The sequence below is a fragment of the Cricetulus griseus genome, chromosome 8 (assembly GCF_003668045.3).
Source record: "Cricetulus griseus strain 17A/GY chromosome 8, alternate assembly CriGri-PICRH-1.0, whole genome shotgun sequence".
NCBI lineage: Eukaryota > Metazoa > Chordata > Mammalia > Rodentia > Cricetidae > Cricetulus > Cricetulus griseus.
Window position 1 is genome coordinate 44,299,443 of NC_048601.1, and position 72,089 is coordinate 44,371,531.

The 72,089-nt window shown below is 44.3% G+C and overlaps 1 protein-coding gene and 1 long non-coding RNA gene across 2 annotated transcripts; both read left to right on the forward strand.

Annotated features, from left to right (window-relative positions):
* Positions 1-5,178: 5,178 nt before the first annotated feature.
* On the forward strand, positions 5,179-9,350 carry LOC113837027. The gene is made up of 3 exons (XR_004770970.1): positions 5,179-6,995; positions 7,447-7,591; positions 9,093-9,350. It is a non-coding gene; the product is annotated as an uncharacterized LOC113837027 (long non-coding RNA).
* Positions 9,351-10,332: 982 nt separating this feature from the next.
* Eif4e3 (eukaryotic translation initiation factor 4E family member 3) lies at positions 10,333-51,481 on the forward strand. The gene is given in 8 exon segments (XM_027428971.2): positions 10,333-10,359; positions 10,362-10,459; positions 25,729-25,801; positions 35,970-36,064; positions 37,608-37,668; positions 40,619-40,685; positions 44,539-44,694; positions 49,703-51,481. Coding segments are annotated over 8 exon segments (624 nt in total). The 3' UTR covers positions 49,750-51,481.
* Positions 51,482-72,089: the final 20,608 nt, after the last annotated feature.

Consider the following 72,089-nt stretch of genomic DNA (forward strand, 5'->3'; position numbering starts at 1 on the left):
TGTGTGTGTGTGTGTGTGTGTGTGTGTTTCACACACTTGTGCATACCCATGTGAATGCAGGAAGAGGACATTGGGTGCCTTGCCATATTCCCTTGAGATTGAGTCTCTTACTGAACCTTGATTTTTAGGGTGGAGGACTAATCACATGCTCCCAGGACCCACTTCTCTGTGCCCCGTGGTACTGAGGTAATAGTGCTCATGGTCATAGTCACCCCAGAATTCACCAGGGACTCAAAACTCAGGTTTTCATGCTTGTGTGACAAGTACTCTGTTACCCACTGTGTCATCTCGACAGCATCATGAGTGGTGTAGACCAGGCTGGCCTCCGCTCATGATCCTCCAACCTCTGCTTCTTCAGAATATCCCTCTGGAATACACGGCTGTGCTGGCAATTTTACTTATTCATGGCAAAATTGGGCAAGGTACAGGGATTTCCCACATGCATCCCTCCCCTGCCTTGTCTCTCTCTCACCAGAGTTGCATCTCTGAAATAACTGCAGTTGCAGCATTGCCATATAGTATCGCCTTAGCTTTTCTATTGTTTTCAACTTCTGTTAGTTTTGGCAGATATAGAATGACATGTATCTACTGTTATGGTAACATAGAGAATAGTTTCACTGCCTTAGAAGTTCCCATGATCTACTTGTTCATCTTTCTTCCTTCCGTGAGCCCCAGCCCACTGGTCTTTAACTGTCCCCATAGTTTCTTTTCCAGTGTGTTGAGTTCACACAGTATGTGGTCTTTTCAGATTGATTTCTTTCAACAAATAAAGTGTGCCTAATATTCCTCCTCATCTTTTAATGGTTTAAAAACAGGCACACTTCTCTTTATGGTCAGTAGTATTCCACTGTCAATGCACCCACTAAAGGCCACCCTGATTTCATCTGACTTAGGGCAATCATGAGTATATCTGCTGTAAACGTTTCTCTATGACTTTGTAACTCAGGTAAAGAACTGGGTTGCTATTGCTGGGTCTTCTTTTTTTTTTTCTAGACCAATATGGCTGTTAATTTTTGTACAATGCCAACTCAACATGGTAAACTGGGATACTTTTTTCCAAAGTTGACAGCACAGTTAAAGTTTCCAAAAATTCAAATTATATATGTATATATATATATATTTATATTCATATAAAATACCAATAATGGCAGTATGTTATGCATCAATAGCAGCAACAGCTTTTCCAGGTTCTACAGTCATTTGAACAAAATTGTAGACACATCCTTGCTGGGTCTTCTTGAAAGAGGAATCCTTGCTTTGTAGGGTGCTGAGGAGTTCTTTCAAAGTAGTTGTACCATTTGGCATCCCCAGCAATTAATGTGAGTCCCCGTAGCTCCTTGTCTTTGCCAGCATTTGTTTGTATCAGGTGTCAGGTTTGAGGTTTTAGTCATTCTAATAAGTTATGTCATTATTGTTTTAATTTGCAATTTCCCAATGATGTAAGATGTTGAGCATATACCTATTTGCTCTTTGCTGCTTATGTGTCTTCAGTGAGATGTCTATTTTTTTGTTCTTTTTCTAGTGAGGTCATTAATTTTTGAGTTTAAAGTGTTCTTTATATATGTTGGAGATGTTCCTATTTCTTCCTTGTAATATATTATTGCCCTAAGTATCTGCACAAGGCATTTTTGAGACCTCAAAAATAGCTGGAAAAACCCCACATACAGATATTTCTTTCTTTTTGTGGGAGAGATGGAGAAATTTTTTTTAACCTAGAAAATAAAAAGAAGATTGTTTTTCTGGGTTGCTTTGATCCAGAAAGATATAGACAGTCTGTACTCCATGTTTCTCAGCCATTGATGAGGAGTGGAAACTGCTGATCAGCTCAGCATCCCCTCCCTTCTCTGGATCTACCAGGAATCCAGGGCTAACATCAAACCAATGAGCAAGGTACCTTAAATTCCAGACAGTTATTCTGGCCTGGACCATTCTATTCAAACTAGTTGCTAATGCCACTGAAGAAAAGCTTGCCCTGTAGTGGATAGGAGGCTTTGTATTAAACTGTCTGGCTCCCACTCTTCCAGCTTCACAGTGATGGGTTTATATTACAGGACTCATTTTCATTTTATGTCTTTTTATTTACACACCAATTCTTTTGGAAGTAATTTTAATTCTCTGTTTTATGAGAGAGGGGCTCTGTGTCTGTGCATTCCTATATAAAAGAAAGAAAATGATTGTTTTTAATGCAGATTTGAAAGAAATATAATGGATTTCAGCTACAACAATTTCTCCTCATTTAGAAGAGATGAACACCTAGTTAGATGAACAATGTCATTCCTCCTATAATCGGAATATATCTGGTTTCCATGACAACCTGTACTTACCAGATTGCCTGGTAAAAGAAGTATTTTGATTCAGTCTTTGATAAAGGACTTGACCACTTTCTTCATTCCAACAATTTAATTCTATGTGGGTCCTTTTCCCCCCTTTAACATGGGCTGCTTCTGAGAGTTAGGACCTGGAGCCCATTTTAGAGATAAATTTCCTTTGGCATAAAAGGAGAGGCCTCTCCACCAAGTGCTGATGAATGTAGGAAATGAGGACCTGCCACCGGTCAGGTCATAGTCATTTTCTGGTATCTCCCCATTAAATTAAATCAACAGCCGCAGTGCCCTGACTTATTAAGACACTGTTTGATCTGTGGAGGAACAGTTCTATTGTTCATTTCCATCCAGAATCTCTAAACGGGAAGCTCCTCTCTCCACTACTAATTTATACCTTGTCCTCATAGATAGTCTGTGGCCTCTTACAACTAAATTCTGTTCTTGGAAAGAGAGTGCTGTTAATGATTTTCTCTCAAAATGAAAAATAGGGAATTATTTGCATCATTAACTATGCTTTTTCAAAATCTGAGAAATAATAGCCCTACATTTTATCGACAAGATTATGTTTAATGTAACATAAAATATTTAAGTCCAATATGGTAAGAAAACATGACCCTTGGGCATTTTAGTAATGACAGGGAACTGAACAAAAATGTGGGAGCATTCAGTCTAATTCTGAGGGGTCTACTGGGTTTGAGAGAACAAAGTGATTATTTGGTATCCCCAAATCATTGTCAACCATAGCAGTTATCTATGGCTTGAAACACTCAATACAAGTCACCAGGTATCTCATTGTCTATCAGACCTCTATTTTGTAACAGACCTCCTGCATCAATAGGTACATAGCCACAACCTCTGAGAGTGACACTAAGAAACTCTTAAAGCAATGGTACAACACACAATGTAACAGTATGTGTATGTTGTGTAAAAAATGAAAATAAAAAAAGTGAGACATCACCAGGCCTCTCTGTATTTATCATTCCTGCTGTTATTTGTCCAGGTCAGGAGACTTAGTCCCAGGTCACTTCCCCCAGCCTAACTCTTTGTCTGCCAGCATCTTTAATATTCCTAATTAGCACTTAGCTTGGAAGTTACAGTCCTGAAAAAGTTACACTGTGGCATTATTTTTTAAAATGTGCCTTCATTTTAAATCCTGCTTTATTTTTCTTTACCTATTGATTGCCCATCAGTTGGTGATTTTTTTTTTCTCAAGCTTTAGTGTACTCAGCTCTTTAGAAGTAAATGACTGGTCTGGAGAGATGGCTCAGTCCATTAAGTGTCTGCCCAGACAAGCACAAGTCCTGAGTCCTCAGCATCTACCTAAACATCTGGGCGTGGATGTGTGCTTCCACCTCTGAAGAGGCAGAGGGTCCCTGGATCTCCATGGCCTCCTAACCTAGCACAATCAGTGAGACCAGCTCCAGTGAGAGATCCTATCTCCAAAAGGTGGACTGGACTGAGGAATGTACATGTGGGCCTGTGGCCTATACTTACACACACACACACACACACACACACACACACACAATACACACATGCTACCACCACACAAAGGGGAAAAAGAAGATAAATGATTTAACAGAATATTTCAACAGGTGCTTTGATGAAGGCATCTTCCTCCTGCAGGGGTCACTATTTAGACATTTGTCAAGTTCCCATACCATCAATATGACTTTATAGAATTTGTTTTTTTGAGGGCTTCTGAGGGCTTCACCTCAGGGGCTAACTGACCTGCATGTGTGCTTCTGACTGACCAGCCACTCCAGTTTGTCAAGTTTTCCAGGGCAGGATGCTAGGGCATACCATTCAGTGCTCAAATAAGGACAGTCCTAGGCAAATAAGAAGGTTGTTCATGCTATGCAGCCTTTACCAACTCCCACAACAGGGCAAAGGAGAACACTTCTGTCCCATCCACCAAACTATGGAAGACTAGTCCCAGCAAGAAGTGCCTAAGGGGACAGTGACAGACCACCATGCAGTCACAGCTTGGATTTCCTAAGGCTAGGCACATGACCATTTTTCTACAGCAACAACCAAAACAGTTATTTCCCAGCATCCCTTTTGCCAGAGCTAGTGTTCCTAAGCTGGGTACTTTGTGTCCCTGCTTGGCAGTGCTCTGCATCTCCTGTGTCTCACACAATGGAACTTTCCATGATCCTCGGAGGATAATTAGAGATTGTGAATGGCAGAAAGGAAGAGTCTCGGGTAATATGGAGGAGATGTAAGCACCACATTGTGGGAGCCAAGTGTAGATTCGGCAAACAGGATCAGTAGATAGGATTCTCCCATGAGCCAGGCAGATGCTGGGATGCAGGAGTGGGGAGGGCCCAAGTCTGTTCCCAGGAGCTCATGTTAAGGCTAAACTCACACATACCAAGGGAATAGGGGTGAGCTTCCTTGGATTGCATATATTTTCAAATATATTCAATATATTTACATATTTCCAGGAATATGTAAATAGAGGTATGTGTTTGCACCTATATTTATATACACACATGAGTATATACCCACATACATTTAGAAATAGACTTCCAACTTCTTTTGGAAAGGGAGGAGGAAGTGTGGAGGATTCAGATGCTAGACTGGAGAATTCAGACTTCAGTCTGTGAGAGACAGCCATTTGGGGCCTTGAACAAAGAAGGAATAAAACAAAGCACATTGTAGGAGGTGAACATACTGTCTGTCCATGGACAGGAGGAGGAGTGGACAGTGAGAGCATGTACCTTTTTTCAGTTCCTTACCAAATCTTGATGGCGTGCCAGCAGGTGGCAGACCTGTGCAGTGCGCTGGGACAGAGACATGAAGAAGTGTGTCCCGACCTTCCCCTCTGGGACCAGATACCAGTGTGATAGATGAACTGTAGATTCAGGAAGCTTGTGACGTGAGCTCTGAAAGAAATAACCAGCAGGGGGCACTCTACATTCGAGTGGAGGCTTAGGACGGGAGACAGGACAAGCTATGAGGAGGAGAGGGCCTGGAGGGTCAATAGAGGACCGATGCACAGGTGCCGAGCAGCCCTAGAGAAGTCTTGAGGATAGGAAAGAGGACAGATCTGTTACGGAATCAGTGTTTGGAGGCTTGGACCTAGGCTGCTGTGTCATTTGTTCAGAAGACATGGGTTGGAGGCTGGAAGGCTGGCCAAGGGGGTGGAGCAGCTGCCCTTGCTGTCCTTTGCCGAAACTCAGGAAATGAGAAGCAGGAGTGGGTGGCATCCTTGAGAAGGAAGGAAGACCAACTCAGAAGGTGTGGGGAAGACAGGACATGGTCCACAACTGACATATGGTTTTCTGTGGTGTTCAGAATTCCTTGGCCTCATTACCACATTTCTCTAGGCTTTAGTGATCCAAAAACTTCACTCTAACAGTCTAGTGCAATTTCCTTTACACCTCTTTCCATTTGCTGCTCAGAACCAGACCCTCAGGGGCCGTTAGCACCTGTAACCCTGGTTGAGGTCAGTACCGCTGGTTGAGCTTTTACTGTGTGCAGCTTATAAAAGAGGGCACTCGTACCAAAGGGGACTCATATAAGCATCTCTTTTGCTTGAGTGAGAAATAGGGGGCCCAGAAAGTTTAATGTTCATGGATTGCCTAGTTCAAACCCAGGCAAAGCAATTGCTGTTAAAGTACACTATAGTCTCCCCTCACCCCGTTAGAGTCCCAGACTAGTTTCCTGCCCCTACCCCTACCCCTAAGAGCCATGGCTTTAGGACCAAGCAACTGTGGCTTTGCTGGAGGCTCTATGCCCCAGGTTTGTTTGTGTCTTCTTTCACTCTAGAGAGTCTGGGGTCTGCCACCTAGTGGTCACAGACGTCCTTTTTCTTTGGAGCTCCTAGGTGGAAGCAAGCAGGGCCTGGGTATTTATAGTATCACAAGCTGTAAACAGGAAACTTGTCAGCCTCAGAGAAGGAGACCAGCAATGTAAACAGCATATTGCCAACGAGGGCCTGCACCCATCCAACAGACACTTAACACGTGACTACAGATCTATCCATGTACTTGCACACATCCTGGTCACAGCAACACAGGTTTCTCCTGTCTGTATTGTTCACTGGTGATCTGAAGGGCCTAGGATGGTGGCATGTGCATAGCAGATATGCAAGCATTCATGGAATAGAACATTGGCCACATCTTTATGACTGCCCTACAATGTGTACATTACCTTGTTTAATGATGGCTTGTGGGATCTATGGCTTGGGATGCCCATTACTCATATGGGAATCTTGACACATGTGATTTGGACTTTCTGAGTTTAACTGCTGGGATCTACTCTATGCTGAGTTTTTAATGTTGCATTCCCACTGTGTGGACACATGGTAGAACTGTTTTCTCTCAAAGAAACCCCCAGACATTAACACTAATGTTCTGACTTTGGAGTAGAAGGTTTACCTCCCAGAGCTGTGACCGAGTGTATACATGAAGGGAATGTGACTACTTGTCCTGAACTGTATGACTTGCACAGTCTCTCCATTGTTCAAAGGATGGGCCTTTCCTTCCTTTCCAACTCCAACATTCTACTGTTTCTGTGCCTCCCAGGGAGCCGGATATGAGTGGAAGAGAGAGGACCACTTGTTACTAGGCAACCAGTACTTGCCTCACCCATGTTGCCATGGTGATGATGAAAGTTGGGCTGATGGGATTACCAGCTCCTGCTAATTGCACATGAGCACTCAAGGTCTCTGTCTTTTTCTTGCTTGCTCACTAGCTTCGACTGTACTGTCTTGTTCTTCTAGGAACCATAGAGAGACTCTCTCTCCTCTGTAGTCCTCCTGGGGCATCCCTGGTACACTAATGGAAAGCGACTAGAAATGGAGCCTGGCTATTCCTCTGAGTAGCTGTGTGACCTTGGGCAAGTTACCCAGCCTCTCTGGGCCTTCATTTCCTCATTTGGAAAATGAAGGGGTTTGAATGCTGATCCCTGACGAAGGTTCTTCCTAGCTTTCAAATCCTTTGATGCCTAGGGAGCATGTCAGGGGAACAGACCACACTGTTACCAGGCAACCAGCAGGCACCCTGCCCAAGTTGCCTTGGTGACTGGATACTGGAGGGGAGGGGAGTCACTGCTGCAGCTAATTGCTTAATTATTTATGAGTGCCTCAAGTCCTTTCTGTTGTTTTTGTTGCTAGGGGCTGTGGGGTCACCTTCTCCTCTCTCCTGCCACCCCAAGGCATCTGCATTGTGTGTTATGCAATGAGAGAGCACCTTGGCCTGGACCTCAAGCAACCCACGTCCTAGTTCTGCCTCTGTAATGTCCTAGAGCAGTGGCCTCAGGTAAGTCAGCTCACCTCTCCAGGCCTTGAGTTTCCTCTTTCCGATAGCCATGTGTTTGTTTAGGGGAACACTGAGTGCCCCATCTAACCAGAGGTTCTGGCTCCTGCCATCTACTTGTGAAGTGAGGCATACAAGTGAAATATTCCTAATTTGTTTTCAGTGAAGTATAATTTTGAAGAGTCAACATGTGTTCAGTGGGAAAGAGACAGAAGTGCTGGTAGTCGCCTCTTCTTGCCTTAGTCATGTTGCCTGAATTCTTTATTAACCTAAGGTCATTTATATTTTACTCATTATGCATCACCAATTTCCCAAATAGATTTCAGGCCTTCACAGTATAAGATACAGTTAGCCCATTAAAGTAGAAATAAACATAAGAATATAGGAGTTCCTTCATTGATTAATATCCATGTTATAATCTAGAGACTAATGTAATTTTGAGCACCTTGGAAGCTAAAGCAAAAGAGTGATATATAATGCAGAAAAACTTTCAGACCTCTTCCGATCCTAAATCCTAGAAGGAATTTATTGTGTGGCTTTTTGTTTTATAGGAAGTGCAGATAGAAATTTAAAACTAGACCTTTCTGGCTGAGTGATTGTTACAGGGTATGAGGAAGAGTCAAAGCACGACAGTTCGGCTAGTTGCAAGTCATTAGAAAGCAGCCATCCTTTCTACCTATGTCTTAGAATTTCATGCAGATAAATGTCACTTAGTAAGTCTGAGTCCTCAGAGCCAGGAGCTATTAATAACTCACATGCATGGATATGTGCTTATCTTGTACAAGTTGGCAACATGTACTGGATTTTTAAATGCAGGCAGCTGTTCTCATCCCCCAGACTCCTTCTGAAGTAAGCCTGTACAGATGAGGATGCAATTATGAAGATGCCCATGGTGGACTTACTTATAAAAGAAAATGGCTAGAAAGTACATACTGTTGGGGGCTGTGGCTTTACAATGAGTCCTCTTGACACCTTTGTGGTGAAGTAGAACTGTGTGTTTTGATCTGGAAAAATGTTCAGGGACATAATGTTCAATAAGATAAGAAAGTGCAGCGTTGATGTTAGACGCATCTGTTTCTTCTATAAAAAGACTGGGAGATACAGTTTATAAATTGAGATGTATGTTTGTATGCACAGATGTGTATTTTTTTCAGAAGCTGTTAGTAGCAGTTTCCTCTGGGAAGCAGACTGATCGTCTTGGGAGAGAGAGACCTCTCCTCTATGACTTATTTTTACCCTCTGGACCTTCATTTTTCACTCAGATGGGCAGGAGGGCCTGGCAGTAGAAACCCTGAACTCTAGAGTTTCAGCATGCCCATTCAGATCGCAGCTTTGCCATGTACTAGTCACGTGACCTTGGGGTTAGCCTGCCTACTCCGTCCCACATCTGTAAGATTTGAGTGGATAGTACCCTCCACATCACATTATTTAAGGGGTACACAAGCTAATAGGGTAGAGCTCTCTCAGAAAGGCTCTAACAGTGCCGTATGTGTTTTTTGAAAAGGTTAAAGGGAAGATTAAACAACAAATGCCTCTGACCAGATGGATCGATCCTAGTACCTCAGTGATGGAAGATTTGATCAAATAGTCACATTTCCAGAATCTTATGCAGTATGGAAGTTACATTGCAAGAAGGGATCACAAAGCACACATTGTTTGGTTGTTATTTTATCTTACCTTGGCTAGTCCGTGGGGAAGACAGTGGTTCTGAGGGATAACCCATCATGAACCTATAAAGCCCCATCCCATCGTGTTCTCCAGCTCTTCTCCCTCAAGGGGAAAGCAAAATGAATGCTGTCCAGTAGAAAATGGACTAGGTGACCAACTCCTTGTCCCCAGTTGTTGGAGGCCAGAAAGGTACTACCTTGAAATTTGAGTTAGAGGGTTTCCAGGCCTCCCAGCATGCCTCCACGCCTTTGCCTTTCTCATGGAGAGAGTAACAGAGGCCTAGGAGGAGATTTGCTAGAGGGTTCCTCTTATTGTGAACTTGGGAGTCTCATGGCTACAGTGACTTCCTGCATTTTCACACTTGTAGGTTGTGTGTACAGAATCGCAGCTTCCTCCCTCTTCCTCTGCCTAGCTGGCGGCAGGCCTGAAGAACTTTGGCTGACTCCGAGGCCTCTTTTGGAAGCTGGGCATTCTGTAGGCACATCCAGAGTAGGAAGATATCCCCGGTCCCTTAAATACACCTAGTTAGGCAACTTTATTCTCACCACTAGGCATGCAAAAAAAGCTTCAATACTCCCTGGCTTCATTGTTGCCAGATTCCATCTTTGTCTAATACCTTGTTTCTGCACCCTCAGACATTGGAGCCTCTTTATCTGTTCGGCCATTGGTCCTCTCTCCATCTATCTGTCACATCCAACTGTGCTTCCATCTGCCCTTCCATCCCTCTGTCCCTCCTCCAGCCATCTGCCAGCCTTCCCATCCATCCAGCCTTCAGATTGCTGGTATGTCAATTCATTTCTTCTTCCTCCCTGGCACTGTTGGACTCTGAGATTCCATCCACACTGATCCATTGGCCGGACCTTCCATCTGTCCTTGGCCCCAGCTACGGGGCCAGCCGGGTGACTCTTCTTCTGCCCTTCTCTCTCGGGTCCCCTGCTCCGGGCGCGGGCCGGCCGGCCTTTGTTGGGTTGGGGCAGGGCCGAGGCGGTCGGGGCGGGGCGCGGCGGGGCGGGGCTGGCGCCGGGAGACTACTAGGCGCTCGGGTCCGTGCGTCCGCGGCCTGGCCGGCGGAAAACATGGCGCTGCCCCCGGCCGCCGCGCCGCCCCCGGGGCTGGCGAGCCTCTCGGCCTGCCGCTGTCGGCGCTGCGGCCCGAGCCGGTTGGCGTCCCGCTGCACTCGCCCTGGACCTTCTGGCTGGACAGGTGAGGGCCGCGCCCCGCCGCTTTGTCTCGGCCGCGTCCTCGCCCCACGCGCGCCGCGGCCGGGGGTCTCGCGCGGGCGCAGCCAGAGTTCCGCGCGTCCCCGGACAGCGGCCAGCCGGCCGGGATGGGAGTCGCTGCGGGCCGGGAGAGGCTGCCCGCGTGTCTCTGGGGCACTGGGCTCGCTGCGACCTTCGCGGCGGCTACAGGAGTCGGAAAAGTCGGCAAGCGGCAGGGAAAGCGTGCGGGTCCCAATTGGGACCTCGCTGCGGGCACCTGCGCTTCTGGCCCAGGCAGGGGGGCTCTGGTGAGCTGGGGCTTCTGTGATCCAGGACAACAGCTTTCTGGGGACAGCTCAGGTGCCCTTGCCTCCGAGAGGCCTCAGCGGCATCCCCTGTCCAAATCAGAAAACTTCTCACACCATCCTGGGTCTCCATCCTGCCTTGTTTTTCTTCACAATGCTCAAAGCCACCGCGTTCTTCCAGTGTGAACTTATTTTCAGTCTGTCCCCAAGCCCTCCATTGCGTGCCCTGAGCGAGATTCACAGAGGAGGGACAGGCTTTGGATGTATGCCAGAGTCCCCCACCTAGAACTGTGCCTGAGTAGAACACTTAGTTTTGATGCATGTATAGATGCATGGATATCCTGTCGTCTTAACACCTGTCACCTGTGTGGGTAATGATAGGTCAACTTGTTTCCAAAAGTGTGGGAAGTTTTGATAAAAACTGTGTCTACCATGGTTTAAGAGTTAAGAGGAAATGTATGTGATAGTTTCCGGAGAGAGTCTTACAGTCTACACTGTTTTTTTTTTTTTTTTTTTTTTTTTTTTTGCCTAGTACCAAATGCGTGCAAGTTTTGTTTTAAAGAGATACTCCTGTTTTAAGTGGATTAGTACCTGCCTCTAAGAATTGACACACCTAGAGCCAGTTTGTTTTCCTGGGACCCAGAGAAGTTGAGGGTGGGGGAGATGGTGTGAGTCTCATTTGCAAAACATTTTCACTTTCATTCTGAGATTTCAGCTTTTGACTGTCATAACAGGAGTGGCTTTGGGGTTTGGCAGTCATTAGCAAAGTGAAGTTATGTCTTTGTTTTCAAAGGTGTCCTCTTACTGTGTAATTGTTACCTGGCATCTGCTTTATTACACCCTGCCTGTGGTCCCAACTGCAGACCTGCTGACCAAGAGAAACAGAATGGAGAGAACTCCACTTTTAGCAGATTTAGTCTAGTTAGAATGGCACATTTTAGGACTATTCTAAGGTATCAATGTCTTTTAACATAAGACTATGTAGGCTGGTGGTATAGCTCAGTGGTAGAGTACATGTGTATCATGACCCAGGCCCTGGGTTCAATTCCTAGCCCTAGGGCAGAGAAAGATGAGCCCTAAGAATAGGTAGATCTAATAAAAGCACAAATTATGTCTTGCATATATTGATTTGCACTTTTCCCCCCTCTTAAAAGTCAATACATGAAATGCGTTATTTCTGTAATGTCTAAGCCTTTAATAGAGACACTATATTCATTTAGAAATTATAACAAGTTTCAACATTGTACCTGATCCATCATCTCAATTTCTATTGGACTTTATCTTACTTCTCTGAGAATGTACGTGTTTGTAGAGGCTCTGCCCACCCCCAGGCACATTCAGGGTTGTGAAGATCTCAGGTTCTAAAGGTTAACATGGAATTTTCCCCCCAGGGAAGCAACACTGCAGAGAGAGTTGAGGTTCTCATGAGAGCCCTGCAGGAATCCCAGCCATGCCTCAGTCTGGGGATCCACAGCATCTGAAGGCCCCCTGCCTCCTAGAGCTTCCTTTTGGCACCTCTTAAGAAGTTCCATGGTCTCCTTGCCCAGGCTCACCTAGTTGCACTCCATTGTTAAGTAGGCACAACGGTGGCATTTGTCACACAGGGCTATTGTGAGCTGTGAATGTAAAGTACCTACAGGTGCCTGGAATGGAGTAACAGCTTCATAAGTATCAACTGATGGGACAGAGAAGCTCGCTGGGTGGGTAAATTGCTGTGTACACAGGAGGAGCTGCATTCCTCTGCCTCTCCCCAAGACCCAAGTCAAAAAAGCCAGGCATAGTGGTACAGTACGCATAAGTACTCCTGCAGTACTTATTTATAGTCACAGTAATTTTAGTCTCAGCACTGGGGAGGCAGAAACTGGGGATCACTGACAACCGCTGGCCAGCCAGTCTATCCTTACTTGGCGTATGCTCAGCCAAGTGAGAGACCCTGTCTGGAAAACACCAAGCAGACAGCCTTACTGAGGAAAGACATCTGAGGTTGACCCCTGGCCTCCATATGCAAATGTATGTGTCACAGAGTAGCTGATACAAATTCAGTAATAGGAAGTCAGCATCCTACGTTCATTTCCCCACTAGGCAAAATTGAAGGACCCTTCAGAAGTTATTCACACTTTAAGTAGTCATCTGTAAAAATCTGTACTTGGTTAAAAATCTGTCAGCTGTATGGCTAAGAATGTACCTATGTGGGTCAGGACACCCAGTGAACAGACTTCTTCCCCTTCACTGGGTATTTAGGCCCTCTGTCCCTTCCGTTCTTGCCTGCATTGCCACTAGTGTCTCTGTGTGTTTGCTGGTCATTGCGTGGTGACCTCCTTCCTTCTGTTTCTCACAGGATCCGGCTCTTGGGCCTGTCCTGTCCAGGGCTGCTACCCAGGCACAAGGCAGGATTTCAGCTCCCACTGAAGCAGGAGATGACAGAACAAAAGAGGCAGATCCTGTAACCTGTCTCCACTTCTGTGCACTATGCCACCTTTTCAGCTGTCCTCACAGCTGTCCCCTAATGTCTTCTGAGCTTAGATGTGAGCAGTTAGCAGTTAATGCCATCGCTATCCTTCCAGTTTCTCAGCCCCCAAATCCTGGAGGCATCTATAACCATCTTGCCCAGCATAGAAAACTGAAGAATAACTGGGTGACTACACTCTTCAGCTCCCACTGAGCACGGCTCACTACCCTGCTGCCCTCCCTCCTTGCTCTTTCTGCAATGTCCCAAGCATTGGCCTTTGCCCCTGCTGCTGCTGCTGCTGCCGCTGCCGCTGCCGCTGCCACTGTCTGGACTTCCTTTCCTAAGTCTGCTCTTTGTTTCCTTCCAGTTTCTGCTCCTATGTCACCTTCCAGGTGAGAGCTCCCCGACCACTGATGTGGAAGGGCACACATGCCTCCCCGTGTGCACCCTGAGTCCCTGATGTGTTACGTTTTGTCTTTAGAATCTTCACCCTTGGCTGTTCTCTCTCTCTAGAATGTGAGTCTATGAGGGCAGAGCTCCGATCCTGTTGCTCACTTCTCAGCTTCTAGACCTGGCCTAGTGGTGGCGTTGAATTCTTCCCATAGCAACCGTGCTTTCCAGGGGTGGCTCGTGGCACTCTTTCACATGTCTGTCTGTAACCCGTAGCTCTAGACACGTACAGCCAAGAGCCAGGAGGATGCTTTCCTGATTACTCCAAACGGAGTTGATTTGTCTCCAGCATTGCCTTCCTCTGCTCACCCATGTCATTTCACACCCCCACCCTACTATCAGCATTTCAAAGTTGTCATGTCTGTCTGATCCAGAATCTTCTTTTCTAAGTACCATGCCCATCCATATATACACTTCTGTAATCTTAGTAACCCTTAGCAAACTTATTAAAGTCTAAGACATCCCCTCCTCCCCATGAGCCCCTCTCACTCTTTTGGCTGTAGCTGGTCATCTGTAGCTCCAGGAGCTGAGGTACCTGCTGGTTCCCAATCTCCACTTGCTACAAAGCCTTGTCTGGGAGGGAACCCTTCTGAGCATATTCCTGCTGTGATCCTTCTGGCCTCTTTCTTACCATGCATCAGAGTTTACTGATGTCTCTCATTACCTAGCATTGCTTCTGCAGAGGAGTGTGTGGTCCAGATGAAGCAGCGTTCTAGATCCCTACCTATACTTTCCCACAAAGATGCTCTAAGTGGTGAGGTGTGCCGCGTGGTATTTTAGATACTAGCCATAGTAGATTTTGTTTTATTTTGTTTCTCAAGATAAGATCTTACCATGTATCCCAGGCTAGCCTTGAACTCTTGATCCTCCTGCCTAACCTCTGGAGTGCTGCAATTTCAGGCATGCGCCACCACACCTGGCTTTAGACCTGAGCCATATTTGCAGAAAAAAAAATTGTTTTCGTTCTGTTTTTAAGGAAAGCCATAAACTTACAAGTTATGGTACCAATTTATGTTTTGCTGTTTTAAGTTCAAAGCTCTTCTTTTGACCTGGCCATTACCTTCTCTAAAGTACTGCCATTTGTCCCATCCAATTGTATGTCCTCCTACCTAGTAACAGCAGACTTATGATGCTTGTCTTGGGTAGACTAGAGACTTCACTGCTGGTGAACTTTGTCTGATGAACTCCTGCTGTTTGGGATGCAGGATGACTCCTGGTCTACCCAGAGGACCAGCTAACACAGTGCTCCTCAGTCATGATGCTTGTAACTTCTGTTATCCTTTGGTTTTTCCACAGCATTTCTTTCTAGGCAGCATTCTTTTATGGATAGTTTGTTTATTTGTTTATTTATTTATTTATTTATTTATTTATTTTGAGACAGAGTTTTTCTGTAGTTTTGGAGCCTGTCCTGGAACTAGCTATGTAGACAGGCTGGCTTCAAACTCACAGAAATCCACCTGCCTCTATCACCTAAGTGCTGGGATTAAAGGCATGCCATACCTCCCAGCCATTGTCTCCTACTCTTGATAGTGAGATGCTGATGTCTTCAGGTCTGTGACCGAAGAGAGTGTCTGGCACGTAGCAGGTGCTTTGTATTTGTGGACTTATGTTATCATTATTATTAGGTGTATGAGTGTTTTACTTAATATTTGTATGTCTTGTATGTCTGTAGAGCACATTCATGTCTAGTACCCACTGGGACCAGGGAGTTTATCAAATCCCCTAGTGCTGGAATTAAAGACTATTGTGAGCTGCAATGTGAGTGCTGGGACTCGAACCCAGATGCCATGGAAGGGCAGCCAATACTCTTTAACTACTGAGCTGTCTCTTCAGCCCTGCACTTCTGTTTTGATCACAAAAGTGGACCATCTACGTATACCACCAACTCCACCCTGTCCATCTTCACTGCACCAAGTTTGTGTGTCTGAGGTGTATCTCTCTCTCTCTCTCTCTCTCTCTCTCTCTCTCTCTCTCTCTCTCTCTCCAGAATTCCCAGTCTGTGCTGTTAAAATGTTAGTTCCTACCCTGCCCAGGACCACTCAGTTAGACCTCTGGGTACAGAAAATGATAAACTTGTCACAAATGCCCCCCTTGTTTCTGAACTGGAATGTCACTTCTCCATGCATTGATTTTATGAACTGAACATATTGAAGTGAATCACTAATAGATAAGAGTGAAGCCATGGCCACAGTGTGGCCTTCCCTCCTAGTGGACCACATGCTTCAGCAGTATGAGAGTTCAGAAGCATCAACTTCTAAGGGATCTACCTTATAGTGTGTGGTACATCTTAATGCCTTCTCATAGTGTGGTCCATAACCACAAATTTGACACATGGAGGCGGGGCCAGGCTTGCAAAAGGAGACCCTCACATAATCTCTCTTCACTGAGTGGCTTGCATGGATGAGGTCAGCAGAGGACACAGGAAGAGAGTAACAGACATTGACACTCCTCCTCTCTTTTTCTTGCCCTTATATCTCCACAGATTCTCTGAGTGGCTGCGGGTTTTATTTTTGTAGAAGTTTCAGTATTGATCTGTCTGGCAGTCAATGCCCTTCCCCAGGGGATGCATGGCCTCTCCACATGTGGTCAAGTGGTAGAATGGTCCAGGGCCTTCAATATCAGCATCCTCACTTTGAAAAGTTACTCACCCTTGGCTGGTAGTGACTTAAAAAAAAAGAAAAAGAAAAAGAAAGAAAGAAAGAAAGAAAGAAAGAAAGAAAGAAAGAAAGAAGAGAAAGAAAGAAGAGAAAGAAAGGAAAGAAAAGCTGTGTTCCCGCTTTTCATATTATAGACACTATTGACTTAAACCCAAGGCAGCAGACAAGAATAGCAATGCTGCATGGTGATGTCTCGGGAGTCAGTCAGTCTTAGTGGGTCTGTGAACTTGTGTAGTCCCTCTGCACCTGACTTCTGGTCCCAAAGGATTAATTCTAAGTCAAGCTGAAAAGAGCCTCATGGCTACTGTAGAACAGGAATGACAACATTTGGAGGCAGGTAGAAATCAAAGCCCGATAAACATGTAGAACACTTGGGTTATGCAGACAACTTCAGCAGATGCGTTGCTGTCAACAACAAGCCCAGCCCCTTTTTATATGTGACTCTCAGACAGGAAACTGGTGTAGCCGCAAGCCACAGATCTATCTAAAAGTGATTAAAATGAATTCATCTTTAATGGAGTGAATGATGTATGAGGGGCATACTTAATCACGGGCCTGTGTGTGTTTTCCCTCTGACAGCTGAGCCCAATGTTGATGTAAATTGCTCGGAAAGGGTGGATTTCGGCAGACACATCCCTGCCTTTGAAGCCTTTCCCCTTCAGATTTGTTCTTTTGGCTAAAATGAAATCATCTCCTGTAGGATGTGGAATATTGTCATCATTCATGTTTTCACAAAGTGTATGTGCACTGGGCATATAATTGGAGACATCATACTATACAAAGCTATAAATTGTCTTTTCCCATCTTATCCTGTTAATATGACATACATAGTACTTCTGTGTGTTAAACAGTGGCCCAGGTACTGTATACCCTCAAGTACAAAATCCTCATGATATTACAGTGGATGTCCCAGTGACATCTTACAGAAGAAAATGTTGAGGTTAAGACAAGTGCCCTGTCTGAGATCACATAGAAGTGTAGGAGGGAAGCTGGATTGGAATAGAGCACTAGGTGACCACACGGTGATTGTGAGCCCCTAACCCAGTGGTCACTGGGAATAGGACTTCCTTCTCTCGTGTCTCATATCATGCAGTAGCATGGCTTTAGAGGTAATCTCTTAATTTCAGCCATTTACTTCAAAGATGGGGAACAAGGACCTGCTTTCATGGAAGATGATTAAGCCAAGGACCCCCTGAGTTAAATTTTTCAGGACCCTCTGAGATCACTGGGGGATAACTCATTGAGTAAAACCATTGCAAACATGAGGCCCTGAGTTTGAGTCTCCAGAGCTCACTTTATGCCAGCTGTAAAAGCACACCTCTGTGATCTCAGCACTCCCACAGGAAGATAGGAGGCAGAGACAGGAGAATCCCCAGAAACCTTCAGGCCAGTTAGCCTCAGAGTGGAAGGCAAAGAGCCAACAAAGACCAACACATGACCTTCCATCTCACATTTGAGTCCATACTCATGCATCACACACACAAACACACACAAACACACACACACACACACACACACACACACACACACACACACACACACACACACACACACACAGAGAGAGAGAGAGAGAGAGAGAGAGAGAGAGAGAGAGAGAGAGAGAGAGAGAGAGAGAGAGAGAGATACATAGAGATGGAGGGAGGGAGGGGAGGAGAGAGGGGGTGTTAAGTTTTTTAATGCAGAGAATAGATAGCCCTGTCTGAAACCCCATATCTAAGCCCCTGGACAGGGCTTCATATCCATATAAGCAGTGATTCTGTTGTGTTGGTGATGCCTTTGGGTGGTGATGAGGACTCTGTTAGAATGGTGGTTTTTACATTTTGCTCGTGATGCTGCTACTCACTAAACTTTATCATACAAGGTATTTGAATTTCTTATGATGGTTTATTTAGATGATACAGGGCCAGCATGACTAGAAGGAGTACTGGAAACCCTAGGGACTTAGCATGTCTGGGACCTAGACTTGCCTGCCTTAACAAGTTCCCAGGTGGTGATGTTACTTGTGAACTGATCACATCTTAGGTCACTCAGCTGCAGGTAGAGTGTGGGAAACCTTGACAGCACTTTTGCTTTGTGAGAAGCAAGTATAGACGGCTGGGGAGTAGCACCATGGGTTAGATTGTCTCGGTAGGAGCTGATTCCAAACTCCACCTGCAGTGGGCATATCTTTAGAGGTGCCCCTTCACAGAGAGTTTCCATCTGGAATGTCCAAGCTGAGGATTGCAAGGTGTGGCAGTTGGGTTCGTGTTCAGTACACAGTGGGTTCCTTCTAGGGTTACCACTGGCTCAAGATGTCAGCCAGCTGTGGCTCAAGTCTCAGCTCTGCCACTGCCAGCTATGTGTCATTTAGTGAGTTCCTGTACCAGCCCAGCCTTACTACTCTTATCTGCAAAGCGGAGGCTAAGCATGATGTGCACGTGCAGAAGACATGTAATCTCTTCAGTTACTGGCACATGGTATCTTGAAAAGAAGTGAGGAGGGTAACATGATTTCAGACATTTGAGACATCAGTGAAGAGATCCTATTCTTGTGAAGGGTCCCAGGGATTTATTATAATGAGTAAATGTGGTTTGTAAATAGCATATTAAAATTTTACATGCAAGTGGTGCTTTGGTGATTGGGAACCATTTAAGTAGAACAGTTGGTCCAGTATTACTGGTTGCCTATATGCTCAGTACTTTTCCAAATGAAAAAGGGTTTTCACCAGTTTTATAAAAGAGAATCCCTTCAGTGTTATCCTGCTAAGCCAGAGTTACAGGAGTAATATAAAAAAAGGGATCTTGGAATTCAATCTTAAGTAACATAAACAGCACTCTGACATCTTCACATTAATCATTGACTTGGCAAGGCCCAGGTCCTTAACCAATGGTTTCTTAATTAACTAATTTCACAAGGAGACAGCCTCCACCATGGCTTCAACCTAAGGCTGGGAGAGTCTGGTGGGTGTCCTCTCTGCAGGTAGACGCAAGAGACTCTCAGCTATTTGTGTGGCTTTCTCCCTGTTTTTGGTTGATGTCTCCGTACTGGTGGCTTTCTCATCATCTGTGTCCTGTTCTGTCCATATCTCTGCAGAGGGTGACATCAGTTAACTATTGCTGATTAGATCCATTTTAGATGCACTATGTAAGAGACTTATACCTATCTCTAGTGCGTGTGTCCAGGCAGCAAAGCAGTAGGTACAGGCTATTTCTAGAGGGGAGAGGCAGGGGATGAGGCTGGTGGCAGAACTGGGCTTGACTTGGGAGCTGTTGATTACAGGGGGTAATTAATAAAATCTATTACTTTCCTTCTCCAGCCCCTCAGTGGCCTTTGTTGGGTGTGTTGTCTTCCCCCTTAGCAATAATCTAAAATGTTCTTCCTCCAAAGCTATGCTCCTTGTATTGCAAGGCATCAGTACCTTGCTTGCCTCAGTGTAGCAAAGGACAGAGAATGGACAAAAGCAGGTAATGTAGGAGGAGGGAGGGATTCGCTGTAATACCTGCTCTGTGGGTCACCATGCTGACAGTGATGCCTCAGTCTCTAGTGAGAAGTAGTGTAGCCCTAGGAGAAAGTCAGGAAGACCGTGGCATTAGAGGCAGCAGATGAAGAATCCAGATCTGTTACTTCAAAACAAGCATGCAGAATCTCTGTTTCCTGGTTTGTAAGTATCGGTTATGATACCAATCTGGCAGAATTGCTTTGTGAATCAGAGCTAATACATGCTCAATAGGAGGAGGCTGTGATTACATGACAACTGTTATGTAAAGAGCAGCCTTGAATAGAACACTACAAAATCCAGACACTGATCTCCAGGCACATTTATTCCTCTATTGCTGTGTTCTCAGAGCTAGCACTGCGTTGCAGTTAGGCTCCTGTAGATTCCAGAGAACTGGAATATAGGCCTGATCCCAAATTGTGGGATTTGTGGTCCTCTGAGAATGGCCACCATTGACATGTGCACTCCCTTGTCAGCTTTCTTTTCCATCTCTTCTCTCCTGAGAAAATAAAACAGGTCCAAACTTTGTTCCTTTGCCTCCAGGAGCCTGGGGGTGGGGCTGGGGGTATTCAGAAAGCAAGAGGTGCCATCTGTAGAACATATACTCCACAGGACAAGGGCTGTGTCCCCAGCTCCAAAAGAGGTAGTAATGAATCTTTGCCATGTGATTAAATGTTAAATTCTCTGAGACTCTTCATGTCTATACCAGGGCTTTCTGCACTATGGATTTTGATCTAGAAGCTTCTGTATTGTGGGTATTGTCTTGTGCACTATGGGAGGTTCACCCGCTTATTTATAGCAACACAAAATGCCTCCCAGTACTGCCTTTGGTCATCTGGGTCAATGCCATTCCAGACGAGTGCCCTGGTCTGCAGGCAGAGGGCTCTGGTTAGTATTAGAGGATGAGATCTCTGATGTTGGTAAGGTTAAAGATATAATAAAGATATGTGTTGCACATGTGGTTTCAGTAAGAATGTCCCTCATTTGAAACCTATTATACATCTTTGCCCTTTAGTTGCCTATGTGGCAGTAGCCTTACTCAGTCTGCATTGCCTTTTCAGGAAACAGCCACAGACCTGTAGTCCCAGCCACTCCTCAGGCCGAGGCAGAAGTATCTCAAGTTTAAGGCCAGCCTGGACAACATAGTGAGACCCTGTCTCAAAATGCATCTTTACCAAAAAAACAAACAAAACTATGCTAAGGATGTAACCCAGTTGCCTAGTATTTGTGAGGCTGTGGGTTCAATCCTCAGTAATGAAGAAAAAAGCAATCGCAGTAGATGACAGCAGATGAAACACCTTGAATTAGCAAATCAGTGCACATTGGCCTGCTTACGAAGCAGGTCACTTGAAAACTTTGGCTGCTTTGCCATTCTAAAATGGGCTCTGTGGCTGTGGCCCAATCTTTCCGGTTAAGGAAACCTGAGGTTCAGGGATGAGGTTGAGACATAACAATATGTTTTAGTGACTATTGGGATCAAGTTTGGTGACTAGAACACCAAACCTGCACTGACCAGCCGAGCTAACATAGTCCTGACAACACTGTTGTGTTCATAGGCAAGACTGATATTTACAAAACCACCCAGTAGCTAGATGAGACCTCTGAGACCAGAGTCACAGCTTCCTTTGTGAAGTAACTGGGAATCTGACTCTACAGTTGCTGAGACCAAATACCATGATCAAATGTAACCTGGGGCAGAAAGGGTTTCCTTTGGCTTAGGGTTCCCGAGAGCTAGAGTCCATCATGGCAGGGAAGGAATAGCTTGACAGCAGGAGTGAGAAGCTGGCTGATCACATTTCGTCTGCACACAAGGAACAGAGAAAACAGGAAGAGGAACAAGGCAATAAGCTGTCAAAGCCCACCACCAGGGGCGCACTTCTACCCAGCAAGGCTCTACCTCCTTAAGGTTCCCTGACCTACCCCCAGACAGTGCCACCGATTAGGTACATTTCTTCAAATTGGGGTTCTTTTCATGCTAACTACTACACTGAGTTTCTGTGGAGCCTGACGTTTCCTTCCTAACCCTGATGCATTGGTATCTAACTGTTAGCCTATCAAAGGACGGCCGTGGCAGAGCATGTTCCTGTTGGGTGTTGCAAGGATCTTCCTTGGCCTGCTTCATTGGAAAGACTATTTTAAACCATGTCTTCTAATCCCTGCAGACACACTTTTGAATTAAAAATAAGATTAAGCAAAAGAGATGGCCTTGTTGAGAACATGCCAGCATTCCTTAGGAAATGAAGATGAGTGGGGCTGAGGGGCTAGGCCAGTGGCTAAAGTCCTTCCTATGCACAATGAGGATTTGAACTTAGATCCTCAACACCTGTTTGAAAGCCAGGCATGGTGTGCTTGTAACCCCCAGTCACCACCCCATCCAGCACTGGGGAACCGAGACAGGAGAACTCTGGAGATTTGCTGACGAGCTAATATAGCCATAACAGCAATCTCCAGGTTCAGTGAAAGACCCTGTTTCAGAAAAATAAATAAAAGTGTATAATTATAGAGGAAGACATCTGACATCAACTTCTGGCCTCCACATGTGCACATATGGGTGAGAGTAGCACACACACACACACACACACACACACACACACACACACACACACCACATACAAACAGAAAATAGATAGCTTTTCGTTTTCTTTTAGAAATACAAATGTGGATGGGAGAGTTAGTGCCTGCTAAGCAAGCAGGAGGACTTGGGTGCTGGTCCCCAGCTCTCATGTAAAGAGCCAGGTGTGCTGACCAGGCCTGCAACCCCAGTGCAGCACACTGGACAGAGGAGGGTGCCAGATGCTTATTGATCAAACAGCCTACTCCGTTAATGAGCTCCAGGGTTAGTGAGAGACCCTGTCTTCAAAACTATGGTAGAGAGTGATTAATGGAGATACCCTGGTACACTCATCCACACACAAGTGCATACACCGAAAGGGAAGTGTGGCACTGGGTAAAGCTCACTTGTAGAAGACATGCTTAGCATGTATGAGACCCAGGTTTTGTATTTGGTGTGACTTGACCGGGCAGCTCCACAGTGTGGGATGACCAGCAGCCATTGAAAGCGTATCATTTGGTTTCATTAAATGAATATGTCCTTGGGGCAGTTGGCATCCCTCTCTGAGCCCCAGAGTGCTCACTGTAAAATGATCACAAGCTCCACTGTAAGCTACAGGGGCCCCAGCAGGACTGTATCACTCAGCAGGAGTCACTTCACACTGGCTGCAGACTCTGCTGTCTTCCACTGGTGAGTACATCCTAATTGCTTCTTTCCGGATGCTTCTCCTGAGCTCTGGAGACTCGGCATCGCTGAACGCTTGGACAGAGAAACAGAGACCTTAAGTGACTTGTATAATTGCCTCCTACAATTATCAGGAGGAGACCAGACTAGAAACAGGGGCCATGAAAGAGCCCTGGAGACCAAGTGTTCATCAGTGACTTTTGAAAGTTAAATGGTAGCTACCGCCTACATGTTGGATTTATATAATTTGACATGATAATGTCCCAAGTGAATACTCACTCTAAGCTATTTTAAATTGAAGAGTGTCTTTCAAAATCAGTGAAATTTTCAAATATATAATTTTATTTTGCAGATTAAAAATCTACAGAATTCATTTCCTACCTTAGGTTCTCACCTGCGTGCTTCACGGGTGCAGCAAGGGAAGGAGCCCCCTCTAAAGTGCTTGTAGGATCTGGGGATATATTTGCTGGTGTACTTGGTAGAGCAGTTCTCCAGGCTGTGCAAAGAAAGAAAAGTTAGTTGGATTAAGTACCAGTTATTTTTCATGTAAAAGAATAGACTTTGAAACAGATCATGCCCAGAAAAAAAAAAAAAAAGTTGCGTCCTTTCAGTTTTTTCCTAATGTCTTTATAATCTGTGGGCACAATATCCTGCTTTATGTAGCGTATTTATCTTTGTCCAAGTAGATGCTTTAGTGACCACAGTCCAGACCATCATGCTGCTTTTTGTTTGTTTGTTTTTGTGTTTTGAGGTCCAGGCAACTGCTGTTATCACCAGCATCTTGGTCCCTGTGTATTCATCGTCACCATTCACTCAGGGAACCTTAGGTGATACCTGACACAAAAAGGCAGCCATGTTTGTGGTTATGGTTTTTGTTTTTTAAAAATAAAGGCCATAAAATTTACAAACAGTTAGGAAATAATAATACACTCATGACTTTTATTAAAGTTTACCTGCCTCGTGGGTAACAAGACATCTTTGCCCCTAAACTAGTCCATAATTGCTTCCTTTCTGACCTCTAGACAAGGGGACTGTCTACAAAAATGCACTTTAATATTTAGATGTGTGTGTGTGTGTGTGTGTGTGTGTGTGTAGTGTACCATTGTGCAAGCCCCACATACCAATGTGTGAAGGCCAGAGGTTGATATGTATCTTCCTCTATAGCTCTTTATCTTATATTTTGATACAGGATGGTCTCTCACTAACCCTGGGGTTTGCCATTTCTGCAAAATAGCTGACTAGCAAGCCCTTGAGACCCACTTGTCCCCTCTCCCCCAGGACGGGGGTTACAGATGTCTGTCACTGCCTATGCCTTTCACATGGCTGCTGAAGGTCTGAACCCTGGTCTTCATGTTTACACAGCAAGCACATCCCCCACTGAGCTATCACCCCAGCTCTTACCATGGCTCTAGAATGTGGGCAGTGGATCCCTGATCCCCAAGGCCATCTCATCACCTCTGTTTCAAAGATGCTGTGGGTCTTCTCTCAATCTCTAGGATAACAACTCTCTGGAAAGTGTCCCGTGTTGATGATCCCTGGGACTGTGTCTCTTCGGGTCATTAGGGTCAGTGGCTGGTGAAGAATGTTCTAAATTCTAGATCCCAGTGTGTCAGTTGTGAGAGAGGTGTTTCCCCTCTTAGGAAGACCTTGATTGCTCACCCACAGCCAGACATGGCTTTTGAGCTTTGTTTGTGTGGTGAAGTATCATTTGATGCTAACAAGGATCCCAGTGCCTTTGAGTACAGACTGCTAAGTTGGCAGGAAGAAAGAGAAACAATAGTGGTAACAGAATGTCTGAATACCTATAGATCAACACACCCCAATCCCAGGAACTGTTCTGGAAAGCCAAAGTGCACTTTTTTTCTCCCAGAGAATAAACCTGTAGTGTGTTGCCATCTAGTGGAACATATAGAAAATAGAGATTAGTGTATCATGGCCATGCTGTTCACAAGAGCTGCTTGCGTGAGCTCAGTAGAAACTACTGAAAGTATTTTTTTTTTTTTTTTTAGGCAAGAAATTCTGGGGGAAACCAAGACTGATTGTTAATAGTATTCTCTAAAATAACTGAATGATGCTGTTTCCCAAGGGTGTGTGGTTATTTACCACCAGGGATTATAGGGTTTTAAATCAATCACCAGGAGGAGGAGGATGCATTCTCATTGCCATTGGCATAGCATACAGGTTTTTTTTTTTTTTTTAATCTGAAGTCCTGAACAATGCCTTCATGTTTAGAGGATATTTTTATACTTTTCACTATGTGCTTTTAAAGTGACCAATACCTTTCTTCTGTACTTTACTTTTTATTTTAATTTATTTTAGTTTAATTGCCCCCAAATAAAAATTCTACTAGGAAGGCGGGTGATGGTGGTGCATGCCTTTGATCCCAGCACTCAAGAGTCAGAGACAGGAGGATCTCTCTGAGTTGGAAGCCTGCCTGTTCTACAGAGTGAGTTCCAGGACAGGCTCCAAAGCTACAGAGAAACCCTGTCTTGAAAAACAAAAACAAAAATAAAAACCTATTAGGAGAAGCATGCACATGTCTTCACACACAAAAAAAAATATTCAAATTCTAGGCAGCATCTCCAATGTCCTGTTGGGAGGCTTTAGACACATGTGCTATGAAAACCTACGTAGTTATATTGTGGAATATCTTCCAACACTAATTGGATTTGTTTGCTTCTTTGTTGTTTTGCTGGTGTTAGATCACTCCCTGGTGCCACAGCAGCTGAGTGTGCCTCGAATCTGAAGAAACTCTACACTGTGCAAACAGTACAGGTGAGAGTGAAAAGGACATACTGGGTCACTCAGGGGTATATTAGACACTGCATCACCCAACTTGAAATTTTCTTTGCTTTGGGAGCCCTTGCTCAGAGCTCCACCCTGGAGTTGCCCTTTAGCAACTGTTTATCCATCTACCTCAGGGGCAGGCTTTCTCTAGCCCTACCTGAAATTCCATCACCAAAATCTTTCAGTGATATGCATAGGAGGCAAGAGTGAAGGTTTTTAAGGTGTTCATCTATGCTCCTTGTAGACTTCTATTGGTCAACCACACTCTGCCTCTGTTCCTTTAAGTTTCTGTATAACTGGTATGTAACCGTGGCAACTACCTCCATCAGTCACTGTGAAGACTGAGTATGATCACCTTTCCACTGTATTTGGCAGGATACTTGGTGTTCAAGAGACCCCAAACAAGTTCATAATTCTATTTGACCTCTATCTGTCTCTCTGTCACGTGTGTGTGTGTGTGTGTGTGTGTGTGTGTGTGTGTGTGTGTGTGTGTATGTGTATGTGTATGTGTGTGTATTTGTTTGTTTGTGCATGAGTACAAGTGTGAAAAGGTCAGAGTCTAACCTTGGGTGCCATTCCTCAAGCACAGGGTCTTTCATTGCCCTAGAACTTGACTTGTAGATTAGGCCACCTGGCAAAGACCCATTTGTTTCTACCCCCAGTTCCCCATTACCGGGAGTAGAGATGGACACCACTACACCTACGTTTTTAAATATTAGTGCTGATGAGCCAGGCAGTGGTAACACACACCTTTAATCCCAGCACTTGGGAAGCAGAGGCAGGGGGATCCCTGTGAGTTCAAGGCCTGCGTAGTCTACCGATTGAGTCTGGGACAGCCAGGGCTACACAGAGAAACTTTGAAAAAACAAACAGAGTATCAGTGCTGGTGATCACACCTTTATAATATTGGTCTAGCCATTTCCACAGACTTGTTCTTTCACTTTCTACTCCTGAAGACAGTTTGCAAACCACGATTTACTTTGTTAATTCCATTCTCAAGCAAACTCTACCAAGTTTCTCTCCCCCAGTGTCCTTTCTAGCTGCAGATACAAGGCTTTTGAGGCTGCATCAAAGTCATGCTGGCTATATGTCATAGATTTCTAGAAGGCACAGTTTATAAGCATTTTCTCCTTGTGCCCTAAATTTGGTCACATCTTGTAATTCTATTAGATAGGCATCCTGATTGTGTCCCATACAGAGTGAGCACAGACTTCCTTTTCTCTTTCAGACCCTGCTACCAGCATCAGGGCTAACAGATTGCTCTTTCATACTTACACAGCCCCAGGTGTTAAGCAGCATGAATGGTCCCTGTGAACACAGTAGAATGGTGTAAGGACAGTCCCAACCACGGACCACTTCTCATCCTCTTGGGAAACTGACATACACATGAAAAACAAATTGTGTTGCTCTAGAGTCACCGTTCAGTGCTGAGTGCAATAATATAGAGGGGCTGCCCAGAAAACTAGACACCCCCACCCAAGAGTCTCCGGAAGACCTCCCCTTTGCTGCTCTTTGGTGAATTTGTAGACTTTTTGTTACTCTTCCCAGGAGCCACTTTCTAAAGCAGAGCACTTGATTTTAAGGCCTACCTGCCTGAGGAAGCTCTTCCACCCTGCTGGGGTTTTGAGGGATTCCTCCTTTCTTCACTCTGTTGTGACTTGAGAGCCTTAGAACGGTCTGTGGGATCCCAGGATGGAAGCTTGAGAGTGACCTTCCCACCACAGCATGGTCATGGCACATGCCGCAGGGTTTGCATCCGGCAGTATATCTGTTAGGCTCCTTCAGGACCAGTTTAAAGACCTGGGATTGACACATACCAGGGGAGACTTTTCTCTATTGTACCGAGATATAATTGAGCAGGATGCAGATTTTCCTAGTTTGGATTTTTAAAAGCTAAGGTGCACATGCCCTCACTTGCATGTCTTCACAGCCCTTTCCCTTCAGACTCTTCTCCCTTTGCAACCACCATTCCTGCTCTGTAAGTGCAAGTCCTTCCATCTGAGACGGAGTCAAGTGGAAGCATGCAGAACCATTCTCTGCTGTATCTGACCTCTTTTTACGCAGTCAGTGCTGAAGGCTGGAATGAATGAATGAGAAAAGAATGAGGGCACGGATTTTTCTGTTCCCTGTGCACTGTTCTCATAAAGCTGGCCGTGTATTTTCAGTGGGACAGAAATGTGGTTCTTGGGAGGTCCATGGCCAAACCTTAGTATTTATGTGTCTGAAGCACAGACACATGTGTGGTCTAAAGATAAACAAAGAGTTTCCCTATGGTTGGAAATTTTTTTTCAGGGTTCCTTCAAGATGGTGGGAGGGGACAGTGATGAAAAAGAGGTTGTGAAATACCTCAAGTTCCTTATTTGTGCAACTAATATGAGAATGGTGTCTGTTTCATGAGGCTGACTGGGGGTGAGAGCGGATGCAGCTCTCAGTGGGGCTTGTGTTTGTAAGCCCTCGTAATATGTTGCCAAGTGTTACTAGGTTACAGGAACCTGCTCCTTTGCTGCATAACGTATGGATTGGGATGCAGTGAAGTCACACTGAGTGTCATAGATGGCACTTGGTAACAGGTACACATTTCTTTTTTAAACCTCTATATATTTTATTTACTCGTCTTCCATGCAAGAACAATCATGACAGATGTTATCATGCTGATGTGAGGATGAGATGTAAAGTAAAAATGCCCAGTAAGTGGCCGATGCCAATAGTGTGCTGGTCTTTCATCACCCATCTCCTGGGCTGCACCCCTCTGCCACACTTCATGTAAGAATATTATACACCCCAGCTCCACAGTCACTCCTGCCAAGTGGATAGTCTCAGATGACACCACTATGACCTTTTATTTATAAAAACAAATTTGTTTTGTCTGTAACTTTTGGTAACTCGGCTGTGGTTGCCTTTAGCATCTCAGGAATGGTCCTTAGTGCTGAGAACTAGCAGGGGCAAGAGCATTTGAGCACACAGGAAGGCTTTCCTCCTGCTTTCTTTATTTCCTGTCTGTATCTTGATGTAAATTCACTCTGCTACCATAGCATTTATTTGAACATTTGCCTAATGGTGTCTGTGCCCCTCCCCACTATGTTTCGATGAAGTTTTTAAGAGCCATGTGCTACAACCATGGCTTAACATCAGACATTACCTCTTTTATTACCCTTCCTGCAAATTCAAGTTTCAGGACGGGGTTTAGGAGCAGGATGAGTAGAAAATTATTATGACCCAAAGCTGCAGTGGAAACAGCTGCTCATTGACTCTCTAAGGTCTGAAGTGCCTCTGCTTCTGGGTCAGCTCAGTTTTCCTTCCCCTGTGTAAGGGATGGAGCAGGAGAAGCATCTACAGGTTCCCACGACCTCTGCCCGGAACACTTCCTGCAGCCACAGTAATTCTCTGCAAGAGTTAAATTTGTTGGCTGCTTTCTGTCTTCCTTAGAACATTCCACTTTTCACTTTAGTGTGTTTCCCACTTTTTGGACACATACAGGTTTTGCCCGTTTCTCTCATGTCTCTACATCCCCAGTGAGCCAAGTTTAGAAGAGAGAATGGCTTCTGAGCTTGCCCAGTCTACGCTGGGGCAAATTGAAGAGCTACCAGTCCAGTGTGATTTGCAAGGGAAGGCTGGCTTGTAGCACGTTTTCCAGCATTGCCTGCCTGTAGACTTCTTTTGTTGTTGTTGTTGTTGTTGTTTGAGGTAGGGTTTCTCTGTGGCTTTGGAGGCTGTCCTGGAACTAGCTCTAGTAGACCAGGCTGGTCTCGAACTCACAGAAATCTGCCTGCCTTTGCCTCCTGAGTGCTGGGATTAAAGGAGTGTGCTGCCACCACCACCTGCCTATAGACTTTTAACTCCACTTCTGTAAGTACTCCTTTACAGAGTTCCACCCCAGACCTCAGTCGTTTGTGTTATCACCTTCATGAATTGTCCCTATGGCCTCACTTTTCCTGTGTTCTACCTAGGATATCCCATAGACGAATTAGTACTGAAATTTTCAGAGAACAGAAACTGTGTGTTTCTTCTGCAAGTGAAATTTCTGTATCATTCTTCATAACCACAAGATCTTCGTAAACAATATATATATATATATATATATATATATATATATATCCCACTAAAGTTGAAAAACTGAGCATCCTGTGTAGTGCAGTAGTAGAAGAGTATGGGCCTAGGAGATGGCTCAGCAGGTAAAGGCCCTTGCCACCAAGTCTGACCATCTGAGTTCAATCCCCAGAACCCACAGGATGGAAGGAGAGAACCAATTCCCACAAGTTTTCCTCTGAACTCCATATGTACGGGTGTGTGGGGTACATGTACGTACACACACACACACACACACACACACACACACACACACACACACACACACGAGCACATACAAATCCACACGTGAATTAATTTTTTTGAAATAGCAGTGCATGCCCCTTACCTGGAGGTCAGGCTACCTGATTGTGCTGTGCTGTTAAAGGTCATTTAATCAGGGCAGCAGATTGTTTTCCAAAGCTGTTCCATTACAGAGCTTTCCTAAGTCAGGATTGATGGGGATGATGGGAGAGATTGGTTCATGACAGGTTCATGCCAATGGTGGGTGGCATCCTGTCACAGCAGTATCTGGAGCCCCCTGGAAGGAAGAGGGAAAACTAAAGGGGAAACAGGACAAGGAAGTGAAACCAATTTTGCCTGTGGTGCTGTTCATACAAACTCAATGTCATATGTAAGAGGATTCTTCCCTCATAGTTTAACTTACATACTGTATGTATAATGAATTCAGCATCTGTAGTCACAGCCCGGAACTAGAATTCAGTCAGATTGCCCATAATCCTGTGTATGTGTTGCAGGGGTAGGAACTTGAAAGTGAGTGAGATTTTATATTACAAACTACAAATGATTTCATCACTTCTAATGTAAAACTTGGGGTCTTCCAATGTTAAATCTTTTGGGGGTACCTGTCTGCCCTTTTCTCTTTTACCTCTGAACTGTAGACGCACACCTGACACTTGTCAGCTACCTGCTAGCTTTGGCCCTGCCATGGCCTCAGATCATGATGGTCTCTATTGGTTATGCTCACATCCAGACTTTAAGTCCCACTGCCCATATGCTTTTTTATCAATCTCATGCTCCAGAGTGGGAGGGAGGAGGGTAGAAATGTTGTCTGCCCTTCCTTTACCTTCCCAGTGCAAGAGGAGCTTTGAGGCTGTGGCAGTCCCCTGAAGCAAGAATACCCCCTGATGGCTCAGTGGTTAAGAGCACTGACAGCTCTTCCAGAGGGTTCAGTTCCTAGCACCTACATGGCAGCTCACAACCATCTGTAACTCCGATTCCAGGGAATCTTATGCTCTTTTTTGGCTTCTGTGGTCTTTACACTCATGTGGTACATAGAGGTACATGCAGGCAAAACACAAGTGCACATAAAAATAAACAAACCCTAAAAATGATTTAATAATACTCCCCAGCTGGTGTGTCTTCTTCCCCTGTCTGTTACACATTTCCTCTTTTCCTCATTCCCTCCTGTATTAGTCAGAGTTCTCTAGAGTAACAGAATTTTTAAAAATGGATCTCTCTCTCTCTCTCTCTCTCTCTCTCTCTCTCTCTCTCTCTCTCTCTCTCTCCCTCTCTCCCTCTTCCTCTTACCCCCACCCCGTGTGTGCCTGCGTGTTCGTGTGTGTGTGTGTGTGTGTGTGTGTGTGTGTGTAAAGAGGATTTATTGGAATGACTTCCAGGCTGCAGTACAGCTAATCAAACAATAGCTGGCTGTGAATGAAAAGTCCAAGAATCCAGTAGTTTCTCAGTCCACGCAGCTGGATATCTCAGTTGGTCTTTGGTGTATGCTGGTATCCCAAAGAAGTAGGCTCCAGTGCTGGGGAAGGAGTGGGTGGGCTAGCAAGGCGATGACAAGTAGGCAAAGAGCAAAAGCTTCCTTCTTCCATGTCCTTACAAAAACTAACATCGGAAGGCGTGGCTCAGATTGAGGGTGTGTCTTCCCACCTCAAAGGCCTGGACTAGAAGTGGATTCACTTATTCAAACTAAGCAAAAAATCTCACAGGTATGTCCTCCATATTTGATGGTCTGATCATATCTGGCATTCTTATGTGGGCCTTCTAATTACTTTCAGTGCACTGTCATTGATTTACCCGTGGAAGTAGCCGTGTGGAACTCCTATTGCACATGCATGGGAGTGTGGGGCTTTTGATGACTGTGTGACATTTTCTGAGAAGCAATACCTTAAGTTCAGGTGTTAGACTTCATTCTGCCTTAGTTCCTCAAGGAGAACAACAATGATGTTAAAAATAATTATCAGCCAGGGCGTGGGCCTATGCCACAGCTATCCTTCCATGTTAGCTTAGTTCCACCCCAGTGCAGGACACAAGCAAGCGTGGCTAACTTCCCCAAATGCTGACTGACTGAATGGTACCAATATCGATACCTGTGCTAGCCCTTGGGTAATCACTGAGGCTTTGTGGGGACGGGGAGCACTTAACTATCATTGAGAAGTATTGGGCTTAGCTGTACTTCAGTGCTCTGTTGAAGGCCAAAGAGGATTAATTTTAAGCCTGGTGCCTCTGGAAATCTACTTGCAAAGTTGAAGCTGTAGTAACATTTAGGTGTTACTGAAACAGTCATCGTGAATCCATCAAGCTTGCACTGTGTCAGTCCTTTGCCTCCTGCAGGGAAGAACAGGGTTCCAGGAGTGTCCAGTGCTAGTTCCTCCCTCAAGTGCCTTCTCTATCAGACATACTGGCATGTAGACAACAGAGGAGGGAGGCTTACAACAACACGGAAACAGCTGTTCAATGCCATGTGCTCCCTAAACAGGTCCCTTCCCACCGGCATACCTGGATCTTTTGCTCCTATTCTGTGTTCAAGCACAAAGGTACACAGTGATAAACAACTTCCAAGTTCAGTCCACCATTGCACCTTGCTGGTCTGTCTTCTTCCTGCCAGATTCACCAAAGTAAACAAGCTCAGGGATATTCTTGTTTTTACTCTTTCAAGGCTACAACCCTGAACAGGGTCCTTTGGCCTTTTCTCAGTTTTGAGATAAGAGAAGCGTGTGCCGTGTGTCATTCTCTAAGTACTTCAAATGCTATACAAAAGGTCAGGACTGTAGAAGACTGGCAGGGATGTCAGGGGAAGAGCTTTGGGAGAGTTGACCTTCAGAGCTGAAGCTGGCTATCAGCAGCATCCTCTCGGCTTTCTCTTACACAGGGCTTTTTGGTTTTGCATCATTTTGTCCATGGGTTCTGCAGAGATCATTGCCATGTCATAGCAAGTCTTGGGCTAGAATTATGTGGTGGTAAGGGCATCTGACTGGTTGGAAGACATCAACAGGTGTCCCTCCTTCTGTGACTCTAACTACACATGACTTGTCTATGACTTTTAAGACTGGAGAAAAATATGCACAAAGCATATAGTGGTATCATCAAAGAAAATAGGTTAGTAGTTTTTAAAAATTAGGGGCTTGGGAATGATGTTCCAGCCCTGCCTACTCACAGTAGCAGCACAGACGGAAGCTGAGGTATTGCAGAGATCTTACTGTTTGCACTAACAGAGAGGGCATCAGCGCCTCCACAGGGACACAGCGCCTGTTAAAGGATCTTGTGTCACGCCATGCTAATTTTGTGATTGCCTAAATTAGCACCATTTAAGCAGAAAACTTTTGAAGTAGATTCCCCACTGAGAAGTCTACCAATGCATACTTTATATATGGCCTTTGAATTTCTCTCAGTCCATCATTGCCATCTCTGCAGTTCATCCAGCTGTGTGTGTTTGTGCATGCGTGTATATGAAGGCCCGAGGACTGTCTTGGAAAAGACACAGACCCGAAGTCCATATATACTGCATCTTGTACCTTATGACCCAGCTGCTGAGCTGTTCTCTGATCCCTTTAGGAAGAGCAAGGGAGGGGGTTAGGATCTAATGTGCTTCATCCTGCCTTCCTTTCCACCCTCAGCCCCAGGCAAAGCACTACAGACTTCTTGGCAGAGTCTGCTGTAAGGAAATGTGGTTTGGTAATCACGTTAAAGGTTCTGCTAAACCATGCTGTGGAGTATCTGTTAGCAAGATCCTTCCGGTTGCGAATGTGTGTGCTTTAGAACTGGGCTTCTGGAACTGTCTCCACTCTGGAACCTTTGCATCTGACAGAGTTTTATATGGACCTGGTATATAGGAATATACACTAAGTATGTACATTTTAAAAAAATACTGATAATGAACCATAAGAATATTTATCTTAAAACAATTATTTGGCACATAAATATGCATATGTGTGTATCATTTATTAAAGACAAAAGGAAATGTACATACTAATGAGATGGAAATGCTTAATTTTTATCTAAAGGAATACACCTTAGCTGAATATTTGTATTGCAGAGCACAGTGTGTTTAACATATTTCAGAGTTCATAGACACTTGTTTTTATAATCAGACTGAGAATGCTACTTTACATAAACATGTACTACAAAATGGCAAAAGTGTTTTTACAGCCATTTCAAACGTCATTGGAAATTCTGTCCTAACCCCAAGCCAAAATTCATTTTTTTCAGTGAAGTATAAGCAAGCAACTCAAACATTCTAACACTTTTTTTTTATTTCTGTGTATGCATTTTTTTGTCTTCTTATGTATATCATATGTGTGCCTGGTGCCCACAGAGGTCAGGGGAGAGGGCATTGGATCCTCTGGAACTGAAGTTATGGATGGTTGTGAGCTGCCATGTAGGTGCTGGGAATTGAACCTGGGTCCTCTATAAAATCATCAAGTGCTCTTAACTACTGAGCGCTCTCTCTCTCTCTCTCTCTCTCTCTCTCTCTCTCTCTCTCTCTCTCTCTCTCTCCCTCAAGTCAAACATTCTAATCCAATCCAAGTATATACTAACTTGATACTTACATGTTGAGGAATGGTAGTAGGAAAGGGTTAAAAGTCTTTGTATTCCATAATTAAACATTACGCTTCTACCATAACAAATATTTCATATGTACAGTAAAAATACTGCATTGATAGCATGCAGTCTTCCCAGATCTGAGTGGATGTGTTCTAGGCATGCTCATTAGTGTTGTATTTCTACAGAAAGTCCAGTGCAAAGGGCACATGTTGCGTGTTCAGAAACAAGACTGTAGTGAAGTTGCTTGAGCAACACAGGCAAACACTCCAAGAAACACTCCAGACTGGTTACTTATTTAATTTTGAATTAATTTTGTTGCTGCCAATTAGAAACCTTGTCTTGCTACCAGTTTCTTTGCAACCCACGGTTTCAAGATGCCGAGTTTTACAGGGTCAACTTTTTTATGATGAGTTTCCATTGATGATGAAATCAGAACTGATGGGGATCTTTTCTTTAATTTATCTCATATGTGCGCATATGTGCACTCCTGCCTGTCTGTTTATGTACCATGTGTGTTCACATGCCCACAGAGGTCAGAAGAGGGTGTCAGAACCCCTGCCATCTCTCCAACCCACCAATGAGGCTCTTACATTATATTGAAATGCAAAATACAAACCATGATTTTTCTCTAATTGTTCTAATCAAATCTTAAAAAAAAAAAAAAAAAGATCTAGGTCCCCATATACATTAAGGTTTGTGAATTAACATATTTAGCTCACATGCTCTTGTGACAAGAGCTGCTGAAATCCACACATTTGACAAAATTTCCTGATGCAAACCAACTTTTATCAACATCAGTCCTTGGACTAGAGAGATGGCTTGGTCAGTAAGAGCACTTGTTGCTCCTGCACCCACATGGTGGCTCACAACCATTTGTAACCTCAGGTCTGAGGGATCTGACACCTACTTCTGACTGCTGCAGGCACCAGGCATGCACATGGTACACATACATACATGCAAGCAAAAGAGTCATAGCACACAAAATAAGATGAATCTGAAAAACTTAACTCCAGTCCTGGCATTTTACATTATTACCTTTCTGGTTTTACGAATACATCCTTCATAACAATAGCTTTCCAAAAAAAAAAAAAAGAAATAGAACCTAACATCTATAAGAAACAATGTTTTAATGTTCTGCATTAAAAATTTTGAAGAGTTAATGAGAAAAAATCTACTCCAAATGGCTAGGACTAATGCAAATCAATATTTTTCTTTAACACATTAATTATAAAATGTACTGACATTGTTAATCAATACTGGGTATATTAAACCAGGTGTTTTTCTTTTAAAGATATTCTGGAGTGTGTACAATAACATCCCTCCTGTGACCAGCCTGCCTTTGAGATGTAGTTATCACTTAATGAGAGGAGAGAGGCGACCACTTTGGTAAGTATGTATGGTTCTCCTGGAGGTCAAGGTGGGTGGGAAATACCCGTGAACCCCACGAGGACTCTTATCACCTGTGGCATGCCTCTTACCAAAAAGTAAGGGCTTATCAAGGCCCAGTTCCTCAGAGGAGCCTGATGTGGCTTCCTTTGGTGTAGTAGTGATGGCATTGGACAGTTAGTTTGCCCAGGCTGGCACCTCTAATACCAGTAAATCTTTATATCCATTAACCTTTCACAGTTACTTACTCAAAGTAAAATAAAATTCTGTCTCAGCTCATTTCTCAGTGAATAGGAGAAATATAAATTGAACAAAAACAAAGTTGTATTTTGTTGGAGCCTGTGATGAGGTGTCTACAGTTAGGGCTGGTGTCCCACACTTCTGGCTTTCCAGGTTTCATCTGGACTTTGACACTCTCAGTCAACATTCCGTTGCTTTCTCAATGTTGGCTAAGTTTTCACTCAGGCTTTTCTGCTTCTGGGAAAATAGATCTCAAGTTCCAGTCTTTTTTGAACACTGGGATTAAACCTGAAGCCTGTACCACATGCTCAACATCCTACCGTTGAGCTATAACCACATCCTCGTTCCACCCAACCCCAGTTTTTGAGACAAGGTTGGATAGATTTGCTTAATCTGACCTTGAACTCACTTTGTAACCATTATAAGCCTTAAACTTGCCGATCCTCTGCTTCATCTAAATATCTGGGGTGGCAGACCTATACTACCAGTCCTGCTAGCTGTGAGTGGTGATTAATGCCCTTCAGGTTTATCAGTGTCAGCATTCTTCAATCACAATAAAATCTAGGGCTCAGCCGGGCATATGTCTTTAATCCCAGCACTTGGGAAGCAGAGGCAGGCAGATCTCTGTGAGTTTGAGGGTAGCCCAGTCTACAAAGCTGCACAAAGAAACCCTGTCTTGAAAAATCAAAAAAAGAGAAAAATCTAGGGCTCACCATGGATCAGTTCTCCATGCCGGGCCAATCAAGAGATGATAAAATGGTCTCATAAGCAAACCTGGGATACGAGTATATCTTTAAAGCTATGATATGGAATTAATCCTACGAGAATGCTTTTGACAGGGAAATTGGGATGCTTTTCCTAGAGAGGAAGTGGTTATTAAACCATGATCCACCACAACAGCACTTGTTAAATCTGTGACCCAAGTTAATGTGAATTAACATGTGAATTAAATGAGACTGTATTATGAAGATGCTTTGGAATGTAAAAGTCTTTACACCTGCAAAGTTGGTGCATCAGTTGTCCATCCCCAGAGAGTCAGGAAAGCTCCTGGGTACCACTTCCTTGAGAAGGAGGACCTTGTATTCCTGCACCCACCCTCATCCCCATGACAGTTGATTCCGTGTTGCTCCCTGTCATCTCCATTCCTTCCCCATTTCATTCTTCGGCTTTTGTTCCCAATCATACGGCTGTTGAATATTTACTGAAAAATACCTGTGCACTTTTGTTTTTCATGCCAGCTACTGTTAAATGAAAACAGGAATATCCCTTTCTGTGAAACTTTAAATGTTGTTCTTTGATGTAGGGAGGAGGAGAGTAATGCAAAGGGTGGCGTGTGGAAGATGAAAGTTCCCAAGGACAGCACGGTATGTCTCTGCTGAGCATCTGTCTGGGCATGGGGTTGAGCATGTTGTGTTTTTCAGAAGTCTGCTGGCAGCCCTAGGTTGAGAAATCCATTTCTACCATTAGTGATGATCACTGAAGATGTATAATTGAAAAAGCCAGGTATTGTGGTGCACACCTTTAATCCCAGTACTCAGGAGGCAGAGGCAGGTAGATCTTTGAGTTCTAGGCCAGTCTGGTCTACAGAGTGAGTTCCAGGACAGCCAGGGATAAACAGAAAAACCCTCCCTCTCAAAAAAAAAAAAAAAAAAAAAAAAAAAAAAAAAAAAAACAGAAAGAAAGGAAATGTGTAATTGTGAATCTACAGAAATCATGCAATAGCATCCATGTATTATGTAGCCATGGAGGTCTACCGCCTATAAACTTTAGAGCAAAGCTAAAGATCATGGTAGCTGTTTCCTCATCAGGCATGCCTGATGTTTGCAAACTGATCTTCCACAGGAGATCATGGTTCTTCCCACCAAAGGCTCTGTCCTCTTGACTAAAGACAGAAGTACCTCCAGAAGGACTATGACATGGTAGATGGGGAAACTTAGGGGGTTGCTCATTCATTGGGGTTCATGGAGCTGAGTAAGCTTCAGCAGTCTAGACTCCCCAGCAGTGGACTTACCACTGAAACATGAGTGTAAGCTTTAAAAGTTAGCATGTGTTAAGCCCTGGGAAAACACAAAACTCCTTTGGAAATAGACAAAATGACCTGGGCATGGAAAGGCATCCCTGCAATCCCAGAGGCTGAAAATAAAGGCAGGAGAATCATGAGTTCAAGTCTTACCTATGCTATTCAGTGAGACCCTGTGTTAAAAAACAAAAATAGGGGCCAGGAGAGATGACTTAGTTGGTAAAGTGCTTGCCCTGGAAGCATAGGGACCTGGGTTCTAATCCCCAGGACCCATGTAAAAAAAGGTGGTGTGGCTGTGAACACCTGATACCGAGCCCAGGGAGGGAGAAACAGGAGGATCTTTGGGACATTCAGACAGCTGGTCTAGGCAAGACAGTGAGCCCCAGTTCAATAAAAAAAGATCCTCACCCAGCTGGACAGTGGCAGAGGCAGGTGGATCTCTCTGAATCCGAGACCAGCCCTGTCTGCAAAGCTAGTAGCACAGCAAGGACTGTTACACAAAGAAACCCCATCTTGAAAAACCATAAAAGAAAAAAGATCCTCACTCTCAAAAAATTAGGTGGAGATATGATTGAAGAAATCAACCTCTGGCTACCACATACCCCTGTGTGAGCGAGTGTGCTCGCCTGTGCACACACGAGGGAGGGGGGAGGAGAGAGAGAGAGGGAGAGGGAGAGAGGGAAAGAGATACACAGCTAAGCAGGAGCCAGAAGAGGTATATGAATCCCTCTGCCCTGCTAAGAGAGAGTGAGCAGCAAATAGGAAAGAGCAAGATGCTCTTAGATTTTCTTCACTTTCACTAAGGTGTCCCCTCTTTTCATGTGTGTTACTGCACTTATTTGCTTGCTTACTTTTGAGGTGATGGGGAGCTACTCTGGGACCTTGCACATTCATGTGCCTTATTTGGAATTAGACTAGGAATCATCCTAAGCTTGGAACTCTAGTGGAAGCCATCATGATGCCTACACCCATAGAATTAACCTGCCCCTCCTTGCCAGCTCACTAGGCTGAATTTAGGCACCATTGCATTTTCTTGTCTGGACAGGTGCCTGGGCTCTTATGTCTCAGCCCCCCACTAGAAGTCTGGAAGGCTAGAGCTGCCTGTGTTCAAAACAGAAGCATGAAGGCTCCCTTGCCCTGCTTTCCTCTCCCAGCCCAGCTTCATCACCCATGGAGCTCAAGATCAAAGTTGGACAGATAGGAGAAGGGAAGGGCTAGGAAAGAAGGCGGAAGCCTTTCTAGGAGTAAGAGTTCACCTTCAGCTCCTCGGTAAATGCTATTGCCTTGATTGAAAGATAAGCAGCTGCCACAAGCTCATTAGAATGCAATAATAGGCATTATTACAGTGAATGTGTAGTGAGCGCCTGGCATATGATGCATGCAGCTGTTTATGGTGCAGTCTTCAATCTTGAGCCCTCTTGTTGCAGTTACTGACAAATGCTATACTTGTAACAACCTTGTGAGGTCAGTTCTGTTGTTACTCCCTCCAAGATGGGAGCTAGAGAAGCTGATGGCCTGCCCAGGTCACAAAGAATAAAGTGTGCAACTTCTCCATTCAAACTGGGTTCTGGGAGGCCTCAGAGCCTAGGAATCCTGGCAAGGGGGAGCCTAGACCTTTTCCAGGGAAAAAACTGGAGAGCCATTGTGCCTCCAGTGTTCTGTGAGTGGAGTCTGTCTACTTGACACCATTAGTAAATCCCCCGTAGAAGGAGCTCTGGTGCTTCTCACTGGTACAAGGCAGAGTGGCATGCAGACTAATCATTACTTCCAGGGAAATTGTGTGTGTGCAATAGTACATAAATTTACCACTCCGTGCAAACAACCTGTCAGCAGTGAATGGAATTTTGCAAGTCTCTAGCATTCAGTAAATAACAATGTTTATTAACATTCTTGACTTGAGGAACATCTTAAGTGGTAACATTTTAAGTACTCCATCGACTGCAGAGGGAGAAACAAGGATTGTTGCACTTAAATGTAATGGGTTGGTACACTGTCAATCAGTAAGAGTTAAAGACAGCAAACAGTGAGGTGAGTTGAAGGTGGTGAGCTCCCTGCCCCAGTTCTTCTGGAGTTCATGGGGGCTTCGCTAGCAGTCAAGGCCCTGGATCACTTGTTATTTATGTGGGCAGTCATTTGCAAGCTGCTCTCATACCTGCAAGACTGCACATGTTCACTTCTGTAATTTGGGGGTGTCTGTAGGTTCCAGCTGTGGGTGAGGAGCTTGTGTTTCTTTTTAGCACCTGATAACTGCCTAAACATTGTCTTGTTTTTATTTTTATTCTCTCCTACCTCAGTCCACAGTTTGGAAAGAGTTGTTGTTAGCGACCATTGGGGAGCAGTTCACAGACTCTGTGGCAGCAGGTAGGGAGGCCACAACCCAGTTATCCACACCCTGGTATGCTTGGCTCCTGTTTGCTACTCACAGACCTTTGTCTTCATGTGTTAATCTTTCTGCCTGCCTGCAAGGGCTTCATTTTGTAGCTGTGATGTCATTTAGACTTGTTTTGTGGATGGTGTTTGGTGTGAGCTTTATGTAATTAAGCACATTGCATATTTAAATGTGTGTAGTCAGCCCTTCCTGTCCTCTGATCTTGCATCCACGAGTTCACAGATCAAAAATAGTAGAAAGCATGAACAATGTCTGAACAAAACAATACATATATTTTCCCTTGTTAGTCAAGAAATAATACAATGCAAACAACTTGCACAGTATGTGCAAGTTACAAGTAAAAAAGAGATGATTGAAAATAAGTTTGGTCTGGCAGTATACCTTTGTGGTAGAATACGTACCTGGTTTGCAAAAACAAACTGCTGCAAAATAAATACCTAAATAATTAGTATGTGCAAATGACCTTTTACATAAGGGACTTAAGCATCCATGGTATGGAGGGGGTCTAGAACTTATCCTTAATAAATACCAAGGCCTGGATATATATAAACATCTATAAAAACACATGTGAGTGTGTATATATATGTACATATATATGAAATAATGTAGGCACATGTATTTTATGACAGTTATAGCCATTCATCTATTATAAATAGTCAGAAAGAAAAGAAAAATCTTTATCAGTAGGCCAGGATTATTTGTAGTAGGTTCCTGTGGCTGCCTCATCTCCTGGAGGGGGAAGTGTCTGCCATGTCTAGTGGAATCTGTGGGTGGATAGGGACAGTCCCTTTCTTCTCTCTCAGCTTATTCCCTTTCCCTTGTTCTCCTGGGTCTGTTCAGAGAGGCGGACACTGGGAGGCAAAGATGTCTCACTGTTCCTGCCTACAGTCTCTCAGCTAAGGTTGAAACAAAAGCTTCAGCGACTTGCCTTTGGAGAAGGCTTTGACATGCTGAGTGACTTTCAGAGAGCCCCTCTGGGAGCAATGATTTTGTGTGTGTGTTAGGGCTGGAAATCCTAGACCTTATGCATCTAGCCATGAACTCTGCCACAGTCATACCTCTTCCCCTCTGTGAGCCATCTTAGTTCACCATTCAGAGAGGGGTTCACTGCTTGTATCAGGATCTCTTTTCTTCTTGGGACACACATCCCCAAAACTTCTGAGGATACATTTAAAGTAAAATTTTGTGGGTTTTATTTTATTTTTTGTTTTTGTTGTTATTGATTTTAGGATTTGTTGTTGTTGTTTATTTTTTTTATTTTCTTCCATGCTTTTGACTCTGGGTTTTATTTGCTGTTTTGTGGTGTGTGTGTGTGTGTGTGTGTGTGTGTGTGTGTGTGTGTGTGTTTGTGTGTGTGTTTGTGTGTGTGTTTGTGTGTGTGTGTATACTGTTGTGGATCAGTTGGTACCCAGACTTAGTCTGTCTCTGAGAGCTCTTGTCACCTTGACAGTCATATGGACCAATCTCACATTCACCTCGGCGGGGGGAGGGGTGGTGCTCAGCCATTCTGCCATTCTGTACTGCCTTTCACACCACTTTTCCTCCCTTCAGACAAGATGAAATGGTTATACAAGTGCAGGTTTCTTCTGTTTCAGTGGAGAAAAGCTAACCACTTTATACTGCACAGCCCAAAGTGCACCCTGTGTGTAGCTATAAACACAGAAGTTGATAAGTAATAACAAATAGCCAATAGTGAGCAAAGAAGGCCAATTCTTCTGTGCCTGCCCGGAAGGGAGGGTACTATTAACTATTAACCTTCAGCACTTCTATTAACTAGCTCTGTCACTTGAGACAACCAGCTAATCTTTTTCACTCTCACTTAGAGAACGTGTTTAAACAATGGCTGCTCCTGGCCCCACTGTCTCCTGCTGCTAGCCCTCTGCCACAGTCCAGGTGTCACTGGCTGATTGTCCATGTGAGCTTTACGTATTTTACCATGGACCTGCCTTCTCCTAAGGGCTGTGGGCTTCTTACAACACTGTTTGCAAAAGGGCTGTGCTCAGCTATTCCTGTCTGCCAAAAGCCAAGCCAAACCGAAACAGTGACTACTGCCCTGTTTGGCATCTTAGCCACTACCAGAAGTGGGTAAGATGCCAAAGGATTGGGGACACTCACATCTCCCCACAACACTCCTGGGTTCATAGTATCCTGGCCCTTCTTGAGGGTGACATGCTAGACCACTTCTTTCTTTGTGCAGTAATTTTGTTTTTACATGAAATTTATCATTGAGTTCTGAAAACTATATTATTTTAAATCCACCAACAAAAAAAAAGGAGCAGTGCTTTTCTTGACATGAGAGATTCTGAGGTTGGCCACGAGCAGATGCAGTCTTGCTGTTGTTTTAACTTGTATTTGAATGTGATGCATGTGCAGAAAAACCCCTGTACATGCCTGGCAACAAGTCACAAGGTGAGCATGTCCCTTAGTGAGTTTATAAATTAAGAAGCAGGGCATTAATGCCTTCTTGCCCACCAACCTCTCTCATCTTTCTCTTCTTCAGAGGATGCTGTCAGTGCAACTTTAAGCACCATAGTTTCATTTTGCCAGTTCTGAACACTTACATACATGTTCACATGGTTTCAGATCATGCACCCATAGCCATGATCAAGTTCTTTCATAAAGGAAACTAGGCAGTGAGGAAGGAAGGGAAGGGGGAAATGGAGAAGTGGGAGTTATTTCACAGAAAAAAACTCTTTGGGTAGACTGGGTGTGCCACTGTGCGAATCATACTAAATACCACCATGTTCTAATGTCCAGGAGACAAGTAGAAAAATTGATGGCTTGAGCATTTCAACTTACAGGAGATGGCAAATTAGCAGCATGCATCAGCTAACATAAAACTCCCTAACTGCAGTAATTGCCTTTCTCTTGCATGCTGCTTATTGGCATAGAGTATGCAAGTACAGGGAAATGACTGTTTAGTGAATGTGTCGTCTACATGCAAAACTTGGAGGCAAAAGCCTCCACTTCTCTCATTTTGCTGCCAGTTAGTGTGGACAGAGTGACTGCATGGGACCATAATGGCACAATAGGTCCATCATCCAGCTGCCATGCTCGAGTGTCTCCGTGACAACCCCATGTTGGAGAAAGTCTACGGTAATCAGTATAGGTTGATGCCTATTGACCATTCATGGCAGAGTGTCACTCAGGAGACACTCTGACTTTACCTTGTAGAGCTAACTTTACCTTGTAGAGCTCTTTAACCCATGATTCAACCCAGTCGGGGGTGATGCTAGAAGGAAGCACCAGAGGGCAGAGTGAATAGGAAACGGGCAGACAGACAAGCCATGCAAAGCAGAGGAGCCACTGGACACACTAATCTGGGTCCTGCAGGTTTTGGAGCAGATGGCACTGGTAACCCCAAGTTCTCCAAAGGCTTATCAGGAAGTCACAGAAAGTCTTACTGCTCTTAATAGAGAGGGCCAGGCTTCAAGCAAAAAAAGAAAAAAAAAAGTTCATCCGAGTTCACTTGGCTTTCAGAGGGCAGAGAATTATGCAACCTATTTTAGAAAAAGTCTCATCAAAACAGAGTCAGAAATTGACAGAAAGCTTTGGGTAACATGTTTAAAAGGGTAAAATTACTTATCTGGAAAATTCATTTGGCTTGAACATTCTGTTTATCGAGTCCCCGGCTAAAAGTGATGTAGCTCTCGAGGTGTCTGTGCCGACTTGACTTTCCCCAGCAGTCACCCACAGAAACAGTCAAGCAGTCACTTACAAGTCCCTATCTTATGTGTAACTCACAGCTAAAGTGATAGGCACTTAGATGTGGCCAGAATGGCTTGTAGCATACTCATTCTTGCCTTTTCCTCCTGTTCCCCTCAGATGACGAAGTGATAGGGGTCAGTGTGAGTGTTCGGGACCGAGAGGACGTCATCCAGGTCTGGAATGTCAACGCCTCCTTAGTGGGCAAAGCTACTGTGCTTGAGAAGATCCATGAACTCCTGCCCCACGTATCTTTTAAAGCCGTGTTTTATAAACGTAAGTGCTTCATTTCCAATCACTGTTTTCAAGGTTCTTCTACCAGACTTGTAGAGATAGCAGCACATTGCAAATGAGGTGAAGGCAGAATTACCCAAAACTCTATTAAAGCAGAAAACAATTCAACACAATACTCTTTTAAGTGTTTTTTAAATCAAGTTTAGTTTCAGAGATTAAAATGAGATTTTGCTCTTGCCTAAGTACATGAATCTGAAAAGCAAATACACATTGTATTTGCTATTTCACAAATTTAAACTTAAATTTGTCAGAGAAAGTTATTTTCTATTGGAAATAATAATAACAAATAAACACACACACACAACACACACACACACACACACACACACACACACACACACACACACACACACACAAATCAGTCAGTGAGCTTCCAGGTAGATGGTCAATCAACCCTTCCTACACAGAAATTTATAATGTCTAATATCTGTACTTATGGGGGAGCTCAGGCATGACTAACAGTTCTACTGAAATGCTCCCACTTTCTCATTGTGGTGACTGTGGCAGAGTCACCAAGAATCTACATGCAGTGGTACATGCAACTCTTGGTGTGAATAGGTGTGTGGACCCATTGTTTCCATTGTGATTTGTGTTTGTTGCTCTTGTGTGCTTTCTATAAATCAGTCATCTTTTTCATAATGAGAACATCTTAGCACCTTTGAACTGGTGTTTGATAGTTCAAATGGTGGGTTACACATTCAGTTCAATAGTGAGTTAAAGGAAGCGATTGACAGCCCCACACACATTTGTAATGGGCTGTCTATGTCCCAAACGGTTCAGGAAGTCACTCACCATTTTTTCTTACTATTGTATTTCATTGACTCTAAGGTGCTCTTGAGCATAGAACACCCTAATATCTTAGTATTTAAAGGAAGAAAAAATAAGACAAGGTTTTCAGTTAAACCAGGATGCATTGTTGACTCTAGAGGTTGTGAGATTTGCAGGGGACAGAGCAGGGGGCATCTTAGAATCTCTGAAATATGCTCCATCATAGTCTCACTAGTCCTGGTCCTTGTCAAGAATCTAAACAAATTCACATTTTGTGATTGCCCTTGTGTTAGAGCATGTATGAAAACTCAGGCTTCCCTGGAGGAGTCCTGTAGCCGTCATCAAAGAATCAGGGTCCACACAGGGAAAGGGATCCTGCACTCTGTGCACTTAGGGGTGCCGATCCTCTGAATTGTAGTAGAAAGCTTAAAATGAAATAGCCTGAAAATGCACTCTGAAGAGCTTGTCTGTGCAGTGTGGAGACAGGGCTGGCACATGGATACCATTAATGTCAACTGTAGTTCGCCCCAGATAGCAAAAGGTTTCCAAAGTGTTTTCTGATTCCCAGTCATAAGAATAACTAGCAAAAACTACAAAAGGAAATGTGAGTTAGGGCCAAGGTCAAGTGGGCCCGCACTTGAGTCTGCCCAACACTTGACTCCAAGGTGAGAGTCATTGGGTGTTTACCACACTTCACCAATGTGACCCTTAGCAGTTTCACTCTCTCACCTGTGTCCAGAAGGTTGGTCTCAGATGATCTCCAAGGTTCCTTCTTCTTTACAGTTCTGTGAACAAATTGACATGTGACAAACTGGTCAGCAGCTCAGCATGAAGTCCGTCTCAACTTAGATAACTAGACTCCAGCTTTAGGGCCAAGGCATAGTCACGTAAGAATGACCAATGGTAGGGGATTCACTACTTAGCTGTTGGTGTGGCTGGCAGGAGGTGAGGTTGGGCTCAGGGAGGGGGAGGACATCAAGCAAGGAGAAAGGAAGAGGCACCCAGGTCAGCTGAATGAAAGCTGAAGAGACTACACCCTAAAGGTAGTTGACATTGTCACCTGTGAGTCAGAAGTAACTAGCTGCAGCTCTAAGCAGAAAACTGCTCTTTAATGATACACTTTAACATTTAAAATCTCAGAGTGTGCAATTTAAAAATTGGAATTCCCTGTATTTGACAAGAAGCAGGCTGTCCTTTACCTGACACTGTTGCCAGCATGTTTTATAGAAGTGATCTGGAAAAATGAGGTCTGGACAGAAACTGGTTCGCAGGGTGAGGGACAGTCCTGGGTGAGCGAGGCTGGAAGTGACTAGTTCATGCCACCCTTGTCTTAATGGCATCCTGGTGCTTGGGAGTTTGTAGAAGCTAGCTGGCTAGATGACTGGAATGCCGGAAGAATCTAATACATCCAGTCCTGGCCTCCAGTGAGCAGATGAGGAACTGGACATTGGTGCTTAATGTGATTTCCATCCAAGATTGAATTTACACACACCCTCCCTAGTTCCATCAAGTTCCTTGGGAAGCTGAAAGACAAAGGCCTTTATATGGTATGAGCATCGTGTAGAATGGGCATTGGAAAGTCAGGAGCTGAAGCTGAGCCAGCCTCTCACCACCCCCGACCCCACCTCAGTCATTCCATGTGAATGAAGCAGAGAGCAGTCCCTACATTTTCATATGATTGGGAAAAGGCAAAACTATATGTGACACATGAAAATTCTATAATACCAAGTTTCAGTAGCTTGGTTGCATAAAGAAGCACTCATTTGTGTCCATATTTTCTATAGCTTCTTCAGCAACCAGGGATTGTGCGGATTACTACTAAAACGTCTGGTGGCTCCTGGGTCTGAAAAGTCCCCTAATCATCTCCCCAGTTGCTTCAGGGATGACAAATGGCCCTCAGAGCCCAGATTCTCACAGTAGTGCAGTGTATCTGCTGTTAACTTCTGACCCCAGACACTTCAGTGGTTCAGCTGTTGCTGTCCTGACCCTGAACACCTAGAGATAAGGAAAATCTTGGCATCATCACTGCCTTTGGATGTATAGTGTGCATATCAGCATTCCTGTCAGTTTATGGCTCATCAAAGTGGCCGTGAAACATAGTATATGCCACTGAAGACCAATCTATGCATTATTTGGGGTCTGCCCTACAATATCTTTATTAAAGATAGGAATTAGGGTTGGGGAGCTAGCTATGCAAGGGGACCTGAGTTCAGTCCCCAAAACTCACATTTAAAAATAGCTTGGGCTAGGCCCTGAGGAGACGGCTCAGCAGTCAGGATTGTACAGTGCTCTTTCAAATGACCCAAGTTCAATTCCCAGCACCATGGTTTACAACTGTCTGAAACTCCAGGTTTAGGGGATCTGACTTCCAATTCTGGACTCTACAGGAACCTGCACTCATGTACATACTGCCACACAGTACATATAATTTAAAAATCGGTTGCTAAAGAAAATAGGTAGGGCTGGAGAGAAGGCTCAGGTGTAATAGCACTTGCTACATAAGCCTGATGACTGGAGTTCACATCTCAGCATCTTTGTGAAAAGCTGGGCATTGCCACTCACACTGTAACTCCAGCACTGTACAGGCTGAGACAGGAGGCTCACCAATGCTTTCTAGCCCTAAGCCTGTCCCAAGTTCAGTGAGAAAGCCTATCTCAAAGGAATACATCAGAAGTGACAAAGCAGGACATCCAGTGTCCTTCCTCAACCTCTAGACATGAGGCATAAGTACGTGCACCAATCCAATCAGGGGCACATACAGCATGTACACACAGCATATACACGTACATAACACACACATATGCACCACACACACAGACAGAAGCTGAGTGTGTTGGTATCTATGTATAATCTCAACACTGGGGAGGTAGAGACAGGTGATTTCTGGGGCTTGCTGGCCAGGCTAGCCTTTAGCAAGTTCCAAGGCAGTGAGAGATCCTGCCTCAAAACATAAGATGAATAGCATCAAGGAACAACTGCCAAGATTATTCTCTACCCTCCACATCCTCTCAGTCTCTCTCCTTTTCTCCCTCCCTCCCTCCCTCCCTCCCTCCCTCCCTCCCTCCCTCCCTCCTTTCTTCCCTCCCCCTCCATCCCTCCTGTCTCCCTCCCCCCAACACATACACTACCCCCTACACATGCATGTGTACCTACACATCAGAAACATAGCCAAATAAAGAAAATATTTTAAAAATTAAATACTTAGGAAACTGAAGTGGTGAGAGAGATGCAATTAAACTTGAGCAGATATTAGTTCACCAATTCTAGTCACCCTGGGAGTTACAAGGTGCATCTTTCCCAGTGGTTTCTCTAGATGAATTGCTGCTTAGAGTAGCTCCCTGAGGTGATCTTGAAGGACGGCTAACCCAGCCATCCTCTTAAAAATAGCTGGAGATATGGAAGCAGAGCAGAGTGCTCAGCTCTGTCTCCTGTTATTGTCTGGGGAAGTGAGTGGACTTGGGCTGAATAGCCCTGACTGTATCAGACCTTGCTTCATAGTGACATCTGGACACCTCCAACTCAAACTTGGCCCTTTGCATTGCAGCTAATAGTGCATGTTTCTTGTCTTCCAGTTTAAAAAATTTAAGTCTCCAAAAAGCATAACTTTTATTGTTAGTTTTCTAACTAGTAATTCCACGAGACAAACTATGAAACCCCTGAGGTGTGGGGTGAGAGTTTTGGAAAATAATAAAACCATCCGTTTTATGAAACTTCATTTTCCACAGAAGGTGTTGAGAAGCAGGGGGTATAATATACGCCCCCTGTGTGGTTCTGTTTTGTTTGAGGTTATTTTATTCTTGAAGGTAGGCTTGTGAATGGCTCTGTCCTAGGTCATAGGTTCCCCCCTTCCCATGCATTTTTGTGAGGCTCATTTTCCCTGTAGCAATTGCCCAGAGCCCAACATCCTCTCCTCATCAACTTGTGTGGATGAGTCATCCCCCCGAGGCACAGCAAGAAGAAGCAGGCAGCATGCCCATAGCTTGTTTATTCCTTGTTTGAATTTTCATTATTACGTTTCTGAGGAAATGCACGACTTAGCTAACAGTTACTGGCAAAAAAAAAAAAAAAAAAAAAAAGAAAGAAAGAAAAGAAAAGAAAAAGGTATTTGAGTTCTTGCCAACATCTGGGGAAGCTGAATGAGATGCCTAGAGGGGGGTCGGCCCATCCTTTGCTTAAAGTTTTCTTTCCTTCTTTTCCTTTTTGTTTTTTTTCTGTCCTTTAGCCCATGAAGAGCATCATGCTTTTGAAGGTGGACGTGGAAAACACTAATTGCACTCTGTAAAGAATTCTTTATCCTTTGCTGATTGGTTTTGGAAACGGTCTTAACAGGAGGGAGAGTGAAGAGAAGACTTGCCGAAGCCCGATGCTGGTCCATTTAGAGTGGGTTTCTGTCCTTACAGACTGGGCGGTTAGGACTCTAAGTGGCAGGTGGGCTTGGGGGAGAGCGTGTGGGTTTCTGCCATCATATCACTTGGGGTTTTTTTTAAGATTTTTTTTTTTTTTTTTTTTTTTTTTAGCTTTCTAAATTCTCTGTTCTTTGCACTCTTCCCCCTTCCCATAAGATTCCTTATTCGGAGTAATTATTGTTTTCTACACACCCTTTCACCGAGGCATAAGAACTGGGTTTCCCCTTCAGTAGCTCCACTGTACCTTGCTAAGGAACACCTGCCACAGGGCTGCCTGTGAAGCCACAGAGCACCAGGAGGAAGCCTAGCCTAGCCAAGCCCCCTTTCTGATAAATTGTTGTGACACTTGCCTGCATACTGTGAGCCGGGCATTGTTTCTTTTGTGTGTGTGCTCCATAGAAACCATACCCATTGACAGCACACGCATCTTAAGACCTTTTTAAAAAGCAGTATAAGGAAAAGAAATTGTTGGTTTGCCTAGCATGAAAACTTTAATCACAATTGAGTGTTAGGCTCAGAATCAAACTCTAGGATTTGGGGGCCCACTGTGCAAGTATTTCTAACTAGAATCCCACTCTGGCCTTTCTACAGAAGCCCATGATTTGTCCAGAGAGGAAACCTGCTATTTCTGATTTACAGAGGAGGCCATGTTTATTGCTTGTGTGGAATGGAGATTCTTCCTCAGTTCCCGAAGGTTTCCCCACTTCCCACGTCAATTCTCAGTCCTGTGTTAAGTGATCCAGCCCCTGTCATACGTCCGTCCTGTCTGAAAATCAATGGCCCTCCAGCAGGGGTTGTCTTTTCCCTTCATTTATACATTGTTGCAGGAAGCACCCAGGCACTCACACAGTTGAGCTTGAGTGCATCTATCGTTCCTATAACTGTGTTGTTAGATATTGGATTATACTACCAAAGAAATATTGGTTTCAGTAGAAGAAAACCTTTCAGAGTGTTACAACTTCTCCCAGATGCTCCTGTCTCCCTCTCAACTGTGTCCACTTCCTGGTTATTTTCCCTGTGAAAGGGCCTCCCTCCTCTTGGCCTGGATATAGAGCTGTGGGACCAGTGAAGCTTCTATATTTCTCAAAAGGATGACTTTTTAATTCCCTTGCACTGTTGGCCAGTGGAGAGATGGGGCTACTCTAATCCTCCCACATGTATTTGTAAATAAAATTCCCCATTCAGAATTTTTAAATGGCTCTCAGTAGCACCTGTTTATAAAAGTTGTGGCCTCCACTTGCACTGCTAAACACTCAGCAAACAATAATTAGCTGTCAATGATTAGGAGATGCTTCCTCTCTGAACTGACGTCCCTCAACAGTTCCACTCATCAGGGGATTGGATACTTCTAGAAAAATCCTAGGATGTGTTTGTCTATATGACGTGTTCTTCTCTGAACAGTTTCTAAACCTGTTTTAAAAGTATAACTCAAGAATTTAAAACTTATTCTGAACAAGAGTTGAAATTCCTTTTTATAATATAAGTATTTTTCTGATAGATTAGCAAAAAGGACTAATTGACTTCCTTATTATAATTGTCATATATATATTTCCATAAGTAAATAAATTTTGAGGAATTTTTTATTTTTGAACTTATTTAAAGCATTTGTGATGACATGTTCAATTTTTGCTTGTATGTAGCTTTTGAGTAAAAATAATAAAATAAAATAAAATAAATAGGAATGTTAGGCTCACGTTAATGATTTCGAGTTTCTATTGTTTATGAACATGAAACATGACAAGCACACAAAGTAGATTTTCATCCCAGTAAACTTCTGCAACAGTTTCTCTCTGGAAAACACTAAACATGAGCAGTATTTAGCCTGCCTAATGTTCAGAACCTGTCATCTGGATTGCTTTGAGTGGATTTTGTCAAATTTTGCTTTGGAAATGGTTTTAATTGAATATTTAGTCATAATTAACTTTGTGAGAACTAAGCTGACTTAAGCAGTTTAAAGCCTTTCATTGCCTCCTTAAAGAACTTGATGCTCTGGGGAGATAGAGGCAACATTTGGGGACATGTGACTTGGTATCAAAGCAGTTCAGCCATGTAGGCCACTGCTGGGGCAAGTGTCATTCCAGTAAAATCTTGGTCCTTTAACCAAGTCCTGCAGGTACAGCCCTGTCTGCTCTGCAGAGAGCCATACAGAAGCCAAGGGGCTTGCTTCCTTACCCAGTAATCCTTCAGTCTGTGAGGCAGAGCAAGGAAATCTGGTTAAAACTGGCCTGTTTTCTCCTCCATTATATTAGCCCCTCGATTGCCATATTACAGGCTCTTGCTTACTTACATTGGGAAAGATGCACCCACTGAATCAGGACACATAGTAACCATGAAAGACTTGTCCTTGAAGCATTTCCATGACTTTTAAATATTTTCTGAATGTTTTCAAGATTTGCTCTTTCACCTCATTTATCTCCTGTTTCTGAATTGACACAGCAAACCTACAATGCTATAACTTAATTCATGCTTCCCATGAGAGAGAACAAACATGAGAAGGAAAACAAGACTATGAGAAACCATGAGGTTACGTTCTCTAGACCCTCCTTTGCTTTAACATGTTTACACTGTACATACAATCATAAACTTCACGATAGAAGGAACTTCAGATGTCATTGCATGCATTAGACACAATATACAATATAGTAACCGAGCCCTGACTGAACTTAACCCAGTTTGAAGGATGGAGATCTAACCATCAGGAGAGCTGGGCACTGAAGTCTGTGAACTATAGGTTTCCATGTAGGGAAGACAATAGTGTCTATCAGCCTATCTTTCCCAACAAGTCACCCTGATCAGTTTGAGCCCCTGGCCCACTCTGGCTCTAGTAACATATACTCAGACATTCCCATGTCAACAGCTGCTTATTTAGTCCCACTCACTCCGATGACTGAATGGCATTAGATTTGGGGTCTGGATTTCATTGTAGTGTGACAGGAAGTGGATCTCTGCTGTCAGATGCTCCACTCCCCAACTTTGCTACTTACACAAAGCTGGCAGCTCTCACAATGATCACATGGTGGCGCTGCCTTCCAGCTCACCGTTCTGGACCAGAGTCGGAATGAGTCTTGCTATGTGTGTGGGATTAGTTTAAGATCTTGCTGCATGCTGCTATAAGGATATTACAAAACTTTCTTTACATACAAATCATACTTAGTGATAGGCATTTAATTCCCATGCGCCTAATAGAAACAAATCACAGACAGAATGCTCCAGACACACTTTTAAAAATCTCAGCTCCTAGCCTCTCCTTGGCCTTTTAAGTAGTTATGAAGAGAAAAAAATAAACATTAAGAATACAGGGAGTGTTTTATCAATATTTGATTAGCATGGCTAATAATGACAAACTATTAGGGTTCCTTTCTTTTTAGATAATATCAGAATTCCTTGAGGAATGCAAATCTGTAAATCTGTCCTTCTTCCCTGTATTACGTGAAAGTAGAGGACCCTCAGTATGTTGTTTATTTCTAAATATTGAGATCACCTCAACTTACTCTTAAGAGTTTGGTGGCTCAGGGCCATGCAAAGCCTGGATGGGTATCTCAAGAGCCAGGAAGAGTCACAAAGTAAAGGGATGGGGGAAAGGGGAATGAATAGAAAAATCCCTTGGAAAATGAGCTGCTAGGGCAGTAAGATGGGTTCCCTTTCATCCCTCAAGGAAAAAATCTGAATGGATTCCTTAACCATCTAAGTAGGTTAGCTTTCCTGGGTATTTTTGTTTTGTTTAGATTTGGTTTTTATGAAGACGTCTTACATTTAGTAGTCTGCTGAGACCAGAAGTCATTATCCTTCATGGTGCTGACAGGACTCAAGATTTAAAAGAAAACCCAAAGACATGGAATCTGAGAGTGGAAGGGACCTTCGAGATCATTCAGCTGTGTGTCTGACTGGTTAGCACACAGAAGGACCACTGGGGCGATAGCTTATCAAGCACATTCCACAGCTTCACCCTGGAGCTTGGGCATCTGCATTTTGAGCTAGCACATTGCAGGTCTTTAGACCCCACTTTGAGAACCTCTGATTCTGTCCAATCTCTACATATGACAGGTGAGGAACTCAAGCTATCCCAGACACCCTGATAGGGTGAACACCAACAATCTTGGGGAAAACCATTACTACTTAAATAGAAGATATTCATACATAAGAAGTTTATGGCTAGGACCACAGCAGTCGTAAGTAGCCCATTTCTGGAAGTCCATAGTATAAACCTTTAATACAGAACCATGGCTTTTCTCTTTTTCTAAATAACATTCCAGCCTGTTAAGAGAAGAAAAATTAATGTTCAGAAAAGAGTAGCTACTCCATATGTGCAGTAACTACTTTTCTATAATGTCTTATGGCGTCTGGGGTTCAGCATCATTGAACAAGATTAAATGAATGTTACAGAGCTATAAAAACGCATGTAAAATACCGCAAAACTGTTCAGAGGACTATCAAAGTAGCCGGGGAATGAGTTTCCACTAAAATTAATTGTCACTTTCCAAACGTAGCTTAGCCAAGCTGTTACTAAACTGGAGGGAGTCTTTAATACAAGTGTTAAAAAAGAATCAAACAGGCATTCCCCAAAGCATGTGGATGGTAAGCAAAGGTCATCATGAAGTCAACACTTCTTCGTCCATCATTGCTACTGAAATTTATAGTCTCATTGTATCTGTGTGTGTCAGATGTGCTTATTAGAATATCCAATAAGCTGGCCTTTGGATATTCTATGCTCTGTGTCCTTCTGAAATCATGGGTTTGCAGGAATGTGTGTTACATGTTACTGTTTTGGTTACTGCCACCACCACCACAACAACAAACAGTTGACTTATTCATTTAATGAAACAAATTTCCAGCTATAACTTTGAACACCAAGGTTTGATGTCTTTTCTTGAACATCTGTTTGGGAAGAAGTGTTTTATTTGGAATTTGTTAAACTGGCAACTTTTGTGTTAACAAAAATGATCCTGAAATCAAGCTTCAAGGTTTCTGGTGGGTAATTAATGTATCTATTGTTATATGCAAAGAGGCAGTTTTTACTAAAAGTGGAAAAAGAAAAAGCAGAGTGTAGTTTTATCACTGTAGAATGAATGAGCACTATTGAAGACTATGAATGCATTAATACACATGTAACATGCTATTCTCAAGTGGAGACGTTTTGGGAGCAAATATTAAATTCCCTTCAAATTTCTCAGACTGTAACCAGGCAATGGGGCTTTCAACCACTGTATGTGTTTTTTAAGCCCTGTTGATTCTGACTCCTTGGTATTCACTAACCCTAAGTCACCATGACCTTGCAGTACCCTCTGGGAGCATCTGTTCCCACTGGATTAGTACACAAGAGAATTTCAAATTTAAACTCATTGCACACACTTCAGCTGGCGGCATCTAGCAACGTTTGTCCCGTGTTTAAAATCTTATCAGTGGGCTTGAAAGTGATTCATTCTTTCAAGCCGTCTTACCTGTGTAAGCCAAACCAGGTTTGCTTGCCTCATGTTTCAGATGTACTTACACCCCTCCCCCTCCTCCACCACCCCATTTTATACCATCTGTGCCCTGTGCAGTCTGGGACCCCTTCACATCTGGCTACAAGCTGGCGCAATGCCCTTCCTTTTGATCTGGTCTCATCTAGTGATTTGCTCAGTATTTTTAAGGTCAGACTGAAAACTTTTTTCTGTTCTAGTTATTTTTGATTTTATATCTGTGTGTGTTTGATGTTCAGATACATGTGAAAGTTGCTCCTATCAGCCAGTAATTTTTATTCCAGCCTTTTGCAGCAATAAGGTAAGTCGAGCCTGTGTTCTTCTCATTCAAACACGTAGTGATTTATATGTTTGGTGCAAATGTTTATTCGTACCAGAGTCTTTGCTGTTTTTGCATCTGGGACTCTCTTGCTATGAATTTATTACATTCCTTCTTTTTTTTTTCAAGAAAAAATTTTAGAGTGTGCTTAAGAGTTACTGTTTCTCAGGACTTGATTTTGAGATCTTTGCTCATCTGTCGCCACTAATTCTTACTCTGGATTTGGGTTCATGTCATAAAAAACAAGAATACTTTTTCATCTTCTGGGTTTAAAATCTCATGGAGTTGCATGCAAATCTTAATCTTAACTGTGTTTCAAATATATGTATGGTGGTTGTCGTAACCCTGTTCATTCTAGCACAACTCTCTACCAAATGGCTGTAACGTTCATGGGCTCCTTCACAGTGCCCGGCGTATAGCAGTGTCTATGTGACTCCTTGTTTCTGGTTTATGGAATGAATGCAGTTGCCATAGGACTCATCTTGGTCTCATGGAAAACATTTTGCATATTCAAATTCCTTTTTTTAACCTTTTATTCAGAATAGCTTAAATACATTACATCTACTACTTTTCTTTCTCTTTGGGTACTACAGTGTGTCCGTGTGGTTCCGTTGTACCACCTAACCAAGCAACATGAATTGATTCTTCCTTTCTGGTTGCATAATACATCCTCTCAGAGCAAACAGAAACACCTGAAAACGCTTGTGTCTTTCATTCATCTCTATGGTTTCCTATCTTACTGTAGGGGCAAGCAATTCAAGATTATGAGTGTGATGCTCAATTAATTTTAACACAGCAGATTTAGTGAAATTTTCGAGGGGCAGGGCATAACACAGAAGACTTTAAAATGTCATACTGCCTCCTCACATTGGAGTCCGATTCCCGTGACTGGGCATGCTCTGTTGATGTTATCATCTAGTGGGTACCGAGGTGCTTTTGGAACTCGCTGCTGGTTGTTTTGTTAGCACAGGCTCTGCCTTCCCACCTCCTGTACAGTGTTTGAGAGGCTAAGACCATGCATGCATGCATGCCTTTACTTTCTCAGTGATTCTTTCCGTGTGATGATTACTGTTAAGAAAACAGAACAAAACAAAAGAAACTTTTAAGTGCTTTCACTAATGAATGCACTAGAAAAATTTCTGGAATCCTACAGGCTGATAGGCCTTTTGTTATAGGAAGAAAAGAAAACAGTAGCTTTTACAAGGCTCAGCAAGTTCAAATATATATCATTGCAATATATTTCTATTTCCCATCATCTGGCTAGGCGACGGTGCTTGACTAGCTTATTTCTTGCCAGAGAAAATAAGTTTAAATCATAAGCATATTTAACTAGCAAGCATAAATCATAAGCCTTTCTAACTGTAAGCATGGTGAACTCTGCACAGTTTGTACAGATGGTGTGGCTGACTCTGTACCCCTCCCCACGGTGAGGATGTGGACAGGCTCCTACTCCCCAATTTCCTGTGCAGCTCAGGGAACTGAAACCATTTGTTTTACTGCGCATACAGGATTCTATAAAGTTTGGACCCAGAGCAAGTTTTAACATGATCCCCCTTTCCTACCGAAGGATGGGAGTGAAGATGCACTCCCCGTGGAAGCTACATCCCCAAAGAACCCTAGTTACAAAGGACAAGATGCTGGGATTAAAACAACCAAACAAACCAAAAACAAAACAGAATTATAGAGTCAAAAATGCTAGCAGAGGCTTATGCTTTGAAGAGCAATTTCTAGGAGGTTGACTCAATGGCAGCTCATTCAGACACTCTACCCAAAATTCTGCTTGTGTCTTATAAGCCCTCCCTGATACTATGTGTCAGTGTCTGGGTAAAGTTCAACATGCTTTGGCTACAATGTGGCTGTGTTCCTATGCTCATAACTATAGTGTCAATAATAATAATAACATGTATTGAGTAGCATGCCATCTAAGCACATAAATAACTTCACCATACTATTACTCCCATTCTGTATGTGGAAGTGGAAGCTAAGACAGGTGAAGGAACTTGCCCAACGTCACACAGTGAGTCCATTGCAGAGTTCACATGTGCCTTTTTTTATCCTCTTGAGTTACTATGGTTCTAGATTGTTCTAATGCTTGGGCCTTGATAGAAAGTGAAGATTTCCAAAGGCAAGAAGTTTGAGATTCCTTATAGGCCCTTATTTTTTTTTAAGGATCTGTCACTTTAAGAAAAAGATGGAGGGGCTGGGGAGATGGCTCAGAGGTTAAGAGCACTGACTGTTCTTCCAGAGGTGTTGAATTCAATTCCCAGCAACCACATGGTGGCTCACCACCATCTATAATGAGATCTGGTGTAGGCAGAACATTGTATACATAATAAATAAAATCTTAAAAGAGAAAAAGAAAAAGATAGAAAGTTGCTGGCCTCGTCCAAAATATTCATGTTACAGATGGGGCAATGACCCAGAGGCATGAAGCTTCTGCGAGCCGAAGGTCACACAAGTAGTTTGTCAAAGGTCACAACTGGATCCCCAAACCTTCTGCCTGAAAACCAAGGGCCCAGCCTTTGCTGTGATACCTCACCCCCCAAATAGTACACGTTTTTCTCACCTGTAGCAGATCCTGTGAGCAAGTCAGTCTTGAAAATAGTTTCCATCCTGGGCCCCCTCCGTGCACTTGCTTATTTTCTCAAGGTTTTAACGGGGAATTAAAAACACTTAAATTTGAAGCTTGCTTTTCTGTCTCACTTATTGAGTGCCCAATCTGTAGACACACATGCCTAACACTCTTCTCCAGAGAATGTACAAGAATAACACGTTTGACTGCTGTGGATGGCAGGTGAAAAAGAATTACTGCTGTAGCGTGTAGGCCCTTAAACATATTCACGGCCAACTCTGGATTATCCCAGCACAGATGGATCAGGCAAAACTCACTCTCCCACTGCTTGCTGGTGACCTTTAGCTGTTTGTGTTTGTGAACGCTTCTATCAGAGCCTGCAAAGAACAGAGACACCATGGCTGGACCAGAGTACCAGTGTCCCGATTAAAGTTTTAGCAATCTTTCCACTTAAGGCAACAGGATGATTGTAGGAAATGCTCAGAAGGGAACCCACCTGGGATGCACAACTTGGCCTTGGCTGTGAACTGTAGGGACGCAAACTGGATGTAATGCAGGGAGCTTAATTATTGGGTTCAAATCCTATTAGCTGGTGCCTAGAGCAAGTTACTCAACTGCTCTGAGTCACAGTTTCCTCATCCTTAGGAGGGAGAAGTCAGCTGCTTCAAAACAACATAAGCAAGGGCGCAGCTGTGAACTGCATTGGGTAGAGAATTAGCAGAAGGCGTTTCTCTGGTTTGTCCCTGTGGTACGAAGGGTGGCTGATACAGGGAGACCTGCTCACCTGACAGTGGAGGTGGCTAACCCAGCTTACCTGACCAGGGTTCTATGAGAGTCTTTGGTACTCTGGCCAAACCTATTGATCACTGTACTTTGTCTTGCCACCTAGGGATAAGAAAATTGCCCCCTTCATTGGGTTCTGTGTACCTGGTTTCTGAGTTGGTTTGCCACTAGCAAGTTTAAAGCCTAAATGAACTTTCTTGTTAATTGTTTTCCGACAGTATTATGGGCACTTCTTGGGAATATGCAAAGGGAGTTCAGTTTATATGAAAAGGTTTTCTAGGCTGAACAAATTCATGGTGAAATGTAAGCCTGGTACTGTCCACTGTGAATTAGAGGCAGCCAACAGTGTAACTGTGAGATAACTGTTGGACAGTCTCAAGAGTTCTTTGTATTATGTGACTGTTTTATTATCGTCATCATTATATATGTATATATACAAGTGTGGATATGCATGCACATATTTGTGGAGGCTACAGGACAATTTGGGTGATTCTCAGGAGATGCCCACCTTGTGTGTTGGAGACAGAGTCCTTTACTTGGCCAGGGAGTCCCCACCTGGGCCTGCCAGTTGCTGCCTGCCCAACACGCAGTACTCCCACACGTGGCTTTTGTTGTGTGTCCTGGAGATGGAACTGAGGTCCGAAAGCATGTATGACAAGTATTTTGTTGACTGAGCCATCTATCCCCAGCTTCCCACATGAGTTTATTTTAGTCACTGACAGCTTAAAGGAAAGCTGAAGGGCATTTTAGAGCGTATTTCTATATGCTCTATTAACTTATTCCCTCTTCAAGTGACTGCTGATCAGCTGTAGTGGGCTCAGTCCAGAAAACACAAACATAAACAGCACGTCCTCACGACTTCATGGAGCTTAGAATTTAGACTAACAGCATGAAATTAAGGCCACTAGACCTAAAAGGGGGAAGAAAGTAACTCAGACATCCTTTCGTTCCCCATAATGTGGCCTACAGTCCAGACTCATTGAAATGTTTGAATGGTGTCATAAGCAAAGTTTACTTTTGTTTTCAATTCAGAATATCCTTAGCTCTCTAGAGCCGAGGGAATTCGCTAAGCCCCTTATTATTTTAAAATTCTCTAATAACAGTTTAGACACTGGAGTCAGTAACCACAAAGGCTGTTTGTAATTTGTTGGCACTTCCCAGGCCTCTTTAAAAGCCAAGCAAGCCCCTGACTTTTGCTCCCTAATTCACTAGGTCTTCATGTACACACCTGAGGGGTAACAGTCATAAAAAGGCCCATGCACCAGCATGTTAACTGTGGGCTTCTTACACTGTGGAATGTATCAAGATGGCTTACTCTGTAATTTTTAAAAGCCCTGTAACTCCTTATAAACTATATATAGCATCTGAACAAGAAACGTGACACTAAGTCCAGGCTTAAGTATCTCAGGGCATTTTCAGCAAATCAGGAACTCCTCTAAGTGCAGGTTAACAAGACCAGAGCATCATAAATGAGCATCTGCCCCATGACCCAGTGGGAGACCCTTTCCATATTCATTCCGGAAGCACGGGCTGACACCAGTGAGGCCCTACGCAGCCCTCAGCTCTCAGTGGGCTTTTTAGATTGGCGGGAGGTCACATCCTTACCCCCCCCAGAGGCTTTGTGGAGTGGCTTAACATTTGCTAGGCCTCCCTTGCTCTGTAGCCCCGATCACTCTATTTTAACAAAGACAGCAAAGGGGAACCCACTTAGAACACTTGCGCCGAAAAGGTTTTGAAAGTAAAAGCAGCAGTGTCTATGTGAGCAGGCTGCTGTGCCCACGAGCGCGCACTGTTCCCTGGGACATCACTGCTGAGTCGCCCCTGACCCGGGCCTCCAGCCCAACTCCATCCTTCTACTTCAAAGGCTTGGCTCCGAGTGGATCACACATTTTGCTTGATGACAAATTAATCAAACTTGATTTCTTGGATGAGATAGATACTAAAGAGCTACAACTCCCCACGGGCCCGAAAGTCAATACGGCCCTTCTGGCTCCGATTAGAGTAACAAAAGGATATCTGAGAGCCATCTTCCTCCCTGCCTCGGCTGAGGGCTGGAGCTGAAAGGCAACAGGGCTTGTAAAGGGGAAGGGCATTATTAAAACACATTTCAGCTGTGGCCAAGTGCATGGCGAGCCCTCGTGATGACTCTGAGAGATGCCCACCTCATCTCAAGAGCAGCGTTTCCGCTTCGAGCAACCTAGAGGAAGCAGTATATTAAGCGTCTGAAATGTTTATGGATCGCCCCCTTTTATGTTCCTGCCGTGAAGATGAGTTTAAAAAAAGAAAAGAAATCGGCCCGGGAGATCTGGCAAATGTTAGAGATAGCTCAAGTTTGGATAAGTAAATTTACTTCCATGGGGGTTAAAAAAAGAAACTCCCAGAGTCCAGGGGATTATTTATGTACCTGTGAAGGCAGGCCTGGGACAAGGTGAAGTGGTAAGCCTCAGAATGCAATCATCGCAGCCCACTCACGTGAGGGAGCAGAGGGAGCCTTCTGCTAAATCGGGGAGCGCAGGATTTCAACGCAAAACCCTCTTAGCAGCTTTGTCATCCGCCTGTTCTGTGGAGCATCCAAGGACATCTCTTGCCTCCTTCGTGTGATTGCTCTGTGTTCTATATTTAGAAGAATTGCTGCTGCACAGAATATGGTCCCCTGACTGTTCTGGGGGTGCTTTATGCCCTTTCCTTAAAGACTTCAGAAGCAGGGGTTCCTACCTTCATAGCACATGACAGAGAAGATTCCATAGATGGTCCCTTTAATAAGCAGGTAGAATGCACCAGTCTATGTAACTGTGGGTTCCTGTTAAGTAGGACTGACTTGAGGGCACCCGAACCATTGCCAGGAGCAGGCACAGGCCGGTACTGCAGGGACACTCCCTGGGTGGTTGAGAACTCTGAAGGAGGCAATGAGGTCACAGGGACCCGTTGTTTCTCATTCCTGACATTTATCTTGAAGATCCTTCCCCCAAGTATCTTTCTGCTCCCGACTGCAGTGCCCAAAATGCTTGTGCCATTCCAGGATACTTAATAACTTAAAGCTGTGTTTTAGATTCAAACAAAGAGCAAAATAATGGAGTTCTGCCTCCTTCTCCCTGCGAACTACTCTAGCACCATCTTGCCTGGTGCTCTGTGCTGTGGCCACCCAGCCCTACGTCCCTCTGGAGCCCTGGCCTGGATCCCATCCCCCACCCCTGTGTGCCCTTAAGGACACCCTGGGGAGAGCCAAGAACTTCCTACAACAGGCCTGTCCTGCACTCTCTAATTGGAAGCACCCTTCCTTTCGTATACTACAAGGAGCTTGGGTTTTCCTGTGGTCTCCACCATGGCCTTGTACAAGACTTGGTCAATGTGGTCCTGAGCATATCATTCCCAGGCCTTGGTCACAGTCCTGCTCATCCACAGCCCTTCACAGAGCTAGATGGTGGCGAACAGAGGAACCAGCCTTTCCCCAAGCTCCTCAGAGATCCGCCTTGAGAAACCCACCCAGGTGAGCAGAGCACTGAGTTCTACTGAGGAGGTCAGTTTCTCCCATTCCTTCCAGAACCCTACCTTGTGGGGTGTGTGACCAGGGCTGGGGTGTGCTGCCTGGCTTCCCAAGCCTCAACTTACCCGTCTGTAAGAGGAACAAAGAATGCTGCCATCATGGAAGGTGAGAAGAATTAACTAAACCCATGAAGGCCTTAAACCAACCCCTCTGACCTGGCCACGCAAGTGTAAGAATCAAAACCTTGGTACCACAGTTCTCTGGCGGCAGTCCACCTACATATTAGCTACTTGACTGGTTATTTTATTTTTATTTTTTATAAGATTTATTTTAATTATATCAGTGCTCTATCGACTTTGGGCCAGAAGAGGGCATCAGATCCCACTATAGATGGTTATGAGCCACCATGTGGTTGCTGGGAATTGAACTCAGGACCTCTGGAAGAGCAGCTAGTGGTCTTAACTGCTGAGCCATCTCTCCAGCCCTATGACTGGTTATTTTAAACGCATTCTGAAGCAGAGTCTAGACACTAGTGCCCCTTTCCGTCAAAAATTCTTTTTTTTTTTAAGGGCAAGAATAATACATGCTTGTTTCCTCAATTGCAAACCATAGCCATGGCTAGCACCATGGCTCCCCCACCTCACCTCCCCATGTTAAAATTAACTCCTAGGTTCTTGCGTTATATGTGGTTGAAATTCCAGCATTGGGAAGACTGGTGCAAGAGGTGGAAAGTTCAAGGCCAATCTGGGCTATCGGGGAGATCATGGCTCAAAAATCAAAATAGATTGAAAAAATTAAGTTCTAAGAGATATTCATAGGAAGCAACAAGTCTTGTGAATATGTAAAGACGTGGAAGGGCCAGGGTGAGGCAAGAGATGTAAGAATAAACTCTAGAGACAAAAATAAATAAATACAAAGGACTAGGCTGAGGTGGTGGTGATGAGGCCTTTGTCCCAGTGAGACTGCAGACATAGTTTCTTAGCAACACTTGTCTCCTCCCTACGTTTAAGGTGTCCTTTACTGGAAAGGTAGTCGTTTGTTTCCTGTTGGGGAGTGGGGTGTCTCCCAAACACCCAGAAGGCTGTCCAGGCTCCACCTGAGAGGTGGAGCCCCTGTGAGTAATGAAGTCAGCCAGCACCCTCATAAGGGCACATTCTTCATCCTCCCACCAACGTTCAGAAAACTGTGGCTCCAGAAGCTTCACTGGAGGCTGGTGGGCTTAACCTGGGGGAGCCCTGTCACTGTTGGACTGTGTCCTGCAGAGTGGCCTCTGATTCTTGTGTTGATATGGCAAAGGGGTACATTAGGAACAGTTGTCAGTGGAAGTTTTTGCTTGGTCTTGAGTGTCAGATTCCAAGAGTAGAAAAATAGGAGTTAATAGCTTTGATCTCTCTCTCTCTTTCTCTCTCTCTCTCTCTCTCTCTCTCTCTCTCTCTCTCTCTCTCTCTCTCTCTCTCCCTTTTTGTTCTGCTAAATAGGCTGTTGTGTCTCTTTGCTCATGGGATGGGGAAGGCTCAGTGGCCCTGGGATGTCAATCAGAATGAAAGAACTAAGACTGAGTGAGTCCTCAGGACTGAGTCAGTGGGAATGTTCTCTGGTGCCAGTGGCATCGATGACTTCAGACTGTGCCCTGACCTGTTCTAACAAGTCTCCATAGCCCCTTTATGTGGATGTTTTATTTAGTTTTCAACTCTTTTTAAAATCTCATGTGTTACAGACAAATACACGTAATTAGTTCAAAGATTGAACTGTTGGAGAACAGAATGTATTTGTCTGTGACAGTACAGGTTTTTAAAAGCAGATCCTGTTAGAAGTGACAGATTTCCTATCTCTGATGTTTCTTACTTGCATTGTAAGAAGTTCACAATAGGTGACAAGTGTCTATTTTTAGCTGCTGTGGCAATGCTCAGCTTCATTTTTTAGCAGGTAAATAAAGCCCCAAGAACATCAGGTTCTTTGCAAATCACCTCTCTTGTGCATCCCATCAGTGTCTGCATGGACGACCTCAGCAGCATTGTACACAAAGGTCACTAGGGTCTGCCTGGCGTTGTACTGGCTCGAGTGGTCCTAGGAGCCCTTGAGCCCTTGAGTGGGGCCCTTGAGACTCATGGTAAAGGTTGGCGTTGAGCAGTCCCATGATGGCCAAGTGTGTTAGGGGATGAGCTTTCTAAGAGTTTCAGCTGGAGCCCCTTCACTCCTTTTCTGCCACCTTCTTTCTTCCAGGGATGCTATGACAGGTTTCTAAAACCCAGCTGAGGTTTAGACCATCCATGTTATAGCATCGCATTGCCCTAGGCACAGGTCCAGCAATGGCCTTTCTCAGAGCACATGCAGCTCCCTGCTAACCCTCTCTGGCCTTTGTCTACCCAGGGCTTCCTAATTCTATCTTTGAGTTATTCAAAGCCAGCTTGGAAAGAGGCCAGGAGCCCAGAGTCCCTTCTTCTGTAGTTTGGGCTGGAGAGAAGAGGACATTTGTTCAAGGTCACAAACTAGATGAGCTCAGAGCAGAATTTAGTCCCTTGTCTTTTGGCCACCTCCCTTCTCTATACACAACTATAATTTTACATCTGCCTAAGAAGCACATCTCGGTATGCTGTACTCTGCTTTTATTTTCAGAACTCGGTTTATTCTGCAGATTAATTTTTCACTTGATTTTTTTTTAAATATAAGAATTTTGTAAGTAATGAGTTTCTAGCTTGTAACAGTAAGAGTGAGAGAAAGGAAGGTTACTGTGAACACCTTTACCATACCAATACTTTGTTTCAAGTGACCCTGCCCTCCCCCACAAAAACTAATAATCTCATTTAAAAAAATCTACAAAGGGGCTGGGCAATTGAGGTACATGCCTTTAATCCCAGCGCTAGGGAGGATCTCTGAGAATTCGAGGCCAGCCTGGTCTATAAAGCAAGTTCCAGGACAGCCAGAGCTATAAACAGAGAAACCCTGCCTCACAAAAGAAAGAAAAGAAAAGGGGTTTTGACCTAAGGGTGAAGAAGGACTCTACTCTGGGTGTTCCCTACATCATCACCCTCAGCTTTAGACCCCTGCCTTAAAGTTTATCTAATGTCTAAGGAGAGCGTGCTGGACAATGTTTTGCTAACTCCAAGACTCCTCCAGTCCTCTTTGAGTGTAGTTTTGTAGACAGTGTTGTACACTTGTGAATATATGCACACACACACACACACACACACACACACACACACACACACACACTTTCAAAGAATCAATATTTTAATCCCTAGATGAACTTTCCTGGCTGTATTTTTTTTAGGGAACTTTGTTCTGAGAAAGAATCAGAAATGTAAAAGAAGCACAAGTATGAGAATGGGGTGCCTGGATGTGTCCTGGTTCACCTCAGCCCCGCCCCATGGAGGAGCAGTCTTGGGAAGAAAAAGGAGGCAAGTGTCAGGGAAATGTGGCCATGATGGATTTTCTAGTGTAATGTTTTTTGGGTAGTCAAACTTGGTGTTGAATATTCACCAGCTAGATCTCAAGAAATGCTACCTTCTTATAAATGCCAGAGGAAGGCAGAAACTTAAAGCTGGGAGGGAAACTTAAAGCTGGGTGCTTAGCATCTGAGAAATAGATAGCCAGTATGTTTCGGGCTCAGATTTCAAGCCGTCTTCCCCCACCTTATGCCCCCACTCTCCTTTCAGGGGACTGGCTCCTCTCTTGCTGGCTTTTGCTTGTGTTTGCTGGAGAGGGAAAACACCACCAAGACATCTGCAGTCTCCAGGCTTTGAAGTATCCACAGGAAACTGCAGCGCAGAGCAGTCCAGAGTTTCTGTGTTGCTGGTGGATGGGTTGTTTGTTTGGTTTAGTGTTACAGCAGCTGCTAGTGCAGCCGGAACCGTGGCCTGGCACCACCGGAAATTAAAGTGCCTTCATTCCTCTCTTCATTTCTCGACCCAAAATAAGGGCCTTGAAATGATTTTTTTCTTTCTTTTCTGCAATTCAAAGGAAAGAAACATAGAAGCCCACATGGAGAGAAATGTTTCATTGTCTCTTGTTCACAGGGACATGCAGATCTTTGTGTTTCAAGTATATAAGTTTGTTTCGAGCAGACCGCACCCCCCCTCCCATGCATGCAGCTTGCAAAGGGCAGCCTCGTGTGCTCTTTCTAAAACTAGTTTTCACTCTATGATTGGAACGTGAAGTGTCCCTCACAGGCTTGTATTTGCTGCTTGGTCTCCAGCCCATGTCTCCACAGTCTTATTAGACTGAAGCCCTGAACTTTCAAGTTGTTTCTCTCAACTAAAATAAGGCCCTTATTCTATTCAGTGAATAGAATAAGTAATATCTCCACGTAGCAGGTAAACTGACTGGGGAAAGTGGGAAGGACAGTTCCTAAGGTCCCTGAGCCCAATGGTGGGAGAGCGCATGACTCTCTGTGTCCACAGGGAGAGCTTTCCAAGCCAGGGGGCATTTCTTCCAGGTTCCTGGAGGCAAAGTAGCACTGTACTGAGCCATATCCCCTCCACACACTGCCCTCACACTGGGGAGTAAGTGCTGTGTTGACTCAGGGTTGCACAGGACAAAATGGAAGCAAGGAATTACACAATGATTAAAATATAATAATAACTTAGCCAGGCAGTGGTGGTGCACGCCTTTAATCCCAGCACTTAGGAGGCAGAGGCAGGTGGATCTGTGTGAGTTCAAGACCAACCTGGTCTACAAGAGCTAGTTCCAGGACAGCCTCCAAAGCCACAGAGAAACCCTGCCTTGAAAAACCAATAACTAACTAACTAACTAACTAAATAAGTCTTGCTATGAACTATGTGTATTAATTAACCTACTTAATCCTCATGGAAACCTTCCTTATCCAGAAATATGAAGTGACTTAATTGAATTCAATACAGGCATCTTGACCCCGCCCCCCTTATCTGATCTCTGGTTTCTTATGAAGCACTAACTTATGCCAGACCCTCTTTCTGTAGTATCTCACCAAATTGTTGTATAATTTTGCTGCTGAGGAAATGGGCTTGGCATGGTTCAGTGACCCATGAAACGCCATTGCATTTAGAAAGTGTCAGAGCCATGGTCCGGAACAGGCTGCCTGTCTCCCAAATTCGGATCCTTTTGTTCCAACCAACGGGGCATTTCTACCTCAGAGCATAAAACAGCCTTATGTATAAAATTGCAGTAGAACCCATAGAGGGATTGGCTTGATGGTGCCTGGTGGGGCCGGACTTCGGAAAGAGACCCTGCTGGTGTTTACAGGCTGTCTCCAAGGAGCCAAGGGTCCTTTTGCACTTCTCACTGAGGTATCTTCAACTCTTGTCAGATGGGGAAGTTGAATACTAGGAAGGTCAAGGTATGTTACCCAGGGGTGACAACATGATCTGAATAGGTATGGCCTCTAGTTAGTGATGTACCCAGGATGGCACTGCAGCACACTGGGAGAAGAACAGGGGTTCCCCTCTTGCCATTTGAGGTCCATCCCCCGCTTACCACGGCACCTTTACCCCCACTCTTTTCCTTCCCTCTTCTCTAGCAACTTAGAGAAACTACCACCCACTGTCCTCACAGGGATTTATAAAGAGTAATTGGATAATCTCAGGATAGTTCTTTGAGCTGCATGAGGGAGAGGTGCCATCTAGAAGAACAAAGGAAAATAACAATAATAATTATCATATTTAAAAGTATTTATGAAAATCTCTGTGGGGGCAATTAAGAGGAGACCAGCTTATACTTGTGGAAAACTCACAAGCTGAAGAGACAGCCGTGCATACCCACTTCCCCTGGCTGGCTGGTGGGGTGAAAGTGATGGGACACGGTAAGGAAGTACAGATGCAGCAAGTGTGGGGCCCTAGGAGCTTCCAGCTGAAGCCACTCTTAGGCCTGTTCCAAATCACCTGTGGGCCTGGATCAGGCCTGCATGGGGATAGCACCTGTCAGTCACTCCCTGGGACTGCTTGCCACGGAGCACTAATGCAGCGATTTCCAAAGACTACAAAGAGCCCTCAGCATGTGAATGATAATAAGTCACTGCCTAGTCACCCCAGGGACAGACAATTCCTGCTGCTTCATCAGGGCACCTCAAGGGACCCCATCATCTTTCCTGTGTAGAGAGGCCTGTGTTTGGCACATGAAGGGGTTGGGTGTTACAGGGCTATTCAGGGGAGGGGGATCTCTGAGCTGAGGTCCCTGACTATTAACATCTGGTCTGCTGTTTCCAAAGGCCTTGGTTAGCTAAGCAAGGTGTTCTCTCCACAAGGCTTTGACCTTCCAGACCAGTTTTCTTGCTCTCACACCCAGCCACACTTGGCCTCTGCAGCTCTGTGTGCATTCACAATGTTGCTGTCCATTCCTCCCTCCCTAGTTCCCTCCCTCCTCTTCCTCCACACACATTCCCTTGCCCACCCTCCATTCTCTCTCTTGCCTTATTTCTACCCACAGACAGTCTTGCTCTGTGTGAGAGCAGGGTGTTCTGCTCTCCCCCCAGCCAGACCAGTTCAGACCTAACCTCATGGGTGAACCCTTAGGAACATTTTTATATTTTACAACTGGTTTTCTGCACCACCCCTGACCAGCCATTGTCTGCCAAGTGTGCCTGGAGCTAGGACCCCACAAAAGGGATGCTCCAAATAGCAGAGAAGTTGCCCAAGTGTGCTTGGAGCCAGGACCCCACAAAAGGGATGCTCCAAATAGTAGAGAAGTTGCCCAAGTGTTCTTGGAGCAAGGATGCTACAACAGGGCTGCTCCAGATAGCAGAGAAGTTGCCGGGCATCTGCTCAGAATTCAGGGCTAGATCCTATGGATCTGACAGGCCTCAGAATCTGGTTTCAGACAGGCTCTGTGTGATGCTGATGTTGATCTCGGAGCCACACATCAAATGCCACATCCTAGGCTTCCTTTGGAATTAACTACATTCTGGTCACCCCAGGTAAGGTCTCTGTTCCCATTCCTCTTCAGGAGGCGTGACTGCCTCATTCTCTGCTCCTGTAGATGCCCTCTCTTACCTCAGCTGACTGTTTCATACTCAAAAGCTCAAAGCTAATAGAGAAGCAGTATGTACAAGCACTAGACTGCCTTAGAGGGTACAATATAGGACCTGTGTTGAGACCACAACATGAGAGTCACATTTCAAGTGGTTGGGCCATGGTTATTTTTGATATATTCTACCTCCCTAAGAGACTCTGTGTGTGTACACACAGCTTGGATATGGAAGTCAGAGATCAACATCAAGTGGCTTTCTTAATTATTTCCTACCTTAGTTTTTGAGACAAGGTGTCTCATTAAACGTATAACTCACTGGTTCAGCTAGGCTGGCTAGCCAGCAAGCCCCAAGGATCCTCCTGTCTTCATCTTCCCAGCACTACCGTTACAAGCACAGAACAGCATACCTTGCTTTTCATATGGGCACTGGGGACTCAGGGCCCCATACTTGGACAACAAACATCTTACTAACTAAACTATCTCCCAACCTCTACCTTGATAGGATATTTTATTTGTTTGTTTGTTTGTTTGAGACAGGGTCTCGCTACATAGCCCTGTCTATTTTGGAACTCACTATATAAACCAGGCTGGCCCCAAACTCACAGAGATCTCCCTCCTAAGTGCTGGGATTAAAGATGTGTGCCACCATGTCCCTGGCTTGATAGGATTTTTATTTATTTAGGGCTTTTTTTTGTATGTATGGTTTTCCAAGACAGGGTTTCTCTGTATAACAGCCTTGGCTATCCGGGAACTCAATTTGTAGACCAGGCTGGCCTTGAACTCACAGAGTCCTGTTTGCCTCTGCATTTCGAGTACTGGGATTAAACTACCATGCCCTGCTGTTGATAGGATATTTTAAAGGAAGAATGTTACTGGGGTTTTTTGTTTGTTTGTTTTTATATCCTCTGTGTAACAGCCTGGCTATCCTGGAAAGAATGCTACTCTTCTTGCAGAAGACTGGGGTCTAATCCCCAGCAGCCTTGTTGGGTGGCTCACAACTGCCTGTAACTCCAGTTTCAGGAGATCTGACATCTTCTGGTTTCCACAGGCAAGCACACACATGAAGAGATGAACATGCATATGCATAAATAAAAAGTAAATAAATATTTTTTAAAGAAACATTAGTAATATGAAATTTGGTATTGAATCTTCTCACACATTCCCTCCCCCATACACAGCTCCAGTTCACTGCTGAGAATACTCACCTAAAGATAGCCTCAGGTTTATGCTCAAGAAGCCAGGCGGCATCCCTGGCCCACTGGCTTCTGTAGCTGACACTGGACCACTCCTTCAAAAGTGAGAAGTCATTTCTATGTATGAACTCAGATGGCATAATTTAAACCTTCCCGTCCGCCACTGAGCACATGCTTGCCTCTTAAGGAAACCTCAAGGGTGGCATTCAAACTGAGCCCTGACATCTGACATCTATGTGATGGAGTGGCATGCTGTGGGAGAGAAGTTCCCTTGTGAGGTCTTTTGTGGATGCTTGGGATTCTCTCACTGACACATCCTGCCTGGCAGATAAGTGTTTGTGAGTTCAAAGTGCCTAGATCCACATTCTGGTCCTATATTGTGATTTCACCTTTGTTTTGCAACCTTGGGGAACCTCAGTTTACCTACATGGAGAATGGGTGTATCACAGAGATATACCTAGCCCATGGTAAGCGTTGTGTAATCATCTTCTGTACATGAGAGCCTTGTAAAGCTTTCATAGCCACATGTGCAAGAAGGTACTATCAAAGAAAGTATGCCAGCCCTTGCCCTGGAGGACTTGGTACCTGACTCTACTGTGTGTTGTGAAAACTTCTTTTGTATGGGTTGGTTTTGTTTTGTTTGTATTTTTAATTTGTATTACATTTATGTAGAGTGTGTGTGTGTGTGTGTGTGTGTGTGTGTGTGTGTGTGTGTGCGCACACGCGCGCGCGCGCGCACACGCGCGCGCACCCGTACGTTGTGCAGGTACTTGTTCCAGTGCTCGTGTGGAGGTCAGAGAACAACTTTTGAGAGTTGGTTCTCTCCTTCTGCTGTATGGGGCCTGGGAATCAAACCCAGGCCATCAGTCTTGGCAGCAATTGGCTTTACCCAATGAGTCATCATCTCACCAACCCAGCCTCAACATTGGGCTTTTGATTTTGTTTTGTCTTGTGAGACAGGAATGCTCTGTCTATCCTAGACTGTTTTTCTTTTTATAGTCCTCCTGCCTCAGCCTCCCGAATGTTAGGATTATGGTCACACCCAGTTTATAGGGGTTTATTCTTTTAATTGATGTAAAATACCAAGGAATAAGCAAATTGTTCAAGCTGCCCCAGACAGTGTATGGTTATGTCCTAGTGGGGTCCTGATATGCCCACACTGGGGTGAGTGGCAGCCCAGCTCAGTGTGCTGCAAAGATTTCATGTTGACAGTACCTGACTGCACTGGCCAGGGGGTCTTGGGTACTTAATAGATCAAACATCTTTGTCCTTCCTCTGTATGAGTTTCTGCTTGAGGTCGGTGCTGTCCCCCAGAGCACCTAACCTCCTTGGGATCCAGCAGGCCCCCTACAGTGTGACTCATGGATTCCACCCCCACCCTACAGCTTGCCACAGCCACGCCACTGCACCAGGGAGTTTTCTAGCTACAGGTTGGTGAAGGTTTCCAGGGCAGG